The sequence below is a fragment of the Choloepus didactylus genome, chromosome 18 (assembly GCF_015220235.1).
Source record: "Choloepus didactylus isolate mChoDid1 chromosome 18, mChoDid1.pri, whole genome shotgun sequence".
Lineage (NCBI taxonomy): Eukaryota > Metazoa > Chordata > Mammalia > Pilosa > Megalonychidae > Choloepus > Choloepus didactylus.
Genome location: NC_051324.1, coordinates 51,003,917 through 51,073,495, shown reverse-complemented (window position 1 = coordinate 51,073,495; position 69,579 = coordinate 51,003,917). Strand labels below are relative to the sequence as shown.

At 46.4% G+C, this 69,579-nt stretch overlaps 4 protein-coding genes and 1 pseudogene across 5 annotated transcripts; all 5 read left to right on the top strand.

Moving 5' to 3' along the window:
* Nucleotides 1–14,081: 14,081 nt before the first annotated feature.
* Nucleotides 14,082–19,548, top strand: LOC119514768 (annotated as a pseudogene).
* Nucleotides 19,549–26,652: 7,104 nt separating this feature from the next.
* Nucleotides 26,653–30,083, top strand: LOC119513488 (keratin, type I cuticular Ha1-like). Of its 2 annotated transcripts, none has more exons than XM_037808727.1 (7): nucleotides 26,653–26,988; nucleotides 27,192–27,274; nucleotides 27,620–27,776; nucleotides 28,525–28,686; nucleotides 28,781–28,906; nucleotides 29,084–29,304; nucleotides 29,921–30,083. In XM_037808727.1, exons 1-7 carry the CDS (start codon nucleotides 26,653–26,655, stop codon nucleotides 30,081–30,083), a joined length of 1,248 nt encoding a protein of 415 aa, XP_037664655.1. The 2 variants fall into 2 exon arrangements, with proteins under 2 accessions (XP_037664655.1, XP_037664656.1); XM_037808728.1 differs by having other exon boundaries at nucleotides 28,781–28,910; nucleotides 29,088–29,304.
* A 6,937-nt stretch (nucleotides 30,084–37,020) lies between these two features.
* LOC119513398 (keratin, type I cuticular Ha3-I) lies at nucleotides 37,021–40,553 on the top strand. The gene is made up of 7 exons (XM_037808578.1): nucleotides 37,021–37,502; nucleotides 37,605–37,687; nucleotides 38,196–38,352; nucleotides 39,210–39,371; nucleotides 39,466–39,591; nucleotides 39,770–39,990; nucleotides 40,472–40,553. Exons 1-7 carry the CDS (start codon nucleotides 37,155–37,157, stop codon nucleotides 40,551–40,553), a joined length of 1,179 nt encoding a protein of 392 aa, XP_037664506.1. The 5' UTR covers nucleotides 37,021–37,154.
* A 7,041-nt stretch (nucleotides 40,554–47,594) lies between these two features.
* On the top strand, nucleotides 47,595–54,674 carry LOC119513486 (keratin, type I cuticular Ha3-I-like). The gene is made up of 7 exons (XM_037808726.1): nucleotides 47,595–47,945; nucleotides 49,398–49,480; nucleotides 51,201–51,357; nucleotides 52,948–53,109; nucleotides 53,204–53,329; nucleotides 53,504–53,724; nucleotides 54,548–54,674. The coding sequence occupies exons 1-7, from the start codon at nucleotides 47,598–47,600 to the stop codon at nucleotides 54,672–54,674; spliced, it is 1,224 nt and encodes a 407-aa protein (XP_037664654.1). The 5' UTR covers nucleotides 47,595–47,597.
* A 9,895-nt stretch (nucleotides 54,675–64,569) lies between these two features.
* LOC119513379 (keratin, type I cuticular Ha3-I-like) lies at nucleotides 64,570–69,023 on the top strand. The gene is made up of 7 exons (XM_037808538.1): nucleotides 64,570–64,908; nucleotides 65,918–66,000; nucleotides 66,531–66,687; nucleotides 67,940–68,101; nucleotides 68,196–68,321; nucleotides 68,495–68,715; nucleotides 68,918–69,023. Exons 1-7 carry the CDS (start codon nucleotides 64,573–64,575, stop codon nucleotides 69,021–69,023), a joined length of 1,191 nt encoding a protein of 396 aa, XP_037664466.1. The 5' UTR covers nucleotides 64,570–64,572.
* Nucleotides 69,024–69,579: the final 556 nt, after the last annotated feature.

The following is a 69,579-nucleotide window of genomic DNA, read 5'->3' as shown; positions in this document are numbered from 1 at the left end:
GCTTGGGTCCTGCTTCGGTCTCCTGAGCCTGTGCCTGGTGAATTTCCTTCCTCTAGTACTATGAACGGCAATATCCACATCACACTGAGTTTGCTTTTGTTCTATCTCTCTTTGATTTTTAAAGCACACATTTGAATCTAACTGCACAGTTTTTTCAAATGAAGTTTTGTAAAGCAGCGGGTTCCTCCTGTCTGGTGTTAAACGTTGCTTCTTCCCTCTGAGAACAGAGGCTCTCTAGCATTCTTGTAGGGCAAGTATTATACCTGCTTTTAAAGGATAAGGCCATTGAAGCTCACAGGGGCTGACAAACTTGATGTAGGTTATGCATTTTGCAAGAAGGAAGCCTGCATTTGGACAGAGATTGCTCTGGCTGCAAGCAACTCTCATTGTATCACACTATGGGAATATTTCTTCTCTGTTCCTTTGAGTGACTCTGAGCTGCCTTTTAAAGGGCAACTCCACAGTGTGAACCTTGGGTGTCCCTGTTTCTCACATTGAAGGCAACTGACAGTGTGACTTTGGAAAGGGACTGGACCTTGATTTATTCAGCACAAACCTCATAGCTATCATGAAAGTGAAAAGACAACCTACTCAAAGGGAGAAAATATTTGGAAACCCGTATCAGATAAAGGTTTAATATCCAGAATATATAAAGAAATCCTGCAACTCAACAATGAAAAGACAAACAACCCAGTTAAAAAATGGGCAAAAGACTTGAGTAGACATTTCTCCAAAGAGGATATATAAGTGGATAAAAGGCAAATGAAAAGATGCTTAACATCAACAGCTATTAGGGAAACGCAAATCAAAACTGCAGTGAGATACCATTTCACACCCACGTTCTAGGCTACTATAAAAAACAGAAAATTTGTTGGGGAGGATGTGGAGAATAGGAACACTCATTCATTGCTGGTGGGAATGTAAAATGGTGCAGCCAATGTGGAAGAGTTTGGCAGTTCCTTAGAAAGCTAAGTGTAGAATTACCATATGACCCGGCAATCCCAGTACAAGGTATATACCCCGAAGAATTGAAAGCAGGGATTCGAACAGATGTTTGCAAACCAGTATTCATAGCAGTATTACTCACAATTGCCAAAAGATGGAAGCAACCTAAATGTCCATCAACATGAATGGCTAAACAAAATGTGGTATATACATACAATGGAATATTAGTTAGCATTAAAGAGGAATGGTGTTCTGATTCTTGCAACAACATGGATGAACCTTGTGCCAGACACAAAAGGACAAATATTGTATGATCTCACTGACATGGAATAATTAGAATAAACAAACTCATGGAGTCATCAGAATCTAGAATATAGGCTACCAGGGGCTGGGTTAGGAGGAGGGAATGGGGAGTTAATGCTTAAATTGTACAGAATTTCTGTTGGGGTTGATTGTAAAGTTTTGGTAGTGGATGGTGCTGCTGGCAGCACACCATTGTGAATGCAATAAACAAAACTGAATTACATATGTAAATGTGGTTAAAAGGGGAAATTTTAGGTTGTATACATATAACTAGAATAAAAATTAAAGGAGAAGATATAGGATTGCACAACACAATGAACCCTATTGCAAATGATGGACTATAATTAATAGTACAATTATAAATATGTTCTTTCATGAGTTATAATGAATTATAATGTACCTCACTAATGTAAGGTGTTAATAATAGGTTGGTGTATGGGAATGCTATTTTATGTATTTTATGCATGATATTTCCATAAACCTACAACTTCTCTAACAAAAAATATTAATTAAAAAAAGAAAAAACTAGCTAAAATATTATACAAGTTAAACATGCATATTGTAAAAATTTAAAACAGAACAACAGGCTATACCATGCAAATAGTCCTCCTGCACAAGCTGGTTTCTACACGTACACTAGGGAGGTAGGTAATATTTTGATGTGTTAATGGAGGATTTTCACCATATTTCCTTGTATTCTGGGGCCCTGCTAGTAGTTGAAGACCAAGTGGCATTCAGTGATTCTGGCAGAGCAGAAGGCAGAGAAAAGGGTTTTCAGTTTCAAAAGCCCAAGCCCTGAGTGGACAAGATCACAGACTTAGATGAAAAAGGGCAAATATCCTGCCCTCTGATGTAGATGAAGGCACCTTGGCATCAGGAGGTGAAGAGGAGGGGAAGTAAGGAGAATTTAGGTGCTGGTGGGTCCCCGAGAAGGGAACCTCTGCTTGTCCTGCCTGGTCTCCCAGGCCGAGGTGCAGAGCGAAGGGCAGGAGGATTCTAGAAAGCCCATGTAGGTCTGGGGGTGCGAGAGCAGAGGCCATCCCTTCTTTTTCCCAGGTGGAGCCTGGAGAGGCCCCAAAACCCCAGAGGAGAAATGGTGCATGTCGTGCCTGGGCAGAAGGGTCCGAGAAACCTTTACAGAGAGTCCTGAGGCCCAGGGTGGCACAAAAGCAAAAAAAAAATGATCCCATGCAACAGAGAATGACAAGGATGTAACAAAGGATAAATCTCAGCAGTCCCGAGAACCGTAGGGGCCTATGTAGGAGAATGAGGAGGAACTGGCGACACCTGGGTGTGCTGATGTCTGAGAACCAGGCAGGAGAATCCACAGTTCTCACTGGCCACAGTATGGGAGGATTACAACACCAAGAACAAATCTCGTGGGAAAAAGGCCTCTGGAATGGGGGAAACTCCTTGGAAAGGTGGTCCTCAAAATGCTGAGATTAATGTTCTACCCCTTGGTCTAATTGGGGATTGAAATTAAAATTGTAATTTTGTTCAATAAAAAGAAAATAAAGTTACATATTTTTCACACCAGAATTTATGACCTGAGATTCATTCTTGCCATAAATATGCCTACTTATATTTATAAATATTTACTTTTATTTTATAATACTATAGATACAAGTCCCTTTCATAAATATAGCAAGTAGCTTACTGGACAGAAAAAGCCTTGCAGAAGCTCAGAGAAAAAAAGATGGAGAAACCAGCAGCTGAAGCAATGAAACCTGAGAGAGAAGGACCCTAGCAGATGCTAGCTGTGTGACAGAGGAGTCCAGAAGGCATGTGATGACGCCTTGACTTGGACATTCTCATGCTTCAGAACTGTAAACTCGAGCCCCTTGGGGTGAAGAAAAATGGAAGAACAGGATTTGGATACTCCTGAGTGCCCGGTTGGAATATACTGGATTCCACCATAACCCAACACCAACTTCTTCTCGAAGCCCATTGCTCCTCATGGTAAATCTTCAGGTACAGCTCGAGAATGAAAGCAGCGTGTCAGCATCTCCTCAGATAATCTTTTGGAATCAAACTGGGGCAGAAAGTTCTTACAGATAAAAGGAATAAGAGAAGAGGAAACCGAGTTCTTACAGACAATGCATCGGGTTGGTGGACGCCACTATGGAAAAAGTGCTAGTGTCTCCATAAGAAGAGGAAGAGGAAGAGGAAGTGGAGGAGGAGGAAGGAAGAAGAGGAAGTAGAGGAAGAAGAAGAAGAAGAGGAAGAAGAGGAGTAAGAGGAAGAGGAAGTGGAGAAAGAGGAAGAGGAAGAGGAAGAAGGGCAGTCCTGTGAGCAGAACCCAGGCCTTAATCTATGAATTTCCCTCTTGTTGGTCCGGTTTAAGTGACTAGACATGTTCAGAGCCTTCCCCCTAAAATGTTTACCCCTATTGACCCCTGGCCCAGACGATGGCATCTACTCTTTGATCGGCACCTATCCTTACATTTTTGCTGACTTTTCCTTCATTCATCAACCCTCTCTCAACCTTTTTTCCTACTTACTTTCTTTCTCCAAAAGATTAGATTAAACTCATATCTTGCTTTATTAATAAAGCAACCAGGGGAGTCTAAATTGAAGGAACCCTCTATTTTCAGTTATTTAAAACTGAAAACAAACTTGTTAATATGAAAATATCCTGATTTCCATCATTCCTATTTACAATCCACAGAAAGCCTTCCAATCTATAGCCACTGTGGTATATGAAAAGAATTAAATAAAACCCAGACAAACAAACAAAAAACATAGCTTACTGGGTGTTTTATTCTACATGTGTCTTTTTTTTTTTTTTAAACTTAAGCTTATATCTTAGGTGTTGTTCAAGGTATAGATCTACCTCATTATTTGTGATGGCTGTAAGATTCTCACTATATGGATATACAGTAATTCATTTAACCAGTCTTACTAGGCATTTAGTTTCTTCCTAGCCTTTGCTATGACATCCAAGCTATTGCAATGAATATCCATGTATCCTTATATATGTGTCTATGTAAATGTGTTTATAGGATAAATCCCTAGAAGTGGGATTACTGGGTCATAGGGTATGTGCGTTTATAATTTTAATAGCTATTGTTGAACTGCCTAGCAAAGAGGTTGCACAATTTACTTTTCCCCACAAGAGTGTATGGTAATGCCTGTTTTTCTATACCTTGCCAAAATTGTTACTAACCATTTTTTAATTTAAATAGTTAAAAAATGCAATTTTCTTTTTCATAAGTATGTTTATATTATGAATGTTGTGAGCATCTGAACCCATGATGATAAGCGATTAAAAATAATAACAGTTAACACTTATCTAGCACTGACTGTGTACTGTGTCAGACACTACTTTAAATGCTTTACAGATATCCTTTTCTTTAATATTTAAAACAAATCTATGAGCTAGGTGCTATTACCATGGCCATTTTGCATATGTGGAAACCAAGGCACAGAGAGGTCAAGTTACTAGGCCAAGGTGACACAGCTAGTAAGTGGCAGAGCCAAGGTTTGAACCCATGCTGGCTTCAGAGTTAGTAGCCTTAACCCCACTACTATGCTGAATTAAAGGACTTTATATTGAGTCTGAATATGACATAAATAAGGGCAAATGTCCAGCCCTAGAATGTAGATAAAGGCAGCTGGGGATCAGAGGAGGAAGAGGCACAAAAGTGAAGAGAATTCTTTTCAACATTCCCACAGGTGTAGACCTATTTTGGGTGGGACCTTTTGATTACGTTGTTTCAGTTCAGGTGTGCTCTAGGTGGGTCTTAATCCTCTTACTGGATTTCTTATAAGAGGATAAAAGACAGAGAGAAGACAAAGAAAAAACCCTCAGAGAAGCTGAGAGAGAAAAGACCAAAAGCTCAGAAAGAAAGCCACAGATGGAGCAGCCAGAAGTTGAAAGCAACGAAACTCGGGAGAGAAGGACCAGTAGATGCCGCCATGTGTCTTCCCATGTGACAGAGGAGTCTCAGATCACCAGCAGCCTTTCTTCAGGAAGAAGGTATCATCCTGTTGATGCCTTGACTTGTACATTTTTCATGGCCTCAGAACTGTAAACCTGTAAGTTAATAAATTCCCACTGTAAAAGCTGACCCATTTCTGGTGGATTTCATTCTGTCAGCTTTAGCAAACTAAAACACCATGTGATGGAAAAGCCAAGGGACCCTAAAGGTTCTTGGCCAGCCAGAAGATACTGACCCTGGGAAGAAGTAAGCCTTTTAGCCTCTGAAACAGTGAGCCAGTAAATTCCTGTTGTTAAGCCAACGCATTGTATGGTATTTGTTTTAGCAACTGGGAAACAAAAACACTACCTCTCTATTCACCTGAACTTCCATACTTCCCTTCATGCAACTTGGCTCATATGTTGTTCCCAGGGGCCACAAACTCCTTTTTAAGGGGAGTGAGAGGAGGCAGTCTCGGGTGCCAGTGACAGGCTCCTCCCCATCCACACGGATGAGTGCATCTCAGATACCTGCCTTGTGCCTTCTATGTACTGCCATTTCCTTTGAGACAAAAGAAAGTCAGCAGAGCCCACTGCTTTACAAAGTAGTAGGCACATCAGTGTCATTATGCAAAACAGACCATGCAGCACCCAAGTGAGGGGCACAGATCAAGTTTTAGCAGAGAGGGGCATCAGCCAGGGATGTGAAACTTCAGCTGTGACAATTAAGCAACAAATGTTGTGTGTTCTGAGATGGAAGGAACCATGATTTTAGCCAATGGAACAAATCCTTCCAGGAATAGGGTCAAAAGATAGATCCTATTTAGCAAAAAAAGGAAAAAATTTAAGGATCCAATTATCTGAATAGAGGGATGCTGTGTGATGAGGATGAGGCAGAGGAGAGAAACAAAGGGGTGTTTGAAGATGGAACGTATGCTAATTGTACCCAGAGGCCTCTGAAGGACGGCATGGCCTGGAGGTGCCTTCTGAGCATTGCCCAGTAAGAATTCTTCACTGCTGACCTCAGGACAAGTGGTAGAGCCACAGCTGGCCCAGAGGGGTTTTCCTCTTGGGAAGAATTCCAGATATCCTTATTTCTACTAGAGAGAATTTGAGATCCCAGGTTTTGCCAAATCTTACATCTACCTCTTGTCATTTGGGTTTCATAGGGATGCTTTTCTTGAACTTTGTTCGGAGCACAGATCTATTTATATGCTTTTAGGGCTTTGTCCCATTTGATCTTCCTCAGTCCTTAGGTCTCTCGATTCCTTAGAGTCCAAATATCTTCCTTTTCTGGAACACAGGAGGCCTTGGCAACTTCATTTCTTGCCATTCCGTTTCTTATCTTGAACTTTTGTTTAAATATCCTTTGAGTACTGTGTCTGATTTCCACTTTTTGAATAAAAAAAGGTTTTTCTTTGTTAGTAGCTTCTCTCTAGATAATTCCTTAATTGAGACCATGGGTTCCCTGTCTTTTACTAACTCTCATTGACCTCACTTAGGTCTATGTAAAATACCCATGGCTTTCTGTGATATTCTTTTCTCCTGAAGAACAGGGACCATTGCATGCCCAGGGACAGGCACAGAGCCTAAGTTATGGTGGATAGTCAGGAAACATGCTGAGAGAATGAATGCATGAATAAATGAGTAAATAGCTGATTCTGTCTAGTCCACTGAAAATCACTGGAGGAAGACTAAGCCTTTGCCTTTTGGGGTTACCTTTTTTCATACGTCATTGAGAGGTCTTCTTTCCCATGTCTAACTCTTCACACCTTCTCTATGTCCTTGCAGACTCCCCTGCAATCCCTGACCCACACCTGCCTCCTGTGTTCTTCATCCCCTCTGTGTTCCTGCAGCCGGTGGGCCTCCGTCCACTGTGGACCCAGCCCTGGGGGCCGATTTGGAAGGTCTAAGTCCTAGGCAGGAGGTTAAGGCTGGTTGAGCTGGGATCAGGGCTGCCCTGACCTTGCTTAGTCTTCCTTCCAGAAAAAATAAGCCCATTGGGGACATTTCACCAAATCAAAGATGCTTCCAAGTAGTGGCTTAAACTGTATTTCCTTGCAACAGTGTATTTATCTTCCACTAAAGCTATTGTTTTTCCCAATGTGTCTTCTGGGATTTCCATTCTACTCCAGTGCTTCAGAGTCTCCTAAAATGTACTTGAACTCCTGGATAAAATATTTAATAAGCCTTCTTTCTGTGTCAGGCAATATCCTTCTGGTGTTTGGCCGTATGTGTGGTTTGAAAAAGAGGTCTGGCCCAGAAGCCCTTGGGTCATCACTGGCTCTGACATGTCACTACCAGGAACTCTCTGGGGTCCTGGGGTTTTTGCCCCTGACTTTACATGTGTACTTACCTTGCCTATCCCTACAGACCTGGTGAAAGGAATCGATGCTGGTTGCCAACGTTGAATTCCTTCGGAACAGCTCAGAACTAACATGTCCCTACGGTGCCTTTGGCAACTTTGGCCTCTCAGTATTACTTTGTCCAAGAGCAAAATCATGCATTTAGGGTTCCAATCTAGTCAAAGGAAGGTCGTGTTGAGAACTGCCGTGGCCAAGTTGCCAAGTTTTTATCTCATTCAAATCGGCTCCTTCCACGGGGGCAGGGAAGGCCCGCTGCTCTCTTAGCCCCATTTCTCCCAAGCAGTTTTCTCTAGACAGGCACTGCCGCTGCTGCATGTGTGTGTCTACCCTCTGCAGCCCTGGAAGAGCTGGTGGTGAAGATTGCAGCTGCTGTCAGATTATTCTGAATCCCTGCCTCCCTCTTGGACGAGACTGTGACACAGTCCAAGGTGCTGTTCTAACCAGTTTTGTGTTTAGCAAGCATTGAGATGCAAGCACTCAGAGCTCACTTCATCTACGTACCCCCGTTCAAAGACTGATAGGAAGTTTGTCCTTCCTTGTGGCAGCATAGTAGGGTAGAGAGAGAATGTGCTCTGGAGTCAGACAGACTGGGGTTCAAATCCAACTGAATGATGTTGCCCAGGTCACTTCATGCTTTTGAGACCTATTCCTCATTTGTACAAATTAGAATAATTCTATTTCTCTCCCTCCGTTGTCGAGGGATTACCCATAGAATGCTCCTGCATGTACCAGATTCTCATTTGAGATTGGTTTATTGGGGCTTCCTGGAACCAGCAGGGACAGTCTTTTCCTCCTTGGAGGGAAAGTGAAACTAAAGAGGTGGTAGCAAAACCCATTAGCAGCATCAGGGCCATAGATCCCCATACTGGTGGCCTGGAGGATGGACCACACTCCATGTGTGACTGGAGCTCCCAGGTTCTCACTCCAAGTGGCCTAACCGAAACCAGAAACGCCTTCTTGGCTTGTCAGGGCACATGAATGCCCAGTGAGCCCATGCGGGTCGCCTTCTAACAAGTAACCCACAAGAGTCACACATTTTGAAGAGTGGCCATCACCCCTTCAGATGACAGGGCCATGAGATCTGGCTTGTCCCCATCTTGCTTGCCAGGTTGCACCATGCGTGAACTCCAACTGTGGGACCTCAAGGGTGGCAGGAAAGCCTGCAGGCTGTAGAGGCTGACAGGTGGCTAACCAGTCTGGCTTGGGGCACCTGGATGTTGCAGTTTTACTCACACCTGCTGTTGCAGACTGAGGACTCACAGGTCCCTCTGGCACCAAATCCCAAGCAGCCCTCTTGTTAGATGTTGATTTTTGCCACCAACTTTCCACCTGCACATGTTTCTGTCTCTGACCTTCTGCATCATGTTGCACTCACAGATTAGACTGTTATTGGCTGACCTGGGCAGCTCCTTTTTTATTTCCCCCCAGAAATTTCTGCTCCCTTGGCTTAGGGTCTGATACAGTTTTGAACCTAGTGTTGAAACCATTAGCCTTCAGTTTATCAGTCCCTCACTATCAACATGCTGATTTGTAATATTTCTTCTCTCCAGGCATTATGTAATAACACCAGCAGGGCCTCTTCAGGCCCCTCCACTCACCACTTGTTTTTCGACTCTAAATGTCATTCCATAAGAACTAGCAGGGTGGAAAGGATTAATGGTGGCTGCAGCTGTTAACTGGGGGTGGACGCTGACATCCCTGATAGAGCTCTGGGAATGGACACACACTGTCTGTGCTGGTGAAGCCAAGAAAATCCAGAACAGGAGCACTTTTTGTTTCGATCCCTTTTGTCTGTGTACTCCACGAAGTGTGATAAGTAAGGTTGACTGTGTGCACCCCACCCCACCACACCATCCCGTCAGCATCTCCCATCACCTTCCAGAGCACGAATGAGATCAGATTTGTTTCCTCTGTTGTCACTTCTAAATCTGTGGGAGCTCAGCTTGTTACAAATAGAACTATTTCTTATTTTGCTTTTTTCATTTAATTCAGCGTTTCTCAAACATTTTTTCCTCAATCATGCCCTCCCTTTTAATAAATATTAAATACCTCATTTTCTCATTTAATGTTGTTTTAACTTTCAAAAATTTAAATACCAAACTCATATCATGGCTAAAAGACAGATCATGTATAACAGAATATGTTTGCTTTCAAATGACATTCCCACTATTATCTTCCCTGCCACCCGTATTGGAGATTCCAAACATCACCTCCTCTGGGGGTGTGGAGATGTGGGGGTGACATGGGGGGAAGGAGTGACTCTCCCATTAAGAATCACTCTTCCTATTCTGGTATGAGCTCCTGGGCTAAACCAAAACCTGCTTTACCTGCCTGCCAGGTGTCATAAATCTTAGCACCTGAGCAGAGTTTCTGGGTAAGCCCACACCTCCCAGGCAGCCCTCCCCTGGTTCCAGTCCTTCATCCCTGACCCCTAGTGGACAGTCCCACTCAGCTACATTTCACACTCCCGTCTCCAAACTTGAACTCAGCTTCTCCCCGTCCAGCCACTCTTTCTCCTGACTTCCCAGCCTCCCTTCCTAGGGCACATGTTGTCCCAGGAACCCAGGAGTGACCTCAGAACCACTTTTGGTTTCTCTCCTCCTTAGACTCCTGTAGTCAATAAATCATCCAGGCTCCAGGGTCTTTGGGCAGAGTCCTTTTGTGACATCCCTGTCCTCCTTTCCTGCCTTTCCACCGCTGGTGGCTAGTTCTGGTTTCCATCACATCCTGCCAGGGTTACTGTAAGACCTTCCTCCTGCCCCCAGTCTCTTCTGTATCGAGACCACCCTGCACACACCACCAGCCCTACATTCTTCCCTTTAATATTTTTTTTGAGTATATATTATGTGATAGGCACCATATAATTGTGCTAGAGAGTATACACAATGGAGATGCAGAGTTCCCACCCCAGGCTGCATATTGGGCACTAGTTTAATTTTCCTAAACTGCTCTTTGATAAGCTCGCTTCTCTGCTCTTTGGACGAGTGTGCGGCCCAGAGCAGGAACTCAATACCTATTTGCCGAGTAAGTTACATGGGGGTCTGTGGCTGGCTTGGAGGGGCCCTGGCTTGGTGTTGACTGGCCTCCACCATCAGGCCTTTTCTGGGCTGCTGAGTAGGGCACAAAGAACTTGGGCTTGAGGGTCAGGCAGACTTGGGCTGATTTTTCAGTGCTTCCCAGCTTTGTGGAGCTCAGGAAGATGATTAACTGCTCCAAGTTCCATTTTCCTCATTCTACAGCAGTGGAACACCGGTAACGGCTTTGCAGGGTGGGTATAAGAATTAAACGAGATGCTTGTATGTAAAGCGTGTGGTGCAAGGCTTGATGCCACATGGCCACACCAATGGGGCTTAGTGTTATAGGAATGTGTCCACTTTGAGTATATGGGGTTGTTTGTGTGTGTGTTTGAGAGAGAGAGGGAGGGAGGAGGGAGGAGGGAGGGGAGAGAGAGAGAGAGAGAGAGAGAGAGAGAGAGAGAGAGAGAGAGAGAGAGAGAGAGAGAGAGAGAGAGAGAGAGAGAGAATGAAATGAAATACCATATGTTAAATGTCGACCCAGATTCCGACACCTAATAAAGGGTTAAATATTATTTCATTTGACCTTTATCTGTCCTTTACAAACATTGTTCTTCTTAATGACTGGCCTCTTGACCACAGGCTTAACAAATAAAGTTATGGGTTTTCTCCCTCTTTTTACTCCCTTCTCCTTCCAACTTAGATTTTCTCATAATACAAAACCCCAGTGAGAAAGAGTGAACCAGGAAAACAAACAGAACTTGCTTGTTATATTGAGGAAAGTGCATACGCACTGATTTGAAATGAGGTAAGCCAAACATTCTCTTCTCTTAAATTCATCAAGTTCCCTTTGGTTGCATTGTACGTCACTCACATGAGGGGACAGTCGCGGCAAAGCTCTTCTGCTGTCGAGCCGTGCTTTGTTCCCGGCCCACAGCAGGATCTCCGGGCAACTCGTCAGAAACGCCGACTCAGCCCTGGCTCTAGAGCTATTGAATCAGAAATCTGGGGTGAGGCCTGGCAACGGCATTGTTGCCAGCCCTCCAGGTGGTCCTGATGGAAGCTAAAATTTGGGAACCACCTGGGTGGATGTTGAGAAAATACAAGGCAACAACACTATTGGCATAAATTTCAGTTTTACGGGCTTTAAAAAATGCTTTTTATGGCTCTTCAGGTCTATATTTTTGTGCCATTGATATTTGTTTCTTTCGGGGGGCCGCCATCAGGGACAGGCCTCTGTCTGCTGCCCATTCGCATCCCGCACCCCTGTACCTCCCAGTCACTGTGCACATTTCTGCTTCTGAGCATGTGCCGTGCTCCTCTTCCGCTCAAGAAAATCCTCTCTCTTCCTTGCTGCCTAACTAAGTCTCACCTATCTTTCAAGTTCCAGGTACTGTCTCCTCGATGCCTCCCCTACCTCTTAATATCCTGAAACCTCTCTCTCTTCTGAGTTACATGTTCTTTCTTTCCATTTACACTCTGAACTTTTTGAGAGGAGGTGATTTCTCTTGGTCATCTCTGCCCCTGCCTTGGTGTCTTGAGAAGGGCTTTGCTGTAGCTGGAGCTAGTGAATTATATTTGATCATTTGGAGTAGGTCAGTGATGCTGGTGAATCCTGCCTTGGTGGATATTCCCCACATCTGCACATGGAGTTGTTATGGGACAATATAACACCGATTGCATATGTACTGGCTGCAGCAATAGTTACGATGGCTGAGCAGTGGTGGCACCAGCACCTGGGCAAGAAAGTTGGCTGGGCCATTTACTGGCAGCCTCTTAATCCAAACTCATCAGGAATTCTATTCTAGGGCCCCGTTTTAGAGTGTTAGTAGTAAATGAAGAGTATTCAGAGGAATATACCCAGGATGGAGAGGAGCCTTAAAACTGTGCTAAATGAAGAACAGTTGACAGAACCGGGAATGAGAAATCTCACATCTGTCCACTAAAAGCTGAAGGTCTGAAGGGACAATGCAGATTTATCCTCTATGAGACCTCATGGGTAACCAGAAAGTAAATTAAGTACATGACAAACTCTCTTATTATTTGCTAACCTTTCATCAGTGACCAGCACCAGTGTCTGCCTGTCACAGATTAGGTGTGCAATAAATATTTGTTGAATGAATGAATGAATAAACAAATGAAAGAAACAGGCAGAAATAATAGGGAGCTATGTTTTGACTTCACATCATAACTTTCTAACACTCACCTATGTTGTAAGCCCCTCAAGGCAGATGCTCCCTGTTATTTATCTCTGCATCCGAGTTTCCAGCCCAAGGTCTGGGGAACTGGGGTCCACTGAGGCTGAGTGGGTAAATGATGGGACAGGCCATCCTGGAAGATGGTGGACTGGACAACTACTTGGAGGGGAGTTATCAGAGTGGATTGCACGCTAAAGGGTCCTAAACTAGAGGACTATGAGAGCTCCTTCAGCCTGGTGATTCTATGTTTTAGGATCAGCTAAACATGCACTGCTGCTCCAGGAGAACTCCTCCATTTATCTTTGCAATGGGGTCCACGTAGCATCCAAGTTAGCATAGCTAGTCCAGAAGCTGGGTAGCTGCCTATTTCCAGGGCTTATTGACCAACTGGCCACTGGCTTGTTTGTTTTAGGAATAGAGGAGGCCATAAGGTTTCTGTATGCTCTGAATGCATCTTAAGATTAGGAAATTTAAATTTTGTTCTAGAGTCTCCCAAGTAATGGACAGTCAAGGAGGGTGCAATTCAAAGAGATGCAAAGACATTTCCAAAGAAGGAAGATTAGAATTCTTGAGTGTGTATCTTCTGTAAGCAAGTTGAGGAGAAACTCAGTCTGGCAAAAGGGTCAGTGTCTAACAAGGGTAGATGCCCAGCAAGGAGAGGTGGCGCCTGAGAACAGACACCATAAAGTATTAATCACTGCCTGCCTTAATTAGCCTATAGACTCCAATAATTCCCAAATAATTATATTTCTTGGGAATCACAAATTACCCAGTTTCGTTCATGAGTTTTTTTCCCACTTCCATAGCATCTGTTTCACATTTGCACAGAGAAAGTCTTAATTGCCAAAATCAATTTGATATGTATTTGTCTCAATTTATTTCAGTGTGAAATACTGTTTTATTTCTCATTTGATTACTTCTTCTCACATTTGAGGAAAGTCCACTTCAGGGGCAGATCCATATCCTGACTTGACTTTTACCTGAAAACCAAAGGTGGGGTGGTCCTGGCATTCAAGACTTCCCACCACCTGGACCCAATGCAACTTTCCAGTGCTTTCATTGTAAGTGCCAACAAAACTAAACTATTTGCCATTTCTTAAGCATGTCTGCTTCTGTTCCATTTTGTGCATTTTTGTTTTCTGTGATATATATATATATATATATATATATATATATATACATATATATAATAATCAACATAACTTTTAATGAGGAAAATGCCAGTTTTCTTGCACCAAGACCCACTACAGTCCTATATAAGTTCTAGAGGAGAGAAAGGTCTCAACCTTGAGCAAAGCCAACGGTGGGCAAAACAGGAGACCAGCCTTTTAGCACCATGACTTCTAACTACTGTGGTTCCCTCCCCATTGGGTGGTTTTCAGAGGCCAAGGCCACCTCCCTGTGCTTCTCGGCCAACCTGGCACACGCCAACCGAGTCTGTGTGGGGTCAACCCCTCTGGACTGACCCAGTCTTTGTCTGCCTCCAAATTGCCACACTGCTTGCCCCTTGCCAGGGTCCTGCCACATCCTGGGTAGCACCAGAAGCTGCAGGACCTACCGCGAAGGCACCCTGAATGGCCACAAGGAGACCATGAAATTCCTGAATGACTGCCTGGCCAACTACCTGGAGAAGGTGTGGCAGCTGGAGCGGGAGAACGCGGAGCTGGAGACCAAGATCTGAGAGTGGAGCAAATGCAAGGGGGAGTCCAATGTGTGCCCGGACTACCAGTCCTACTTCTGGACCACTGAGGAGCTCCAGCAGAAGGTTTGTGGTGCTTTAGGGTGGGGGCTGGCAGACTGCAGCCCCAGGTGCCAATCCAGCCTACTGCCTGATTTTGTAAATAAAATTTTATTGGCCCACAGCCACACATTCATTAACGTATTGTCTATGGCCTTTTGGTGCTACAATGACAGAATTGAGTAGTAAAAGAAACCATATGGCCTGTAAAGCCTGAAATATATACTATCTGACCCTTTACAGAAAACGCTTGCTGACCCTCAAGCTACACACTCTGAGCTCGGAGTGGCTATAGCTGATACGTCTTTTGATTGTGGAAGGAGAATCTCTTGGGTGAAGGGCACAGGGAATGTGTAAAGGATGAGAAATAGGATTTGACTGTGCAGGATTCTTAGTTTACACCTCTTTGTTGCTGTCCTTACTCTTCCTGAATTTTGTGCTAGTTATCAAAGCTGCTAATTTCTTCAAAGCAACCAGATTTTTGTGTAATACACAAGGTTGGAGAAGTCTCCGCTGCATGCATTTTCTAATCTCTTTGATGTGCTGGCATGTATATGTTTGTGCCTGTTTGGATGTATTATGTCTCCCAAAATGCCATGTTCTTTATTGCAATCTTGTGGGGACAGATGTATTGATTAAGTCAGAATCTTTGGATTAGGTTGTTTCCATGGAGATGTGACCCCCCCCAACTGTGGGTAATGCCTTTGATTAGATTATTTCCATGGAGGTGTGGCCCTGCCCATTCAGGGTGGGTCTTGATTGATTTACTGGAGTACTTTGAAAAAAAAGCCATGCAGGCTCAGAAGCTTGCTGCAGCCGAGAGAGGCATTTTGGAGATGGCCATTGAAAGTAGACTTTTGCTAGTCTGGAGTTTGCCTGGGAGAAAATAAGAGAACACCCCCAGACACCTAGAGAGAAACGTCCTGGGAGAAGGCCATTTTGAAACCAGAACCCCAGAGCAGAGGCCAGCCATGTGCCTGTGCATTCCCAGCTGACAGAGGTGTTCTGGACGCCGTTGGTGTTCTTCAGTGAAGATACCCTATTGTGGATGCCTTTGTTTGGACACTTTTATGGCCTTTGGACTATAACTTTGTACCAAATAAACTCCCTTTATAGAAGCCAATCCATTTTTGGTGTTTTGCGTATTGACAGCATTAGCAAACAGGAGCCATTCAATAGCATTGCCCTCGTGTGTATCTGCTGTCTCCTTTGATTACCAATTGAAGGCTTCTTAAGAGCCTACATCTTAATGTTCAAGACAAGAAGACAAGGGATATCAAAATAGGGGCTGGAAATCTGGCTCCTTCAGTGAAGACTCTTGGGGAGGTTGGCCAGTCAGAGCAGAAACTTCTTACTAAGAATGAATCCTTCCACGTCTAAAGCTTTCATAAGCAGTCCATTGTCCTGTGGCCTAGATTTCAGATCTTTTTGCTTATATCAGGCTAAGCATCATATCTGGAAAAATAAAATCAAGTCTTTGTTATATGTTCAGTTTGCTGTGACCTGCCATGTCCTTGTTCCTTTGGATGCACACCTCCACCCTTTGCCAAGTACCCTTTTGCACACCCCTCTCATGCCATCTCTTACATGTTAGGGAGCTTGTGTTGTCCAAGGGGATGTTGTAGTTTGAACCCCAGCCAATGGAACATCCTCTCACCTGAGGCTGGAGGATGGCCCTGGTAAGAGTTGATCACTGGACCTACTTTCTTTTCCCAGATCCTGTGTGTCAAATCTGAGAACAGCAGGCTGGTTGTACAGATAGACAATGCCAAGTTGGCTGCAGATGACCTCAGGACCAAGTGAGTTGGGGCAGAACGGGGAGGGGAAGGAGCCAGATGCCCACCTCAGCTTCCTCTCTCTTGCAAGGTAGTTGGCATCAGGGATGTAATCAACCAAGACCCTGATCCAATGGTTATGGCAGGAAAAAACCAAGAACACTAAGCCCAAGATCTTGAAAATACAACCCCCTCCAATTGTTTAGCTTTAATAGTTTACAACCCACTTTAGAACACATCAATTATCCATTTGATCCCATTCTAGGAACAATCTCACGAGGCAGGCAAGGCAGTGATGGCACCCCTATTGCACGGAAGGACATTGGGATCAGGGTGCTTAAATGATGTGCCAGAAGCCATGGGACTTGGCCCTAGGTTTCCTACCTTGAGACCATGTCCTACTAAACTCTGCTGCCTCAGTGAGGAATGTTCCCCCCACTGCTGCTCCACTAATTCCTGATAGCTAATAGTTCATGACAGAAGAAATCATGCTCCACTGCCCACAGATGAGGGAGGCAATGGCCAAAGGGTTTATACCGCTTGAGAAGCATCTGCACCGGGAATAGGAAGGGGTATTGTGTTTTATCATCTTTCTTCAGGGCACTATGGAAGACTCATTTTTCTAGAGCCAAAGAAAACCATTTCTTTTTCCCACTCTGGCAATGTGGCTTCCAATCTGAGAGAGAATCCAGGGTCCACTTCCTTGGGGGCCGTGGCAGAGGAGGTCTGCAGGGATTGCACTAGATTGCAATGGTCCAGCTGCTCAGCTGCATCCCTTTGAGCCATATGACTATGAGAGCAGGTGCCAGCTGGCTTGTCCGGCGCAGCATCCTCAGCACTGGTCACTCGGCCTGGTTCTACCTTAGGAGCTTGGGTTGAGCAAGTGGGGAAAATCCTGTTGTTTTCTGGACTGTGAGTGCACCACACAGGAAAAGTCAACTCAAGCTAGATTGCCAAAGGGAAGGCCAGTGGGATTTCCAGCTGTGAGTTGTGTCCTGAGACCCTTCCTGCTCATTTGCCCTGACTTGGCCACCCTGTGTTCTGTCCTGTTAAAGGTATGAGATGGAGCACTCACCCTGCCAGCGGGAGGAGGCCGGCATCTGCAGCCTGTGCAGGGCCTCGGATGACCTCACACTTGCCAAGTGTGACCTGAGACCCAGCTGGAATCCCTGAGGAGGAGTTGCTCTGCCTGAAGAAGAACCATGAGCAGGTGTGTGGCCCCTTGGGTGACATGCTGAGACTCTCTGGGATGAAATGAGGCTCCCTCCTGCAGGTCTGGACCTCATGATTAAGCCTCATGAGCTGTTAAGATGAGCTCCTGCTTTCAGTGAGGAGGGTGCTCTTCACCTACAACGTCTGACCACTGCTGGTTGCTGTTGAAGGTGCCTCAGACTCAGAGGAGCACTAGGGAATTGCTGGGGAGGATGGGGAGTGGGAGCTGGGTGGAGGGAAGTGGGGGTCCCATGAGATGGTAGTCCTCCCCCTATGACAGGAAGTCCTCACCCTGAGGTGTCAGCTGGGGGACAAGCTCTGGATTGAGCTGGACACTGAGTCCACTGTGGAGCTGAGCAGGCTGCCGGTGTAGATGTGATGCCAGTACAAGGCCATGGTGGGGACCAACTGCCAGGACGAGGAGCAGTGGTTCCAACCCCAGGTGAGGACGGTGCCACAGGGCTGGGGGACACCGGGCTTCCATTCTGGGTCAATGAGCTGACCGTGTTTTTGATCCACCATGTGTCAGTCCAAAGGCATCAGCCTGCAGGCTGTGTCTTGCTTCGAGGAGCTGCAGTGCTGCTAGTTGGAGATCCTGGAGCTGAGTTGAACGGCAAACGCCCTGGAGGTTGAGCTTCAGGCTCAGCACAACCTGGTGGGTGTCCTTTGCATGCGTGGAAAACTCAGCTTGGCTCCCACTTCCCACCAACAGTTCCCTGTGTGTAATACATGGCTCATTTAAACACAGACAGGGACACGGCTTAAACATTGACTTGTTCTCTTTGGAAGAACTTTCTGGTAGGTATGGATGCTGAGTGAATGAATGCTAACCCAGATGAGGGAGGGTCTGTGGACTATCTTAAAGGCATATGTTGATGAGCAATAGCACATTGTTAGTTTTTCAAGCTGAAGACTGCCAAAGGGAATTGCATTCTTCTCTGGGCCTGGCAATGTCTTGGGGTGTCATGGTATTACTCACTTTAGGGGTTCAGGGCAGGAATCCATCATTTTTTAAGCCCACTTCTCCCTTTCTTTGATGTTGCAGAAAGACTGCAGAGCTCTCTGTGTGAATCTGAGGCCCTCTATGGCACAGAGCTGGCCCAGATGCAGGATCTGATCAAAAACGTGGAGGAGCAGCTGTCAGAGATCCAAACTGACCTGGAGCAGCAGAGCCAGGAGTACCAGTGCTGCTGGACATCAGGGCCCGGCTGGAGGGTGAGATCACCATGTACTGGAACCTTCTGGAGAGCAAGGACTGCAAGTACATACCCTGAGATTGTGTCAAAGCCAGGTGTAAAAGCAGATTCCTTATTGGGTCTGATCTAAGAGGACCCTGGAGGCCAGCTGGGGTGGCACGGCAGACCTCATCTTTGGAGACAAACTTGCTGCCTGGGAGGCCTGGTGAGCTTACGTCTGCCTGGGCGTACCAGACTGAGTGCAGGATCTTTTCCACTCAGGCTGTCCCCTTTGCTGACTACATCTTATTCCCAGCTGCTAGTCACACCCACAGGGGGCTAAAATACTGAGAATAATGGTACATGCCTTTAAAATACAAGGAACAGTATTGGGGGCTTTGTTGAAATTAAGAGGGTGGCTGACATCTGGCCTGCTCCCACCCCACCAGCCTCTCTGCCTTTTCTCTCTGCAAGTCCCTTTCCCATGGACGGTGACACTGGTCCTGCACACAGGTGGCCCAAGTTCTGCTCCCAGCTCCACTGTGGACCCAGCGGAAGTCACTGCCCCTTTCTGAGGTCCACAATTCCCCTTTGCCTCTGAAATCCTAAAGTGTCTCTACATTTTTGTCTTTTATGTACTTCGCATACAAATTCTTCAAACATTTTCCTTTTCCTCTCTGCAGACTCCCTTGTAACCTGTGTGTGACCTCAGCCTCCAGCATTCCTGGCTCAGCCTGTGCAGTCTGCACCCCATTCTCCCTGCATTCCTGGCCCCCTTCGGGCATCCTGCGGGCCCTGCCCATCCACGCCGTGCTGACTGGGAAAGGCCTGCAGCTCCTTTGGCTCCACTCTCCAGACCTGCTACCTGAGGCCCAACTCACCTCCAGCCTGGCAGGTGACTGAGTGAGGAGACAGTGCCTTTCTGTCGATGGGATTTCGAGTCCAGAGGCTCAGCCCCTGGCCCTGGATGGGTGCTCCTCTCTTCAGGGCATCTTGGGCCTCCGTTTCCTCCCTTGTGTCACTTCCTGGCCTCTCTGAGACATGACAAGCAAGCTCGTTTTCATTTTGCTAATAAACATTACTTCTGCAGCTCAGTGAGCCCAGTGCCTGCTGGCTTCAGTCACTCATCCCGTGCTGAGCGTGTTGCTGCCTGCTCCTTGGGCCGGCGGTGCTATGGAAGCAGGGATTGTGGTCTAGGATGTTGAGGCTCGCTCACCAGAGGGGTTCTGGGATTTGGCAAAGCCACTGAGGACCAGGGTGAAATATGGGGCTGCAGCAAAATGGCACAGATGAGAGACAGCTGGCTTTTGACCCAAGCATGCCTGTTTGGAGCCAGATTCATAGAGCATTTTAAATGTTGACACTAAGTAAAATTCCCCTTTTTATCTGGATGAAGCCATATGGTCCTGGCGAAAAGGGAATCTCCAGGCAGAGTTTCATTAGCCCCTTCTGGAACACCCCACTTAAATTGAACTTCATGACCTCATGTCCCTTACAAGCAAGGCACTGTGTTGGCGGCTTTACAGACATTGTGACAATCCCATAACAAAGCTGCAAAGCAGGGGTGGCTGTTATAATTTTCAGTTGGTGGTGGCTGAGTCAAAACTTGAAGCCCAGTCTCTGAACTAGGTCCAAAACCCATATACTTTGGAAGCTTCAAAGGAGAAAAAAAAAATTGGGAAGGGTTGGGGTTGTAGATCTAAAAGTGTGATCTCTGGACCAGGGGCAGCAGTGTCACCTGGGGACTTGTGAAAAATGCAAATTCTCAGGCCCCTTCCCAGATTTTCTGAATCAGAAATTCCAAAGGTGGGGTCCAGAAGTCTGTGTTTTATGGAGTCTTCCAGGTGATTCTGAAGTAAGCTCAAGTTTGAGAACCACTGGGTTAGGGGGTTTATTTGGGGACTCAGTCCTTGAGTGGCCAAGTACTCTACAGGAGGGGCTAGCCTTGCTCTCTTGATAATTCCTATGGGCAGAGAATCTCTCAGACATCAATATTGGGCTTTTTTCCTGCACATCACGGAACTCTGAAAATGTTAAGTGACAATAATTGCTGAACTTGTTAGACAATTAGACTAGAAAGGTCCAAAGCAAGCTGACCCATCCACAGGTTCCACTGGCAAGTCCTTCTGGCAACTGCCCGGCTTGGAACTTCTAGGCAATAGACAGATGAACCAGGAGCTCCACATTTAGGCAGCCAGGGCCGAGAAAAGGCACTTCTCCAGAACTCAGCATCACAGCTGGCCAAAGATGGGAAGCCTACTGTCCTCATCATTGGAGACATTCAAGCAGGGGGTTTACAACCACCTGGGGGGGGGGGGTGTTGAGGAAGAAACTCATGCATCTGATGTGGATGGATGCAATGGCCTTAGAGGGTCTTCTAGCTCCCAAACTCTATGGCTCTCTGTTTTCTAGGCCTTATTTGTCAGTAAAACTACAAATGTTAAAGCGAAGCCAGCAAATCTGCTCTAAGAGCTAGAGCTCGCCTTCCCTTACTGCACTATAAACTCTGAATCGGAGTAGTTTGCTGAAAAATTTACAAGTATATCTGATGGTTGTTTAATCTATATCCACCTGGATCAGGGCCTGTGGCTGCAGGAGTGACCACAGCCCCAAACCCCAAGGCTGGGGGGAGTGTAAGTGAGAACCTGGTTGCTCTCTCAGCCTCCAGGCCCTTTCAAGCCCAGTCCCTGTTGGCCACTGTCCACGTAGACAGGATCGCTTTGCTTGGGAAGCATCAGGACTTCATGGAAGGAAGCTCTGGAAGGGTAAGTGCTGCCATCTGCCCTCCTCCCCCGGCTCCCTTGCCTGCCTCTGCTTTCTTCCCAAGTGGCGGAGGTGATCAGACACAGGTGACATATCCCTGAGGCACTTACCCGAGAGTAGGTCTCACCAAGAAAGCACAAACTTGATTAAACTTAATTTACTAACTGGCCCAAGCACCCTCATTTCCTCCTTTGTACTTTAATAGCTCCTTTCATCCAACAAGTTCAAAGCTGTCTAACAAAATAAACCCACTTATTCTTGCACCATGACAGAGTAGGTATGCACTGTTCTTCCCATTTAAGGGAGAAGGAGAGAAGGTGAGTCATTCAGTGGTTGAAGGACTCTTCTGGTGACATGAAATGAATCAGTGGGGCCCCAGGGTGATTGACCTGTTTCTTAAGTTCACAACTAATGCCTTGATTTAGTGTCACTTATAATTAAAAAATTAGCTTTCATGAGACACTGTGTGTGTGAATGCACGCGCGCACGTGCTTGTGTGTGTGTGTGTGTGTGTGTGTGTGTGAAGTAGTTTGGGGTCCTGGAAAGAAAGGCTGGGTAGAAGGAATCATTACACTTGGAAAGTGTGAAGAACTTCCCTGGAAATCAAACAGCCTATCATCACCACCATTGTCACCATCACTACCACCATTATCATTGTCACCATCATCACTGCCTTCATCACTATCACCGGTCACTGAAGTTTACATTACTATGAGCCAAGCACTGATCTAAGTTATGGTTTGTATATGTAAACTCATTTAATCATTACTGCAATCCTGTGAAGTCAGTGCTATTGCTATCCCATTTTGCAAATGAGGAACTAAAGCACAGCGAGGTTGAGTAACATGCCCAAGGTTTCACAGCTGGTAGTGGAGCCAGGATTCAAGTCCAGGAAGTCTGCCCCCAGCATCGTGCTCTTAACCACTGTGCTTCACAGAGGCCAAGTCTCAGACTTTGTCAGCTTGAAGGCAGAACCATAATTGCCCCATTGTTTTGATTCCTTTTCCTTGAAGGAAATGAGAGTGTTGATGCTAGAGGAACAATTTTGGGGGAATTTATGCCGCAAAGGGTGGTGCAAGGCATGAAGGTTTTACAGTATCACAAAGAAGTTTGACGCTTGAGGACCCAAGTAATTCTGAGTGGGAATTAACAAAGGTGGCCAAGCCACTCCCACCCCCGCCCCCACCATTACTAAAACTACTTTGTATATTGAGAAATAAGAGAAGACAAAGCCAGAATCCCTTATCCATGTTCCCTTTACAAGGCATTTTCATGTGTGTTGTCAAATTGAGCCCTCAAACCACCCTAAGAGATAGGCCTTTTGCTGCGGGGGACGTTTTTGGCCGGGAGGTAAAATGACCTCTCCAAGGTGTCACGTATGGTGAGGGGCAGAGCTGTGCACACAAGCACAAGTCTTTTCATTCCTGGCCCCTCAGTCTTTCCCCATGGAGCTGCTAAGGGCTTTGTTGAAGGCACAGCTGGATAAAACTTCACCTTCAGACCCACTCTCAGAGGCTGGGGTGAAATGGCTGGGATGGATTTTAAGGGAAAAGGCATTTCAGGTTCTGAGGATCTCCCCAAGGATAATCCTCCTGGTGCTTCCTCCCATCCTGCAGTGTCCTCCCCACCCCGACCACAGCATTTTGGGCTGTGCTTTTGGCCTTTGGCTGTTTCCTGGGCCTCCCCTGGGGCCAGGCTGTCCCTTTATGCTGTTCACTGTACCCAAATCTCCCTCAGCCCCCTCTCTCCCTCCTCCTCCCGGGTTCTCAGACAATCTATACATTTATGCATGGACCTCCGAGGCCCTCTGCAAATGCCTCCAACCCCAGTTCCTCTCTCTGATTGTGAGGATGCGAATGTGTCTGCAGTGGATCCGCAGCTGCCTCGGATTTTCTCCACTGAGCTCATTCCCTCTTCTATTTCCCTTTCCTTTGGGGGATTTACCCTGGCCTCTTTTCATTCTTCTGCACCATACCACATCCCCGAATCCTCCTCACCCTGCACCTGCCCAAAGCGTCTTTCACTTGATTTGAAACTCATCCGGACACCCAGGGATCCCATGGGAAAGCTGCAATGCCCAAGTAAGGCACGGGGATCACCGATCACTACCCATGCTGTGGTCTCCAAGGTTACAGGAAGACAATCCTCTATCAGAACTATGATTCTTCTGTTTCAATTTAGTCCCACGCCCAGCACCAGCCAGGCACAGAGAAGCAGCTCAATAAACATTTTGAATTAAATTGAACTAAATAGAGAAAGTGGGTTTGCTAGTCCATTGGCTGCTCCATTTCTCCCCGAATGAATAAAATTTGCAAATATACCAATTAGGAAAGGAAGAGAGTACAGGAAGTCCACTCCTCGCCTGTGTGAGGTCATGGGGACCTTACAACTCTGGAGTCCCAACTTCCCCACTAATTCAAGTAGCAAATCCACTCAAGCCTATGACATTTTGAAGACATGATAAGAAAGAGACTAGATCTACAAGGGATGGCAACATTATGTCTACTTACCAGCCAGTCTGTCTGCTGTCTCTATTCTGAACTCCTGTGCCATTTCAGATTCTGCGGGGTAGCCGGCAGGTTACAGGGGTTCTTTCCCGCATCCAGCTTCTGTGCGGCTTCCGATTGACCACCACCTGCAAGCCAGTGCAGATCTGTCTATCCCTGTTTGCTTTTTTCTTTCTCCTCTCCACACTCTTTATTTACTCAGGAACAGACAGTGTTGTTCCTTTTTGGCTTTCCTCTGCCTGGGTGTAGACAACAGTGCATTTTTCAGCCACACACACACAAAAAAACAAAACCTCAGACTGGATCGTGGTGGTGATGCTCTGGTCTGGACAGCTTGGGACAATGTCACTTCTTTCAGAGGACTTGGAAGCTGTGGTCCCAGTGTCTCCGGACCTTTTATGAGTCATCTCCATTTATATCTCCCAGGACATTCAGCAGGGTGGGCCATTCTTCTGTCCATTAACTCAGATTGTCTTGGCTACTTCTCAGCTTTGCATTCTCCAGGTTTACTCATTCAAAAATGGGCTAGCTTTATCCGGTTAGCATGGTCCTGCACGGTTCTGAGGGTGCATTCCAGGTTTTCTCCTTTTATTTCCTTTGTGTTCTTATCTCTTATTAAACATACCACTTCTTTCTTCCATCTCTATTTCTCTGATCTCTCTGCATTGCACACCAATTCTATTTTTGCCTTTTTGTTTACCCAATCCTTAACTCTTCTCATACTTAGAACCTAAGCATCCTCCTTTGACTAAAGGCTCCACGAGGCCGCGCTGGTCAATCATTAGATAAGACCAAAGAGCTTGTGGCATGCTGACGATATTCAGTCTGAGCTCAGGGTGAAAGCTCCCTGGGTGGGGAGGAAGGAAGGGTTGTTTCCAGAAACAGCTCTGAGCTGGAAAGCCAGTGCTTTGGAGCAAGCTGACAAGAGTTGCACTGTTCTCATCGAGTGAGCTCTCATGATTTGAAAGCACAGCTCTTTCCATTTGCCCCAAGCCCAGGAGATGTGAGATGGAAGCTGACCGCTGCCTCCTCACCTCACATCTGTCTTCTGGAAAGTCTCAGTGATGCCTGCCTCAGGACCCACCTGTCTCTACTGCTTTAATTGTCTTGGAGGAAAACAAAAAAATTTAGGTTATATTATAAGTCTGGGGCTTCTTTGTAGTGCTGTGGGACCTCTCATCTGAATGGCATTATAATAAGCAGCGATAATGGCCTTGGAAAGAAGGACCTTTTATCTGAGACTCAAGTAGAGCACCATGTGAATACTATCATGAAAGCTCAATGGGAGAAGGACTCCAACAAATTGTCAATAAAACTTTAGACTGGGCTGGCAGCCAAAGCCACAGCAGAGGCTGGGGTACAGCCACCTGAGATGCAGGTGGTATCCAGTGGTCTATAATTATGCAACTTATATATATTCGGAACTTTGGGCATCCCTTCTTCAGGCCTTCACCTCTCAAATCAATCCCAAATGACTTCCAGCTTGACTTAGGAAATCTCCGGCTTATGCTGTGTCTTAGCATTTTCTTTCCTGGTGCCCAAGTCTGTGGATTCAATTATACAGACCAAAGAGTCCTTTACACCTTTCGTTCTTCAAGCAGCCCCACTGTAACCCAGCAGGGCTGGGGAATGAGGAGCCCAGGACAGGATGTGTTGCATCTTCCTGGTGTTTTCATTTTATTTAGGGAATTGAGGAAAACATTGGGAAGCTTAACTGGAAATTTTAAAACACGATTTTTTATGTTAAAGCCAACATGGATATATTGTGGAATATAGGTAATTTCACATGAAGTTTTAAGACAAATTTCAAGAGATTTCATGCTTGTGGAGGCCCCTCTGGGCTAAATCTCCAGACTTTCTCAACATACCCACTTGCTCTGTTTTGATGCTACGGACAGCTCAGTAGAAAAGCTCTACAAACACTTCCTCACTCCTTTCTCTCACAGCTGCCTCCAGATACTTTTCCTAGATAGTTTCAAAGCATTGGTATGCATCTTTCAGCAAGTATTTTTCAGCCCTCTTTCAAAATTATCCCTTTCTCTGGCGGGGATAATTGTTCTCAAATGAATTATCAAGCCTCTACCTTTCAAACTCTCCCCTCCACCATTCTTTTTGATGATACAGGAGGTATCACATGGTCCCTTAAAACACAACCAGCTATCCCAAACTTCTCAGCCTTGGCCCAAATCAAACCATAACATTTACTTCAAGGCTTCCAAGGTTTGTGGTGCTGCATCATTTAAAGATGCTTCTCTTAATGCAGATAGAAAGAGAGTCTACTGCTGCCACTCAGTGCAACTTCTTCCTTAAACTAATCCCAGCCTCATTTTAGAAATACCAAGTGGGCCAGGAGATGAGTCTGATTATGGGCCTGCAGAATGGACCAACACCCAATTAACAAGGACACATACTTGGGCTGATGGTGTGGTGTCTTTGAAGGTCTACTACAAAACTCTGATTTCATGGGTTGGCTGTCTAGAGAAGAGTCCTGACTTAGCAAGAAGCCCAAGTAAAGAATTTTATGGGACAAGGGACTCTCCTGAGCAAGGCAAATAACAGACTGAAGGGAAAGGCATTTGGAAACAAGTAAAGAAGTAAAAAGAAGAAAGACATTACATAACTGTGTCCACACCCTCTGTGGAGAGGGTACAAAGGCTCCCGGAGGAAGGAGATGCACAAACTCTCAGGAGAACCAGGACTCTGCCTCACATCGGGCACCGCAAACCCTCCCGGCACCATGCTGTACAACTGCTCTCTGCCCAACCTGGGCTGTCACACCCGGCCCTGCGTGGCCCCCAGCTGCCACACCTGCCCCCTGCCCGGGGCCTGCAACATCCCTGCCAACGTGGGCAACTGCGGCTGGCTCTGCGAGGGCTCCTTCAATGGCAACGAGAAGGAGACCATGCAGTTCCTGAACGACCGCCTGGCCAGCTACCTGGAGAAGGTGCGCCAGCTGGAGAGGGAGAACGCGGAGCTGGAGAGCCACATCCGCGAGTGGTGCCAGCAGCAGGTGCCCTATGCGTGCCCAGACTACCAGTCCTACTTCCGGACCATTGAGGAGCTCCAGCAGAAGGTGAGGGGCCTTCCTGTCATCTCTAAATAAGAAAGTGGCTATGATTCTCAATCTGTGGCAGAGAAGCTATGTTTCCTGCTTCTATGCCATCATATTTCTTGCTTACCCCTTTCTACCCTCAGAATGGCTTTTAAAGCCATTCCAAGGAAGTTGATGTTTCACGTTTGTTTTCAATCCTCTCTAAGCAATCTGTCATTCCCCAGATCTTGTGCTCCAAGTCTGAGAATGCCAGGCTGGTGGTGCAGATTGACAATGCCAAGCTGGCCACGGATGACTTCAGAACCAAGTGAGTTGCTCAGAATTAGTGCCGAGGTCCACACATTTGCATTTAATGCCTCAAGAAAAGGGGCTTCCATAGCTTACCCAGCAACAGATGAATCCATCAGTTGTGAAGGATTCTCTAGAGGTTTGGGGAAAACATGCAAAAGAATCACAATAATAGATGAGCACTCAAATCCATCTGTTTAATTTTGGATCAATATTAGGTCTTAACCAAGCCTCCAGAGCTCTGTCTCCTGGGTCTACTCACTGGGGAAAGTGGGAAGACAGGGTGGATGGGGTTATTATCAAAGATCAACACTGGGGGTCTTGATGGTCTGCCAGTTACCGCTCTGACCTTGTCCTTCCACAGGTATGAGTCAGAGCTGTCCCTGCGGCAGCTGGTGGAGGCCGACATCAACAGCCTGCGCAGGATCCTGGACGAGCTGACCCTGTGCAAGTCTGACCTGGAGGCCCGGGTGGAGTCCCTGAAGGAGGAGCTGCTGTGCCTCAAGCAGAACCATGAGCAGGTGAGGCCAGAAATTAAAATCAAGACATCTGGATCAGCCTCATGCTGAGGGTTGCTTTAGTGATTTGGAGTGGCTGAATCAGGAATACCAGGCTGAGGGTAGATTTACAAATTCCTTAAAAAACACCAAAGCATCATGATGAAAGAAACATTTGAGGGTGATGAAATCTCTCCACGATCCCAGATAGGATGCATCTTATGCTCACAACTGGTGCGTCACTTGAGCTTCCCAGTGTGTCTCCATCTGCTTGTGATTGGTCCCTGAGCTGTAGAATGAATCCAGGTGTTGCTTTATCAGTGCTGAGCAAACTCAGCTGCTCCCCAAAACCCACAGCATCAACCCTGAGGAATCTGAATCTCCATCCTTTCAAGGTTTTGTGAAAAATTATTTGAGGCCCCTCCTTCTCCCCCTTCCTGAGACAAGATGATCTTATTTCTTACTTGATGGGAATAATTGTTTGCTATGCAATCTGAAATTATACAATCAACTCTTTGCATCCTGAGATCTTCTGCAACCAATCTAAAGCCAGGCATTAGTTCATTCTTCAGTGGTGTTCAATCAAGTCCTTGAGAATTCTTTTTGGAATCCAAGTGCATTTGCACAGTAATAGTGAGGAGGGGGTTGTGCTATGTGGAGATCAGAACATTTTGCTTGAGGAGATAAACTACTAGGGCTTCAACAGGCAATGCCATTTCTCAAGTCCATTCTTCACTGAAGATAGCCATTTCTATGTTTTCTGCATCTACAGGAAGTCAACACCCTGCGTAGCCAGATCGGAGACCGCCTCAATGTGGAGGTGGATGCGGCGCCCACCGTGGACCTGAACCGTGTGCTGAACGAGACCAGGTGTCAGTACGAGGCCCTGGTGGAGACCAACCGCAGGGACGTGGAGGAATGGTTCGCCACGCAGGTGGGTGCCTAGGCCCGTGGCCACGCAGGACTGAGTTTCCGCAGGGCCTTGGAGGCGGCATCCCATGCCGTCTTCTTCCCTTTGGACATTTCAGACCGAGGAGCTGAACAAGCAGGTGGTGTCCAGCTCGGAGCAGCTGCAGTCCTACCAGGCAGAGATCATCGAGCTGAGACGCACGGTCAACGCCCTGGAGATCGAGCTGCAGGCCCAGCACAACCTTGTGTGTATTAATAGTCCAGAACTGCCGGGGAGAAAGGCCGGGTCTGGGAATCAGAGTCCCAGGGCTCCCCTTCAGACCAGACACTCTCCTTAACCTTGGAGTGTGGCTTCTTTGGAACAATGTAGAGAAAGGTATAGAGGAGCAGCTCCCTGATATTCTTCATGTTCTTGTCCACAGAGAGACTCCCTGGAAAACACGCTGAATGAGACCGAGGCCCGCTACAGCTCCCAGCTGGCCCAGCTGCAGGGCCTGATCAGCAGCGTGGAGTCCCAGCTTGCGGAGATCCGCTGTGACCTGGAGCGGCAGAACCAGGAGTATCAGGTGCTGCTGGACGTCCGTGCCCGGCTGGAGTGCGAGATCAGCACATACCGGAGCCTGCTGGAGAGCGAGGACTGCAAGTGAGTACCCAGCTGGAGGTGTTTGATAAAGACATATACACAGGAGCATACTGCTAGTTGGATTCCATGCAAAGATTGCATACCTTGGAATGGAAATTGCCTTCACACCAGACATGCTCAAACTGAACCCAGACCACAAAATATGGCCATAATTAAAAACATAAAATTGTTTATGGCAGAAATTGTTTGATGTACAAACTGAAATTGTACAGCCAATGCTTGCATTCTAATAGAATATTGATATGTGATCAATGGTATTTTTACATTTTATGACACTGCATGGCATGGAGAGTGCATTTCCATGCACTGACTTATCTGACCTTATCATAACTGGCAGGCAGGCTGGATCAGTACTTTTCCCAGTCTATGAGTAAAGAAGCTGGAGCTTGGAGAAGTTTGCCCAAGTTCATCAGCTAGGAGTAGAAAGAGTTGGGACTAGAAGCCAGGTTTTTGGAGTTTTCTGTCTAGTGTTTTCTGTAGACAATGGGGAGGCCAGTGGCAAGATGAGCCTGTGGCTTTCTCTGTTACAGACCAAGAAAAGCCCTGATAGGCATTTCGCTGATACAAGATTATGAGCCTCCCTTAACTCACCTTCAATGTCATTCTTTGTCTCCAGGCTGCCCTGCAACCCCTGCGCCACAACCAACGCATGTGGCAAGCCCATCGGGCCCTGCGTCTCCAATCCCTGTGTCCCCTGTGCTCCCTGTGGCCCTCCTGCCACCTGCGTGCCCTGTGCCCCCCGGCCCCGCTGTGGACCCTGCAATTCCTTCGTGCGCTAGAGCCCAGGGACTGCCAGAGGAGCAAGGAGGCAGGGCCCGGGGCTCTGGAGCTCTGGTCTGGTCCTGGTTTGTTCAACACAAAGGGCCTGAAAACACAGCTTGCATGGCTGGAGCCACCCCGGGAAGGTGGCCAAGAAACTCACCAGCCACCTCAACCTGCTCCAGACCATTCCTTGACCACTGTTTCCTTTGTCAGGGTCTGTCTCCTCCTTTGCTTGCTCAGAAAATCCTCTGTAGCAGCAGTGGCCCTCCCTTGTAAACTCCTAATAAACTTGATTTCCCTGGCACAGCAGAAGCCTTTGTCACTGGTATTTGTTTGTTTCAACACACTCATCACTTGAGTACTCTATAAAAAATAAAAAGCCACTTAAAAGTCAGGCCATATAATGGGCTGAGTCTCAGATGCAAGAGCCATTCCACGCCTGGTGGGCGATGCCTGGCCTGCCCCCCTGGGCCCATGGCCGAGGATGTCCAGCTCCTGGCTACTTGTCAGGAAGCTGAACCCCTTGGTCAAGATCCCCAGCAGGCAGAACAGTAGGAGATAGTGCAGGCCGTGGCTGCCACCTCCCCTTGACCATTGCTGGATATTTCTCACTCTCTCCTCTTGACCTTGACATCTCCCAGGCAGCTGGTATCGAAATCTGAACTGAAGGGGCATGAGCTGGGGGCTGGAAAAAGGTCCTGAAAAACACGTCCTTTTTCAGCAGAAGTTTAGGATCCAGTATTGTAATATTCTGGCTTACTGGTAGCCCAGGCAGCCTCAGGAACACCCCACATGGGCATCCTCTGGCTTGTGGGGCCGTGCCCAGGACTTGCTCCTTTCCCGTGTGGTGGGATCACTGTCCCCCTGGGTGTCCAGATAGTCTCTTCCCCTCCCTGGCTCTAGGTGTTAGATACCCCATTAGCTCTTCTTGTGACACGTGGATCCTTCCCAATTCAGTTCAGTCAGCAGCTGTGGAATACGTACTCTGTGTAGACTCCAGAAGGAGGGATGAAGGAGACGAATAAAGACACAGTCCTTGGCTGCAGGTTATTTACAATTTGTTAAAGTTGATAGAAGAGTCCCCCAATGGTACTGCTTTCTGGCACGGCCTTGTGGCAGTGTCAGCAGTCAGGCTGGTGCTGGAAGCAAGTCTCTGAGCACTGAAACGAGTAAGTGCTCAGGGCTGACGGCAACAACGTTGATCAAGGAAGAAATCTTTATTTAACTCTAATGAGGACCCGCTGGAGTGATGAGCACTGACTTTGCTGAAATCTCAGAGGATCGCTTTGAGAGAAAGAGATCAGAGACCAGTCAGATCTCCTTTTCCCACTAATGGACCCAGCACACGGGGCTTTTTGGAGTAGATATCGGACCCTGCTTTGGCGAAACCGTCCTGTGTACTGAAATAATCAAATAAATTGAGATGATAATTTCTTTGGAAAAAAAACCTATTCTTTCTATGATAATTTCTCACTTGATCCTTATTTTTAAAACTCAAGTTTTCAGCATGGATTCAGATTTGCGAACCCTGTTGCTTTGCTTGTGAGAAGCTTCTGCCCTGGAATTCCTTCTCTGCTGTGATTTGCCACTGTGCCTCATTTCCTGCAAATCTGAGGTCAAGCTCAATCCAGAGGCCCTCTGTCACTTTGCTTGTTCTTTTACTCCATATCCTGCTTACATGTATTATTATATAATAATGCAAAGTAATACTAATAGCTCCTGTGGTAGGCAGACGAATGCCCCCCACCCCAAGATGTTCATGTCCTAACTTCCGGAAACTGAGAATACATTAGGTTACATGGCAAAGGGAAATTAAGGTTGCAAATGGAATTAAAGTTGCCAATCAGCTGACCTGAAAATAGGGAGATGGTTCTGAATTATCTGGTGGGGAGAGAGGCAATGTAAGCATTCTAAAAAGTGGAAGAGGGAGGCAGGAGAAGAAAGTCAGAGGGAGATGTGACCCTGGACAAAGTCAGAGTGATGTGATAGGAGAGGACTTGGCCATTCATTGCTGGCTTCGAAGATGGAGGAAGAGGGACATAAGCCAAGGAACGCAGCCTGTAGGAGCTGGGATGGGCACGGAAGTGAATTCTCCTCTGTAGCCTCCAGAGAAGAGTCAGCCCTGACAACATCTTGATTTTAACCCAGTGAAACTAATACCCTGAATTTAGACTCATGTTAGACATCTGACGTCAGAACTCTAAGATAATATGTTTATGTTGTTTTAAGACACTGAGTCTGTGGTAATTCGTGACACAGCAATAGAAAACTAATACAGCGCCCATCTAGTGACTATCTACCATGGGTCAGGTGAAATACTGGGACCTTAATCTAATCAACCTTCATCACAAATTAAACCCATTTTACAGATTAGGAATTGAGACCTCAGAAACACTCGAGATCACAGTTGGTCATTAGCAATGATGGGAATTGACTCAGGTTCTATCTACAGTTGCACATAAGACACCACTATAAAGTATAGAGAATGATTTAAAAACCAGAGCAGAACTAATGCATCCAGGTCAATGACATTCTTCAAAGTTGTCCCCTACACACAGATTCCAGCTAATTTTCTTTGGGAATTGGCTTTAGAGTCAATTATGAGCCTCAAGCACACAGAGTATTTTATTATCTCACTTGATTGTCCACCTCAGTCACAGGGCTTCTCTTATGAACAGCTTCCAAAAATCAAACCCATCCTCAGAGGGCAAAGGTTTGCTACCAATAAACCAGGTAATTAAAAGGGTAAGGACATTGCCAATGCAGAAAGCTCTAAACATGATCTGAGCAGAGGCCACATCACTGGATGTTTGCTTTCTTAAAAACAAAAGTCTCAGTTATTGTAGCCTCTCTTTAATTTTGTAAATGAATGTGTTCTATGTTCCCTTAAACAAGTCCATGTGGCTTTTTAATTGTTGCAAGGTGCTTGCCATCATCAAACTCACACCCAAACAGTGATTCTCAACCTTGGTTGGGCCTTGGAATTACCTGGGACTCTAGAAAAGTGTGGAGGCTCAAGTCTGTCCTCAGGCTCTGATTTAATTTGTCTGGGATTCAGGCTGGCCACTGGGATGGGGGGAGGTTAAAAGCTCCCCAGGTGATTCTAATGAGCCACATGGTGAACCAGTTACCAGAACTTGGGTTCTAGCCCTAACTTACTCTTACCAGCTCTGTGTCCTTAGACAAGCCACTTGGCTTCTTTGAGCTTCAGTTTCCTACAAAGTTAAAAAGGAGACAGCAATCTCTTCTCTCCCTACTCTATACACTTGCCAAGAGGCTCTTTGTGTTTACAGAAACACTACTTTGTAAACCAGGTATTTTAATTAGGATTATTAATAATTATGATCACTGCCTGTCCAACATGTTAGTAGCTTCTTAATGGCAAAGGGCAGAATTTGTATCCTGTCGTGTAGTTTTTCACATGGCAGCCTCTTTCCTTTTTAAATCCCCCATTGAACCACACACCAGAAGTGTCTGCTCTACTCAGTATTATTTGAAACTCTTTGGCCTCAGGCCCGTCTTCTGACAGGGGCTCAGATCCCTTCTCAGTTGGCTGCCTTTATCCAGCTTGTCCAACGCTCTTTGGTGGCCTGTTTCCTGGGCTGTCCAGGTCTGAACTCTTAGCAGACTATGGACGCCACCCTCAGACGTTTGCTTTTCTCCCCAGCTCGCCACCTGAATACTGTTGCTAGTTCCTCTCTTTTCTGTTTCCCCTGCCACGTTTATATTTGCTAAGGGGTTGAGCTAAGGCATACTTCTTTCGCTTCTCATATCTGGGGTCAAGGTCACTGTTGGAGCCCTGTGAGGTCTGAGGGTGTGGTCAGCATCTACAGGAAGAAGAGCAGGGCTGTCCAGGAGTGCCTGGAAGCTTCCTTTTGAGAAACCCATCCCATTACTTCCAGGAGTCACGCCTCATGACGAGCTTGTGGAATTTGTCACACCTTAACCCCCAGTTTACTGAGGAGCAAAGCAATGTGTCTTCTTGTCCATGGGCTCAGAGCTGGCCTCAGAATTCATGATCTCCTTTCCACATTTTCCCTCAGTCCTTGTGTTTTGTCTGCCCTCGCCTGGGTCAGCATCTCATCTCTCTAACTCTGAGTGAGGTGTCATGGGCCAGGCGGACTTGAGTCTACTTACCTGTGTGAACTTTGGCAGGTTAAATTTCCTCCCAAGTTCTCAGTTTTTTCAACTGTGATACACGGCGATGATGATGGAATCTGAACACCAGGCTTGGGGTGGGGATGCAGACGACCAGACTGGAAAGTAACCTACGGATGTTTGTTTCCTTCCTGCCTCACTGTCTGGGCCCCAGTTTTCTCATCCGTAAAGTCAGGTCCTTCCAGTGTCAGAATTCTTCAATTCTAGGAAAAGGAACTTACTGCTGAGGTAAACTTTTACGGGATTGGTCGGGTAGGTTTCCTCCAAGGTTCTAAGTCACTTCAGATCGTGCTGTTGTGCTTTCTCACTTACTTAGATGCTAAGAAAAGGTAAAACAATATCCAAACTGGACATATCAATCAATTATGCAAAATTATGGCCATTTCCCTGTGGAGAGAAGAAAATGAGTGTGAGTTGGTCTTAATTCAGGGAGGGATTATCGAAGAGTAGCTAGGTGAGAGAACTGCTTGGGCAGAAAGACCTTTGAAGGGGTCCAAGTTCCCCAGAGGGGACTAGAAGGAAACGCTATAAAGGGAGAGGCAACTAGCAGAAATGAATATGATTTCCTTTTTCTCAAAAAATCAGAGACACTTCTGCACTAAATGTAAGATTTCTGACCGTGCTTAAGGTTCAGACTCAAGAGTCAGACACCCGAGTTATTCAAATCCCAGCCCTGCCACTTATTGGCTGTCTTGGGAAAATTCTGAGCCTCTCCCAGCCTGTTTCTTCACTTGTAAAATGGGAATACAGGGCCAGCCTGATAGGGTTGTTGGGAGGATCAAATGAGAAAACGTGCAGAAGTGCTTACCACATTGTTTGGCATGTAAGTATTCATGAAATGGTGGTAGCTTCATCATCATAACGTCCCCACTGCTATCATCTTGTTATGAATGCTTGCACAGAGCTGTAAGGCTGGAGGATTCCCAGAGAATGAGTAGAGCCCATTTTCCAATGCCAATGCCAGAAATGAGGCTTCAGTGGCAATGCAACCCCAAATGAGGTCACCAAACCACAAGATCAGGAACTTCGCAGAAAGGATGGGGGCATTGGCCCATCTACCAATGTTCTATTCCAGCTGCTGAGTTAATGTTAAAACTTGCATTTTGTTGATTAATTCCTGGCTGTAGTTCCATGCCTCTAGTGCTTATAAGGTGAGTGAGCAAGGTTTGACCAGCACTGAGTTAGCAGGAGTGATGTGCCCAGATGATAATGAAAAAATCTGTGCAGATATAATATCTTACTTTTCACAGAAAAATTTATGAGGTGGGCAGCATTATTATTAATTTCATTTAAGAAATGAGGAAAGCAAAACTCAAAAAAGGGAACTGACTTCTCTGGAAGTGAACTCAGGTCATTTAACTCCCAATGTGTGCTTTTCTGCCCCTCCCGTGCTGCCTTTGAAATCTGGACACATTCTCCTTAAGGGGTTTATGTTGTGTTCCATAAAGAATCTTTGGGATGTCTTTCTGAACCATGACTTCATTTCTGTGCAGAACAAAGGACAGATAGAGTGGCAGGGGAAAGGAGAGGTGGGGAAGCCTATTTTGTTAAGGAGATTAATTGTTGGGCAATGGGGAGATGCCCTAGGATTTGGAAGAGTCAAAGGGTAACCTGATCCTAAGAGTTATGGGAAGGAGCACACTTACCAGAGATGGTATCCAATTCTTAGGGATGATGGTCAGGCTGCATTCTATAGGCATCGCAACTTGTTATGGGAGATTCTCAGGCTGGCATAGACACACCTCTAGGGTTGCTTAATGCTCTCAGAAAGAGGAGTAAGTCTAGGAATAAGGTGACAGAAGTTTCCAGAGACTTTGAGATAAGGTCACCATGGATACAAAGATACCTGCTAGCACCTCATCCTGGTTTTCCTTTGTGAGTGTGATATAATACGCTTCATATATATACTCCAACACTGTCCCCTGAACTCTCATTCTTGTGGACTATTCCCAATGTAATTTCCCTTCCAGATATTGCTTTTCTTTCTCATCTTTAGGAAGACTGTTGCTTCAGTGCAGGTTGGCCAACTTTTCCTATCAAGGGCTAGATAGTAAATACTTAAGATTTTGCAGACCATATGGTTTCTATCACAGCTACCCAACTCTGCCACTGGAGCACAAAAGTAGCCACAGACAATATCTAATGACTGGGGATGTCTGTGTTCCAAAAACCTTTATTTACAAAATCAGGCAGCAGGCTGACCCTGTCTGTGGGCCACGGTTTGCCACAGCTTTAGCTCCATCACCACCGAGTCAGCGTTTTCCATTTTACTTTCTCATTTCTCAACCATGAATGCTCAATTATTTACAATCCCTTCATGTATCGGCAAATTCTCTAAGTCCCACCCAATACTCCCACTGAGAAATGCTCAGAATCTTCACAGCTAATACAGGACAAGTTTCTCCAAAAGGACAAGTTGAGCTCAACATTGAAATGTGGGTAGACTTGGGAGGAAAAGGCCACTTAGAAGAGTGTTCACCTCAAGCCTTCCTTCCAGGGAATCTAGTGGCCATCCCTTCTGGGTGAGGAGTACCTGATTCCCAAAGAGCTACACCCCATGTTCCTTGCTGTCCTCCTCTCTGAGTAATGGGGAGAGCCATTTGTGGCTGTGTTGGTTCTTCCTCGTTTGAAGGCATCTGATGAACCTCTGATTTCACCAACCACCAGCATCCAGGAGGAGCCTGATGTGACACAAGCTGAATGGAATACTTTTATGGGATGAGGGGGGACTCTTTGGAGGCATCTAACTAGCATATTTTGGAGAAAAATTAGCTGAAGCATTGAGGTAAGGAAATTATGCTGTATGCCAAGCCCCCACCCACCATTAAGGGTATAAAAGGACTGTGGAGGAAGGAGAGGCTCAAACTTCATCCACATCACCTCCAGTAGCTCATCTGCTCACCTGCTCTCCCATCACCTCTTTCAGCACCATGCCATACAACTGCTGCCTGCCCAACCTGAGCTGCCACACCAGCTGCTCCCACCGGCCCTGCGTGGCCCCCAGCTGCCACACCTGCCCCCTGCCCGGGGCCTGCAACATCCCTGCCAATGTGGACGGCTGTGACTGGCTCTGCGAGGGCTCCTTCAATGGCAACGAGAAGGAGACCATGCAGTTCCTGAACGACCGCCTGGCCAGCTACCTGGAGAAGGTGCGCCAGCTGGAGCGGGAGAACGCGGAGCTGGAGAGCCGCATCCAAGAGTGGTGCCAGCAACAGGTGCCCTTCGCCTGCCCGGACTACCAGTCCTACTTCCGGACCATTGAGGAGCTCCAGCAGAAGGTGAGGGGGGTAGGCTGCATGGGAACGCAACAGCTGCTGGCTCTTTGAACAATATGGGATTCTAAAGTTCAAGTGATCCTAATGGTAGAATTTTGTTTTTAGATTCTGAGTTCCAAGTCTGAGAACGCCAGGCTGGTGGTGCAGATCGACAATGCCAAGCTGGCTTCTGATGACTTCAGAACCAAGTACGTTGAGACTTCTGGATCAGGTCACCTCTAAGACCCCACTAGCTCTTTCATGGCCCTATGAACTTATTGTTGCCTGGAAGGGAAGAGAAAGCTGTTTCCCCCTTTTTATTTCTCCACTCAATTCCGATGATGTAAAATCAATTTCAAACAGGGATTCACGCTCACATACTGCCAGTTCTTCTTCCGATATTGATTTTTCCGGAAGGGCTTCCGACTCAAATTCATAGATTGAAATCAACTGTTCTTGGGAATGGATAGATTTGGTGGTATATTAGCTGGCAAAACTAAGAGGAGAGTGTGAGGCTCCACCTCCCAAATCCCTGTGGAAGACTTCTGGTTTTGGCGTGAGTTGGGAGGCCTCTCCAGCTCAACTCTTCAGAGCTTGAAGGAAACATGGAAGAGAGAGAACAGGCTAGAAGCCAAGCCAATCCCACCCAAACAAGACATGGGGCAGGAAGATGGGCTACTTTCCTGGATCTCCTCCCACTCTGATCTGTGCTCACAGGTATGAGACGGAGCTGTCCCTGCGGCAGCTGGTGGAGGCCGACATCAACAGCCTGCGCAGGATCCTGGACGAGCTGACCCTGTGCAAGTCTGACCTGGAGGCCCAGGTGGAGTCCCTGAAGGAGGAGCTGCTGTGCCTCAAGCAGAACCATGAGCAGGTGAGTGGGGGGTAAAAAAGGCAGACTTCAGAGCTAAGCCTTTAGCATTGGGAACCAGGAAGCAATTCCTGTCAGTCTCCCAAGCCTGGGACCCTTCTCTGAAGAACTCAAGCTTATCTCAGAGAAGGATGATGCTATATCCATATCAAGGAGTCCAGAGAGTTGCTAATTCTCACGCAGCTGGGTGAGAGCTAGACAGGTGTTGGGGAGATGCTCAGGGACAACATTATTGAGCCTTACTCTCTGCTAGTCACCGTTTAGTCCTGAACTTGGTGGTGGAATTGGAGGAGGGAGATGAAAAAGATATGATCCTTCTATTTAAGGAGTTCTCAGTGTCATGTGGAGAGATGAGCCATCCAGGTCAACATTTTGATATAATACAAGGTAGAGGCAAATAAGAACCTGTGGGACGTATGAGCAGCATGCTCTAGGAACAATCCAGCCTGCCTGAAATGAGACAGGAACTCTTCTAAAAGCAGGTCTTGATAAAGGAGGAATACTTCAATACTTGGGTGTTCGAGTCTGAGGGAGGAGGCTGAACCAAGGCACAGAAGTGGTGGAGCAGGGTGTATTTGAGTGTGGCCAAAGAAGCAGTATGGCTGGGTGTGCAGTACCTACACGAAAAGGGATGGTTGGGAGTTAGTCCTATAGAAAATGTGAGGTTGTTCCAAGTTTTTGAGAAAGGAATTGATGTGGTCCCTATTTGAATTTATTCCTACACACTGTATGCATCAGTCTTTGGGAACCATCAGTGTATTTTCTTTCATGCACTCCTGGCTGGGTTGTGCTCACTTTCCTGTGGTAGGAAGATAATGGATCCATGTCTGTAGGTTCACTCCTTCCCTTTCCTCTGTCAGGAAGTCAACTCCCTGCGTAGCCAGATCGGAGACCGCCTCAATGTGGAGGTGGATGCGGCGCCCACCGTGGACCTGAACCGTGTGCTGAACGAGACCAGGTGTCAGTACGAGGCCCTGGTGGAGACCAACCGCAGGGACGTGGAGGAATGGTTCGCCACGCAGGTGGGTGCCTAGGCCCGTGGCCACGCAGGACCAACGTCCCGCAGGGCCCTGGAGGCAGCATCTCATGCCATCTTCTTCCCTTTGGACCTTTCAGAGCCAGGAGCTGAACAAGCAGGTGGTGTCCAGCTCAGAGCAGCTGCAGTCCTGCCAGGCGGAGATCATTGAGCTGAGACGCACGGTCAATGCCCTGGAGATCGAGCTGCAGGCCCAGCACAACCTGGTGTGTATTAATAGTCCAGACCTGCCGGGGAGAAAGGCCAGGTCGGGGAATCGGAGTTCCAGGGCTCCCCTTCAGACCAGACATGCTCCTTAACCTTGTAGCTGTGGCTTCTTTGGAACAATGTAGAGAAAGGTATAGAGGAGTAGCTTCCTGATGTTCTTCATGTTCTTGTCCACAGAGAAACTCCCTGGAAAACACGCTGAATGAGTCTGAGGCCCGCTACAGCTCCCAGCTGGCCCAGCTGCAGTGCATGATCAGCAACGTGGAGTCCCAGCTTGCGGAGATCCGCTGTGACCTGGAGCGGCAGAACCAGGAGTACCAGGTGCTGCTGGACGTCCGTGCCCGGCTGGAGTGCGAGATCAACACGTACCGGGGCCTGCTGGAGAGCGAGGACTGCAAGTGAGTATGATGCTAAAGATTTCTGGAAAATATGTATGGTGGGACTATAAGATATTGTGGGGACACACATGTGAGCCCATATTTTCAATTCACCAAACAATACAGATTAATTGTCTACTATGTGCCCAGTGATCTGTGATGGTTACACCAATGTGAAAGGCAAAAAAAGTGAAGGGAACCCAGCCTCTGCCTTTGGTGTTGGAGAGATCGACACAACAATAACTATTGGGCTAGGCAGATGGTTTTAACTTCCACAAGAGCTGAAGAGGATGAGATAATATTTTTCAAAGGGACGATTTAAGAAGACACCTCTTCCATCTTGGACATGGCATTCTGGAGAGAGAAAGATTTGGTAACAATCCAGTTCGATTCCAACTAGCTCCAAACAATGAGAAATCATAGGCTGCTTCTAGGCTTATAGGACTCTCTCCACTCCCATCCCCAATCCATTCTAAACCTCTGTGTCGCCCTCCACCCCCAGGCTCCCCTGCAACCCATGCGCTACCACCAACGCCTGTGGCAACTCCTGCGGGAACTGCGGCTGCTCTCAAACACGTTGCTGATAATTTAGAAGCTTGAAACCTCTTTGAAGATGTCAATGAAGCCATTTAGATCAAGAGTAGGAAAAGTCCCCAGATCCTGCCTTTGCCAGAGCTCAGTTGCCATTTAGAAACCCTGCGATGCCAACTGGATTTTTGTAGGCACTGAAATGTATTCCAGACCCAACAACAAAGACACACATCATTAACTTCCAGTGTCTGGAAAACACCTTCGTGCTGAAGGTTGAGCTTCTTTATTTCTGGAGATGTTCAACTCCCTATAACTGAGCTCCAGGTATCATTTCAATGTGTTTCCTGCTTTTCTTGCTTCTTTGGTATTCTCTGGAATGCAAGGAGGCTCCTTCATTTATTTCCCAATAAACTTTATTTCCCTGGCATAGTAAATGTGTTTCTCATTCATATTCATGCATTGTGAAGTATTCATCATGGATATTTCATAAACATCATCTTTCATTAGAAGGACAAAGTGGGTTAAACAACTGGTTCCAGCCTTTATGCTCCAGGGGAGTGATGTTTTCCTGTGATGTTCCTGCCAGGGGGCCCCCCTGAAAACCTGGCCTGCAATATCCCTGCCCATTTGCCTTGGCTACAGAGAATCCTCCCCAAACCTCCCTGTTATCTCCCACTGTCAACCCTGTGACTGGACTTCTCTGTTCCCCTTTTTCCTAAACTGCCTAAAGACTAGCTTCTGTTTCTACCTCTCTGTAGAAGCTGCTCAAAGAGCAGTGATTCTCTCCTCTCAAGCACTCTGCTGCACCTGCTTCACCACTATGGTGACCTGCTTCTCCCTCAAAACCTACCTTCATTGATTTCAAAACCTCACATACTCTGGGTCTTCTTCCTGTATCTCTGACTATCTGTTCTCTGTCTTCTGATTACCTAATCTTCCCCTTTCTGTCCCCAATACAGTAATACCTAGATCCTCAGCCCTCAGTTTTTCTCACTCATGGAGAATGAATGCTAATGACTCCCAAATCCTGATCTCACATCAGCTCAAGTTCCAGGTGTTTGGTTGCTCATAGGACAGTTTCCTTTGGTATTATGACCCTCACATCGCATTTAATTGGACTAAAACTTACCTTTGCCAAACTGGTTCATCTTGTTACCCACTTGTTACACCTAACACTTTGTCTTCTAAGAAGACTCTTAAATGCAGGCAGCCCTCTCTGCTCAACCCCCTCCCCCACTTCAAGTTTATTCATTTCCTCTAGGTCTTTGCTCATGGTCTTCTGTAAGCTCTTCACTCTTTCATTTTCTACAGTTCCAAGAAAGGCTGACACTTATTAAGTCTCTCCCAACAAACATTAACTCAACCCCACCCCCCTCAAAATGCCTCATCACTGAATTCTTAAAGCTCTAAAGTCTACAGGCCATGGTATCCATTATCCATTCAATTTTACTCTAACTGATCGACACAACCTCAATAAACCCTCTCCTACTGTGTGTGGCAGGTACTCTGAGGGGGTACTGAGAACAGGTATGAGGGGCTGATGGCATCTGGGTCAAGAACCCCAGTACTGGTCCACAGCATGTTTATAGCCTAGAGAGAACAAGACAAAGAGACAACCATCATACGACAAACATGAATGTGGCTCCAGAAGGTGTAAATGAAGAATTGTGAATTTCAGAGGTGTAAGAGAATACCTCTGGATGGGAGAGGTAGCACTGCATTAGGCCTTTGAAAACCCAAATATTTTATTCATGTAAATATTGTCTGCCGGTCTTCCTGGCTACAGGTCCTTCAACAGAGATAATATCTTCACCTAATTAAAGACTGATGTAAACTGTAGAATACTATAAGTGAATAGATAAGAAGCAATAACATAATGAGGACTCATGAGAATGTTATTAAAACTTTATGTACTTCCCAAAGTTCCAACTTGAGTCAACTATTACTGTACAATATTAGCATAATTCTGAAATAAATTTTGGTAGGATACGTTTGGACAAATGGATGTGTGTAAGTCTGATGAGGGAAAGGTTTCCAGGTGCAAACTTTGCCTGGTAAGGAAATGAGGAATCAGGAGGTGTGTTTGGGGCCTGACTGTCATAGTCCTAGCCAGGAGCAGAGGATATATATGGTAGTGGAAGATGAAACTGCCAAGGTAGTTAGGTGAGAGCCTATCTGGCAGTGCCTTGATTATCTGTGAGATGTTCTTGTAAGGAAGGTTGCTACCTGATGGATCCTAGAAGTTGGTGGATTGGGTGAGCTAGAAGGGAGGTCAATTACAGGTGGGTGAGGGTAAACAAAGACTGACCTGGTGGAAGTCGGGGAGTGGGTGGGGCAGAGGAGGGGGTATTTTAGAGGTACGGCCTGGGGTGTGGAAGCTGATTGGATATAGAGGGACAATGGACAATGGAGAGAGAAGGAAGGAAATTAACATTGGTTGAACACCTGCTATGAGCCAAGATAAATCTGAATTTTTTGAGTCTGAGAAAATGAAACAACAGTGGGTCACTAGTGGAGAGAACTAGAGAGGAACGACTAGATTTGGGAGAGATTGTTGGAGAGTTACCTAAATAAAGATGAAAGAGTCATGGGAGTTGTTAAGACTGTCGTGGGGAAGGGGGTAGGGTAGAGAAGAACCTTGGGAACCAGTGATAGAAACAATGGAGAGGATCTGGGGTTGAGGCCTGGGTTACCTTGGGAACCAGTGATAGAAACAATGGAGAGGATCTGGGGTTGAGGCCTGGGTTAGCCACGTCTCCGAGGAGAGGAATGGTATCTGGTTATAAGCAATCAGAGAGGGAAATGGAGAAGCAGCTGAGGTTTCACAGAAATGAAATGAAGTCAGCGTTTCAATGAGGGGCTGATGGCATCCGGGTCAAGAAAGATGAGAATTCAGACAAATCCACTGTATATAGAAACAGGCAGATCATTGGCGATCTTACAGATAAGAAGCCATATTTCAGTGGCTCTTTCGCCTGATAGCAAACAACACAAAACTTCAATAACTACAACATTCGTATGAAAGATGAAACTTAATTTGCTTTATCGTCTATGTACTCCTAAAATATTTTAGCATCTGCTCTTTCCTTTGTGCTTCAGAGCAGTCCCATTTATAGGTTTTCAGTCCTTCTCTGAGGGGTCCCTGAATTCAGCCTTCCCAGCAAGAATAGCACCATAGAGCTACATTGTCCTGGGTTGTGTCATGTTCCTCTCCTCTATTTTAGACTGGGTAGAAGGACAAACAGAGCACTGCCGAACTTTGCCTTGTCTTGGTCCCTTAAGACTCCCAAGCACCATCCTGCCGGGAGTCCAGGAGACTGAGTGTTAAGAGAAACAATGGCAGCTCTGGAGAGCATTTGTGGCACTAGCCCCTGAATCCCGTTTTTGAGGGGTGTGTGTATCTTTGTTACTGACATAGCTCATTCTTCAGCTCCTCTCCTGCTTGCCTCTCCAGTTCCAAGCCCTGTTTGACCATCTTTTCTAAGCCAAACCCATTGGTTTAACTCCTGGATGACAACCACAATTTCTCCCCTCAAGGTCATGAGGCTGGGGAATTGATAAACTGGCATCAGCTGCCCTAATGGGACAGCCTTTATGTACTGTCCTTATAGGCAGCTCCGACTGGGGCTGGCTTGGTTCAGTGGGATCGTGTTGATCTTGGCTAGTTTTTTTCTGCTTTTCTAATTCTCCTCTGGGTCAGGCTTCCTTCCTTGGCATGAGTCAGCCCTCTTGGTCTGTGTGTGCCTGGTGATATTTCTCTTGCCCTCCCCTTGCCATTTGTACACATTGAAGTATAATTAATCTGTACATGGCTCAATAAGTTACTTTGCATTTCCAAAAAACAATAGATTTTGGAAGAATTTTACATTCTGCATGGTGAGAATTTCAAGTGTCAGTAAACTGTCCAAGAGAGAAGATGGTTTGGGGGAAGGAGCAGGGAGGCCTTCTAAGGCCTTCAAAGCCCTGCCCCAGGGAGGAGGCCCCCGAAGAGGACCTGCCCGACTCCACTCCAGCTAAGCATCACTGGTGCATTGGGTGTGAGCTCTCCCTTGGACACCGCCTTGGCTTCTGTAATAAATAGTGTCCTTAAATCTCACCTGCGATTTGTTCATATCTTGAGACCAGAAGCTTTAACCTCAGCATCTGCCACAATTACTTGGAGCAGCAGTAAAACCTTTCTGTCCGTTACTATTTGATTTGCTCATCATGTTCATTGAAGGGTCATTGACCAGAGATGGTATCACTGCTTATTTATGTAAAGGTTAGAAGAATTCACAGCACATGGTGAGTGGAATAAATGAAAAGCAACTGTGTCTCTGGCACAGACCCCTAGGAAGCACTGGCCGGACCTCCTCAGTCCTGGGCCCGGCACCCCCAGGTCTCAGGCCTCACCATGCCGCTTGCCTGTGCCACTGTGGAGAAAAAGGCCAGCCCTGTAGGGACAGCAAGGGGGCCTGCGGCTGGAGCTGTGGCCCTGGGCATGGGACCCTTGGCAGCGCCGGTCAGGGAGCACGTACGGCCGAGCGTGGCCAACGGGGGCGTGAAGCTGGTGGTGTCCAGCACACCTCTGGTGGACCTCCCGAAGCAATGACTGGTCGGTACCTGAAGCATAACTCAGCTCACGTCCCTAGCTCCTCAGAAGTTCATCTCCGATATTGCCAACAATGCCCTTTTGCTCTAGCACTGCAAAAAGAAGGGCACAGCCTCTGGCAGCTCTCCATCAAGAGCAAGGACCGCAGGTACACTTTGTCTACCGAGGAACTGACCCCGTCCCCAGCGGTTTTGGTGTCGGTGTGAAGCCGCACGGCTTTACCTGAGCTGCCCAACCTAAAGTGCCTGTCCCCATATCCCCACACCAGGCTGTTTTCATTATAAACTTATTGTGACAAGAAAAAGAAAACAAAGCAGTTGCCTTCCTGAGAATTCCTGGGAAGCTAACTGAAACTTGGCTCTTGTTTCTGGATGGACCCGGGTCCTCTGAAACATCATGTAGCAGCCTGCAGCTATGATACGTGTTTTCTAAACTCTGCCCTTCACTTCTGAAGATACGAGGAAACCTCCCTCTGGGTTACTTCACTCTGACAGAGGAGGAAGCAGTGATGATCATGGAGGTATTCATCAGTCTACAACACAGTGTTCCTTTCCTATTTTTTATAAGTGCCACTATCTCAATTTTTCTCCTTTGGACCTGGGCCCTAGAAGAAGGGGAGGACAGAAGGCAATTAGACAAAAGCAAATGAATCTAGCTGTTTGCTCTATGTCATCCAAAAGGGCTTTTATCAGTTTGGTACTGATTTTAAACCAACACTTCACTCCCACATCTTGCTGATGGTGGGGTCATTTAAAGGTAGAGATTCAGGCAGACATAGGAAAGAGTAGTGGATGTTGAATGTGGGGAGGGGGGCAGGGTGGGGAGAACATCAGTGCCTTTTAAACATTTGCTCTGGGAGACTGCACATTTATTCCACAGCTGCTGTCCTTTATCAAGGTATCTTTGAAGCCCTTCCTTGAAATGGCTTTTAGAAGCACCCAAGAAAATGTGCATTACTATTTCAGAGTCACCACTTGTTTCTGACCCATTAAAGATGCTACTCAGCTTGGTGGTTTGTACCACACACAGGCTTGGTTCCAAATGAAACCTGGCTGTTTCCAAAATTAGACACACCCTCAGAAGATGAAGATTTTCCTTTAGGGAGGATAACTGGAAGGATGGGTCACAGACTGCGAAGGCAAGCATGAGACAGGGATGATCTGAGCAATGGTGGTATTGGAGGAACTAGCTTGTAGCTTCCAAAAGGCATTTTCACTGATAGATTTAAACATAAAACAATCCTTGTAGTTCATAGCTACAACTGGAACAGCATGATGACAGAACATCTGTTTGCCAAATGTACTAATTGTCATGAGATGCTGCTGAGCATGTGATGGCTTGGTGGCTTCGTAGTGTCACGACCTTTGGAGAACTATATTCATGGGTCTCTGTATCAGATCAATCGAGGGCTTGCTTTTTCAAGTTTCTAGTGGGTGTTATGCTTTCTTGCTTGGTAAACTTCCATGCATTAGTAAAGAAGTGATCTTTGGTTCTTTGATAGAGACTGGGCTTGTTATTTTGTGGCCCATTCTAATTTAGGAGGGGTTATTGTCTAATATCGATTGAGCTCCGTCAGTCCATTTCTCCACTGTAGCTTCTCAGCAATGAGAAAATTAGAAGACAGAGACAGTGTAGTGTGATGGAGAGGTTGTGGCCATTGGAGTTAATAGAGCTGGGCTTGGATCCTGGCTCCACCATGTAGGAGCTCTGTGACTTTGGGCAGCCTCTCATCCATAAACTCTTCCAGGGTGTCATGAGGACTGAAGGAGATAATGCGCACGAGGTGCTTTGCACAGCGGGGTCTCAGTCGGCAGGTGTCACAGACAGGATGGGGCCCTTCTTCACGAAAGCACATGGGGCAGTGTTCCGTGCCCAGTAGGTGCCTCCAAATGTCAGTCTTCTAATGCTCCATGAACATTGAATAACAGTAGAAACGGGGCCTTGGGAGGCTTCCTGCAACCCTACGGATGAAAGGCCAGAGGGACATTGAACTGGGTGACCCTGGAAGTCCTTTCTGACTCCAGCTTCCAGGTGGCCTTCCTTAGATAATTGTTCCCAGAGTCCTTTCTGAGGGTGAGCTTGATGAGGACCAGACCTTGCTTTGTTAAGGAAAAAGAGGCACAGGCGGGTTCCTTCTCTGGGGACAGGGTACAACTGTCACTCCTTAACTTGACACCGGTGAATAAGCTCTGCTGTCGGCGAGGTAATGGGTTGGTCGCTTTGAAGCTTAACCACGAAGCTCTTACTTAACCAACCGGCATGATGGGAGAGGAGTCCTGACTTCACAAGAAGCCAGAGTAAAACATTTTATGAGGTGAAGGACTCTTGTGAGGTAGCTAAATTGCAGATGAAATACTGCTACAGAGGGGGATGAGTGGGGAATGCTGTGGGTTGCCACACCCACTGTTGACGGAATATAAGGCCCTGGAGAGGACCAGGGCTTACACCAGAGCAAAGGAATCGGGCTTCGAAAGTGACCTCCAGCGCTCAGCCCCCTCCCAGCACCATGCCGTACAACTGCTGCCTGCCCAACCTGAGCTGCTACACCAGCTGCTCCCACCGGCCCTGCGTGGCCCCCAGCTGCCACACCTGCCCCCTGCCCGGGGCCTGCAACATCCCTGCCAATGTGGACAACTGCGGCTGGCTCTGCGAGGGCTCCTTCAATGGCAACGAGAAGGAGACCATGCAGTTCCTGAACGACCGCCTGGCCAGCTACCTGGAGAAGGTGCGCCAGCTGGAGCGGGAGAACGGGGAGCTGGAGAGCCGCATCCAAGAATGGTGCCAGCAGCAGGTGCCCTACGCGTGCCCGGACTACCAGTCCTACTTCCGGACCATCGAGGAGCTCCAGCAGAAGGTGAGGCGGTGGGCCTCACTGCAAACTTGACGAACTCTTCATGTGTTTTGTAACAAACTGACTTCTGACTGGGATCTAAAGCTGTCCTCAGTGGATGTTGACTGACCCGGAACTCACTTGCTTGTTATGATTTTGGAATCATCCTCTGCTGGGAGGATATGGTCTGTGTTTAGCATAAGGCATCAGGGCAAAACCAGTCATGGCAATCTTACATTGCTTCCAAAGGACTTCTTACCTAAAATTAGAATATCTGCTTCTTTAATTCTGTTAATGATATTCTGATCTTGTTTTCAGGGCGTTATAGCATATCTTTTGGAATAATATGCAACTTTTGAGCTAGGGATTTCCTGAGTGAATCCTCAAAATTTTAAACCCTTTCAAGGCCACAGAAGAAGACAATATTTATGGCCAAGCTGGTGAGCTTTTTGCTCCAGAAGCCTTGCTTATTATCAGAGACACATGTACTGTCCACTGAAGCAGGCATGTAAACAAGTGACAACAGAGGGCCATAAGTGCAGAAGGAGAAATAGGTGTAATTAGTCACCACAGAGGTGGGACTTAACCTGGCAGAGGTTAGGGTGGGCTTCCCAGAGGCAGTGATATCTGAGTAGGGTTTTGAAGGATGAGCAGGAGTTTATAGCCAACAGCCAAAGCCCATGATTCTTGGAGGGAATTGATACTCTGTTGTTCTGTAGTTTTGACAAAGCAAATGCCAGAAATGGGCTGTGCAATTTCAATATCATTCATGCATCCATCTTCAGTGAGTCCTTAGGCAGGGTAGTGGGTCAGGGAGAAAGCACTGGGTGAGATAGTCTCTTTCCTTCAGGAACTCACAGTCTAAGAAGGGAGACAGATGTGGGGAACAATGACCATAGGGAATGTGATAAGAAGTTATCACTAGCTATGTGCAAAGGACTGTGGGAGCCCATGGAGGAAGTGACCCCTGGAAGATGGGGGAAGATGGGAAATGTGGTTTATACAAGCAGTCTTGCTAGGTGGGTAAGGGCATTCCAGGTAGGAAGGAAGGCAATGTGTGGGGACGGTGGGGCGAGGCCATGGGGCTGGAATGAAGGTGGTGATAGGGTAAGGTAACCAACTTGTCACATTTGCCTGGCACTTTCCTGGTTTTAGCATCCTAGGAAGCCCCTCAGGCCTAAGCAACTGGGATGGTCACCCTATGTGAGGCCTGGCTCCCTAGGATACAAGTTCCTGTGGGAACCAGAGGCAGATCAGAGGAGAAGAATTCGTGATGGAAGACACACTTCCCCTTGACCGTTCTGGTTTGAAATGATCAGTTCTATAAATTAGTCCTCATTTAACCCTAAACCTCAGACTCTGAAAGGACTCAAAACTATTTGCAAGAAATGTGTGTGAAATAAAGTAGCTTTCAAATTTAAGGGACGAGACATTCCTTCTTTGTATGGCTCATTTTATAATCAATACTGTCTGCAGATCCTGGCTAGCAAGGCTGAGAACACCAGGCTGGTGGTGCAGATCGACAATGCTAAGCTGGCCACAGACGACTTCAGAACCAAGTAAGACTTTTCTAATGATCAGAGCGGTCTCAGAATAAGGCAAAGTGAGGGACTCTCTGTTCGTGCAGTGTGCAAGCAGAAACTTGGATGCTTTTAGGGGGATTCCTTTTTTTCCTTTAATAGCTCAGTTGCAGGTTTAGAGAAAAATTATGCAGATAGTACAGAGTTCCCATTTACACCCATCGCCTCCTTGCACACACAGTTTTCCCTATTATTCACATTTTGTATCAGTGTGGTATCTTTGTTACAATTGATGAAGCATTATTTTTAAAATTCTACTATAGCCCATAGTTTACATTAGGGTTCACTCTTTGTGTGTACAGTTCTATGGTTTTCTTTTTTGAACATTTTTATTCCAGTAATATATATACAACCTAAAATTTTCCGTTTTATCCACTTTCAATTATATAATTCAGCAGTGTTAATTACATTCACAATGTTGGGCCACCATCACCATCATCCTTTACCAAAACTTTCCAATCACCCCCAGCAGTAAGTCCCTACTAAGCGTTAACTCCCTATTCCCCACCCTTGCCCCTGGTAAACTGTATTCTAGTTTCTGACTTTTTGAGTTTGCATATTCTAATTATTTAATATAAGTGAGATCCTATAACATTTGTCCTTTTCTGTCTGGCTTGTTTCACTCAACACGATGTCTTCAAGGCTCATTCATGTTGTTGCATGTGTCACAACTTCATTCCTTTTTATGGCTGAACAATGTTCTGTTGTATGTCTATACCACATTTTGTTTATCCATTCATCTGTTGATGGACACTTGGGTTGCTTCCACCTTTTGCCAACTTGAATAATGCCGCTATGCACGCTGGGAGGATCCCAAAAGGGAGGATTCGTAACTGGGTTGAGTTAGGTAAAATGCCAAAGTCCCATCAGGGCTAAGATTCTGTGTTTTAAGTTTTGTTCTAAGGAGCATAAGAAACCACCTTTTCTCTCTCTCTCTCTTTTCTTTTCTTTTTCAATCCCGTCTCTGGATCAAGTTTAAAAGTGAATTTCACACTGGTCTGCTAGTATGGGTTAGTCACTATCAGCCCGTCAGAAAGAAGTTATTAAACCATGAAAATAGGAAGCCAAATCTGTTTCTTTCAGAGAACCAAATTTTCTTGGTATCATCATTACAGTCATAAGAATCCTTTACGCTTTTCATGCGGCCTTAGAGTTAACCATGTAATTTCACGGTCATTTCTTCATCTTCATGCCAATCCTATGAAGTTTTAGTTTGATCCCCAATGAGGAAAGCCAATAAGGAAAGCAAGGCTCAGGGAGATTAAGGAATTTATCTACATCATTTAATGACAAGGCCAAGATTAACTGACTTTTTTCCAGTGCTATTCTCACAACACTAGATTCTTTTTTAGTGGGGCTGGGAAGGATAACCAGACAATCTAGAAAAGGCTAATGAAGTTCACTAACTTACTTAAGAAGGTGAAGATGGTAAGGCTTAGCTGATAGCAACCTGTGAATGGGATTCTTAGAACAAATGCAGTTAATTTTGGCCTAAAATTATACATAGACATTCACCAGTACCTTCTCTATGGGCTTTAGGGAGGAGATAATTCTTCACCAAAGAGGTACTTTTTCCCTTTAAAATTTAAAATAAAATACAACACATTTCAAAATATAATGAATTTGGCTAGATCAGCCAAGAAAAGCCTAGGAAATGAAATCTTCCTCTCTGACCTCTGGTCTTTGGCTGTGTGTGCAGGTACGAGAGCGAGCTGTCCCTGCGGCATCTGGTGGAGGCCGACATCAACAGCCTGCGCAGGATCCTGGACGAGCTGACCCTGTGCAAGTCTGACCTGGAGGCCCAGGTGGAGTCCCTGAAGGAGGAGCTGCTGTGCCTCAAGCAGAACCATGAGCAGGTAAGGGTCTCAGCCCCTAAGACCCCAATATGGAGAGCTCTGGGACACTCCTGGGCAGGGAAAGGTAGATCTTGATTTGCTGAGCAGCCCAGAGCTGACACAGCTGGTTGTTCAGAACATACCTGTGGATTGTTGGGAATGAGTCATGAGCTTACCTCTTTTGCAAAAGGGAGCGTGGTCAGTTGATGTATTTCCATTTGGGACCAGATGTGTGGCCAAAAGACCACACAAAGAACTTTAAAATATTTTGTACAGTTTAATAAGATCTATTATCTTCTGAATAGCTGCCAAATTAATGATCCTAAGTGGGAGAAGATAGCAAACTTCCTTGTACTATGTCACTTAGATAACTAGAACCCAAACTGGACTGATGGATGTGATGAATGGATGGGTGGGAAAATGGGAAAAATGGAGGAACTAAATAATGGTTGATTCAGAACTGATGGTTGAATGCAATAGTAGCAAATCAGATACATGTCTCAAACATTAGGTGTTTAGATGAAGAGAAAAACTACATCTAATAGGCAGTGCGTGAAGGCAGAAGACGTGGAATGAATGGAAGGAGTGAAACCTGGTTTCTTCATATATAAATAGCAACAATTATAAACCAGTTATCATGTCAGGCTTATCAGTGAGCAATAGCTAAATCAGAAAGAAGTGATAGAATCCTGGAATGGGAAGAAATATTAGCGGTCCTTTTTATTTTATTTTATTTTTTTAAAATTCAATTTTTTTGAGGTATATTCGCATACCATGCAGTCATACAAAGTGTACATTCAGTTGTTCACAGTACCGTTATATATTTGTGCATTCATCATCAAAATTAATTTTGGTAATTTTTCATTACAACACACACAAAAATAATAAGAATAAAAATTAAAGTGAAAAAGAACAATTAAAGTAAAAAAGAACACTAGGTGCCTTTTTTTTTTTGCCCCCATTTGTTTACTCATCCATCCATACACTGGACAAAGGGAAGTGTGGTCCATATGACTTTCCCAGTCACACTGTCACCCCTCATAAACTACAGTTTTACACAGTTGTCTTCAAGATCCAAGGGTTCTGGGTGTAGTTTGATAATTTTGGGTATTTACTGCTAGCTCTTCCAATTCATTAGAACCTAAACAGGTTGTCTATATTGAGCGTAAGAGTGACCAGAGTGACCTCTCGGCTCCTTTTGGAATCTCTCTGCCACTGAAGCTTGTTTATTTCCTTTCACATTCCCCTTTTGGTCAAGAAGATGTCCTCCATCCCATGATACCAGGTCTAGATTCCTCCCTGGGAGTCATATTCCATGTTGCCAGGGAGATTCACTCCCCTGGGTGTCAGATCCCACGTAGGGGGGAGGGCAATGAGTTCACCTATTAGCAGTCTTTTAATCGAACAGCCTCATTATACAGATGAGAAAAAGAGACACAAAGAGAAGGTCTGAATCACCAGAAGTAACTCAGCTGAGGTTTACATTGACTAGACTTCAATTCATGATTCCTAAATTCCAATGCAATACTTTATCTACCATGATTCACTCCCTCAAAGAGTTCACCTATACACTTCTTCCTGTGGGTTCACTCCTTCCCTTTCCTCCACCAGGAGGTCAACTCCCTACGTAGCCAGATTGGAGACCGCCTCAACGTGGAGGTGGACGCAGCGCCCACCGTGGACCTGAACCGTGTGCTGAACGAGACCAGGTGTCAGTACGAGGCCCTGGTGGAGACCAACCGCAGGGACGTGGAGGAATGGTTCGCCACGCAGGTGGGTGCCTAGGCCCGTGGCCACGCAGGACCAACGTCCCGCAGGGCCCTGGAGGCAGCATCTCATGCTGTCTTCTTCCCTTTGGACCTTCCAGAGCCAGGAGCTGAACAAGCAGGTGGTGTCCAGCTCGGAGCAGCTGCAGTCCTGCCAGGCGGAGATCATCGAGCTGAGACGCACAGTCAATGCCCTGGAGATCGAGCTGCAGGCCCAGCACAACCTGGTGTGTATTGTCCAGACCTGTTGGGGAGAAAGGCCGGGTCAAGGAATCAGAGTCCCAGGACTCCGCTTCAGATCAGACACTCTCCTTAACCTTGTAGCTGTGGCTTCTTTGGAATAATGTAGAGAAAGGTATAAAGGAGCAGCTCCCTGATATTCTTCATGTTCTTGTCCACAGAGAGACTCCCTGGAAAACACGCTGAATGAGACGGAGGCCCGCTACAGCTCCCAGCTGGCCCAGCTGCAGTGCATGATCAGCAACGTGGAGTCCCAGCTTGCGGAGATCCGCTGTGACCTGGAGCGGCAGAACCAGGAGTACCAGGTGCTGCTGGACGTCCGTGCCCGGCTGGAGTGCGAGATCAGCACATACCGGAGCCTGCTGGAGAGCGAGGACTGCAAGTGGGTACCCAGCAAGTAGTGCCCTCCCCTGCCCCCACCATGAGAGACACACAGTCCTTCTAGAGCATCAAAGGGGACTTTGCAGATCTGGTTTCAGATGCTAAGGTGTCTTTGAGACCAGATGGTTATGACATGGCCCTGGGGAATACAAGGCACCTGTGGCTCTCGTCCCCAGGGCTAAAGGTATTTTCTGCTTTAAAGGACACTTATGAGACTTAACTCTTTCTCCACCAATGAGTCTCTGGATGTTGATGGGAAAATAGTCTTAGACTTTCAGAGTTGGCTTTCATGGCCAAAGAGAAAAGAAAACCTTACTGATCATTGCTTATATTTGAATATTGCCTTACAATTTAACCGCAATGTTCAAATCCATTGTTTCCTTGATCCTTGCTGGAATCATCCAAGTCAGGCAGTGTGGGCATCATTGTCACCATCTTACAGATGGACAGACTGATATCAAAAGAGAAGATGCGTCCAAAACCAATAGGGTGCAGGGCTTGGAGGCTTATACAGTATTTGTAAGAGCACAGTCTGGTGGATTCCTTACCATTCGGTGTGGTAGGCATTATCAATCCCATCTTATGCTGAATGGATCCAGGCTCCGAGGGCTAAGGGCCCTCCCCACGATTCTAGGGTTACAGAGGAAGGGCTGAGACCTTTGGTCTTTGCTTTTTTCTGCCACTTTCTCTAAGCTTTGTAGAAAGAGAAAGAGATCTGAGCAGGGCTTGGTGTCCTAAAATGTCAGGGGATGGGTTGTGATTGCTCCTGTGTGTCCTTTTCTGATATCCCGCTCACGCTGATGATCGAATGATTCTGTGCCCAGGCTTCCCTGCAACCCTTGCGCCACGACCAACGCATGTGGCAAGACCATCGGGCCCTGTGTCTCCAATCCATGCGCACCGTGTGGCCCATGCTCCCGCTATGGGCCCTGTAGCACCTTTGGGTGCTAGATACCCTGGGGCCAGCAGGAGGATTGTGTGAGGCCCGAAGAACCATTGGTGAATCAGCTCTGCTTCTCTGACAGTCAACAGCTATGGGGACCCCGCCCCAAAGCATTTCTATAAACCTCCATCCTGGAGGGGGACCGAACGCCCAGGGATGTGTCCTGGCTCTGAGCACAGGCCCCTGATCCTCTTCTTTCTGGGTCTCTCATGGTGGTTCTGTGTCCTGGTGGCTTTATAGGTTTGTGCTCGAGACGTTTTTTTCTGTTCTCTCTGTGGCTTCCACCTTCCCTGCAGTTCCCCAAATCCCTTTGTAAATCTCCTAATAAACTTCCCTTGTGCAAAGCAGAGGTGATTCTCATTTGTATTCATTCTTTTGCCAGTGTTCTCTCTGCATGTGCTTCTCATAAAGCCACTTGAAAGTAGAGGAGGACTTTGTAGTATAACCCTCTCCTTAAAGGTTGTTATCACCGTTAATTAACATTCATTAAGCCCAGTGAGTCCAGGCCTCCAATCAGAGAACCAGTGAGGCCATTAGGTGAAGAGGCCTCATCTGAATACGATAAAGATATTCATTATGGGACCTTGCTCAGTAAAATGCAACGGAGAAACATTTCTAGAAAGTGCCACCTTTTCTCTTTCAAGTCCCTACAAGAGGAGGGACAGGAGCTAACCCTTACCAAACACCTACCAAGTCCCAGGAACTGTGCTAGTGATGTTTCCCTTTCACAGAGAGAGCAAGTAGCAGCAAGGGGTCTGAACCGAGAGCTCACCCTCTGAATGGCGGTTACACACTGAGGTGCAACTGCAAGGCCAAAACTGATTTCAAACAAGCACCCAGAGCTGATACACCCAAATGAGGGTGTTTCCCTTCAAAACTGTCAACTGGAAGGCATGACGTGACCAAAATAGCCTGGAAAATCTCTCCTTTGGGAAATACCAAAGAACTGAAGGACACATAATAGTTAAAAGACCAGCTCTTATATTTGAGTAATATTCTTACATTTTAAAGGCGTTTCTCTTCTTTCAATTTTTTCCCTTTAATGCAATTTTATTGAGATAAATTCACACAGCATACAATCCATTGAAAGTATACAATTGGTGGCTCACAGTGTCATCACATAGTTGTGTGTTCATCACAAGAACGTTAAGAATTTCAAATGTTCTTATTTGAACTTTTAACCACTGGGAGTATAGTTGGATTTTTGGAGACCCCCAAATTTTTAGAGCCAAAGTAGGATATTACATCTCAGGTCTCTGCCAGTGTCGAAAGTGGCAACCAAGCTGGTGCCTTCTTTCTTCTGGTGCCTGCTGACAGCCAAGGTTCCTAATAGCCCCCCTCACCACGGATCCTGTGGGCTGGGCCAGGCCCTGTCCCAGGCTTGGGCCAAACTCCAAAGTCAGGACTTCTCTCCTTGAGATGAAGTGGACACCCTGTCCATCTGCTGAGATGATGCTGGCTCCAATGTTAGCCTTAAATTCTTGTGCTCATATTCCAGTTCTTGTAATGCTTACTCCTTTATCATTGATGTTGTTGGAACTCCCTTAACTAGAGCTCAGTTCTGGAGCTCACACTCCACTCTGTGCTCAGAATATCCTTGGTTCCAGTTGGTGCACCCCAGCCTCTCTTCTTTCAGGATAAGTTCATTCCCAGAAACCACCTCATCCTTCGTACCAATACACCCTTGCCCAGTCTATCCCATCAGTTCTCTGCACATGTGGGGCCCGCTGTCCTTGCAGGTGACTTTATTTCAGACAGGGGCCTCTTCATTATTCGGTTCTCCGCCTTGTGATAGAGATTTCAAATTGCACATCACAGTGTGCACATTGTGTTCCTATCGGTCAAGGTGTAAAGTTGCATATAAAACCAGTTCCTGCGTTTGATGGTTCTGTGCCAGTGGGAAAACTGGGTCCAGGGAGGCTGACCTGAGTCTGCCTCTGTCAGTGCTTTCGTCTTGCTCTGCTCTCATGGTGAAGAGAAAGGATTGTCAGTGGATCCCTTTTTCTTAAGGCAAAGCCAAATTGGTTTCTGAGCCCTCTGGGAAGGGTTCTGTATTTCCACTCAGCTCTTATACTCAGAAAGAAACGAGGGATCTTAAAGCCACCCAGTGACATGTTTATGATAGTCTATGATTCTCTACCTGACAGAACAATGCAATGCTGCTATTTATTATTTTAAATTGCTAATTATGATGTCTTTTAAAAGTATAATAGGTCAAAAAATTAAAAGAGATTATCAGAGGAAAAATGTGTTAGACATTGCTAAGCAGGCACAGATGAGTTTATTCTCAGAGGATCAGCTAGCAGGGGAGAGAGACTAGAGCTGAACAGGGGGGAGACAAAGAGCTGGAGGGTTTTTAAGGGATGGGGTGTATTCAGTTTGCTAGTGCTGCCAGAATGCAAAATACCAGAATTGGATTGGCTTTTATAAAGGGGGTTTATTTGGTTACAAATTACAGTTCTATGGCCATAAAAGCATCCAAACTAAGGCATCAACAAGAGGATACCTTCACTGAAAAACGGCTGATGGCATCCAGAATGCCTCTGTCAGCTGGGAAGGCATGTGGCTGGTGTCTGCCGGTCCTGGGTTGTATTTCAGATCTTCTCTCTCAGCTCCTGTGCATCTTTGCTTCTTTCTCTCAGGGCATTTCTCTCTAAGCATCTGGGGGTCCTCTCTTAGCTTCTCTGGTGCAAACTCTGGGCTTCATCTCTTAGCTCAGCCTCTCCAAACATCCTTCTGTCCACATCTCCAAGTATCTCTAAGCATCAGCAAGCATCTGGATCTGTGTCGGCTCTTAGTTCTCTCTTAAATCCTCCAGTGAACTAATCAAGACCCACCTGAATGGGCAGGGCCACACCTTCACGAAAATAATTCAATCAGAGTTATCACCCACAGTTGGGCGAGCCACATCTCCATGGAAACAATCAAAAGTTTCTACCCTAATCAAAAGACTAATAAATCTGCCCCCACAAGATTGCATTAAAGAATACGGCTTTTCTGGGGGACATAATACATCCAAACAGGCACAGGGTGTGACCGTGGAAACCAGGAGACCTTATGGGGCTTGATGGCTGGGATGGGGAGTGATTCCTGAGTTTCCAGTTAAGGCCTTTGGGTGTGGAATGTTTTCTGTTGAGTGATCAGGCCACCTGGAACTTGCAAGGGCAGGGGGAGAGGGAGAGGGCCATAAGGAGCTCCCTGGTGTGGCTCCTGTCTGGCACCTGAGCAGAGGGAAGGTTTTGGTGAGAGAGAGGTCAGGGGCCTGGGGTCAGGGAGAAGCCTGTGTGAATTCAGCCAAGCTAAATGGAAGTTAAGGCTGTCTTGCTCAAGACTTATTCATCCACAACCAAGATTCCAGAGATGTTAAACTCAGGCCATATTTCCATTCTCTCTCTCTCTCTGCCCCTTTTATTGTTTGTTTTTAGACATAAAATGTTATGGATTGAGATAAAAGCCCACTTTTATCCATCCTCCTCTCCCTCTTCCATTAGAGGTAAACACCGTTCTAAACTTGGTGGTATATTATTCTCCAATTAGAACATTAAAAAAAGTTATACACAGATGTATCCATGTACAATGTTTTTGTGGGGTTTTTCCTCATGCCTGTGTTTCGACTTAGCCGTGTTAAGTTAGAAAATGTACATGGTATAAATCTTGCCATGAATGTTCCCCATTCAGCATGAAGTTTCTGAGATTGGTCCATGTTAATACATGTTGCTCTGGTTCATTTATTTTAACTCTTGTTAAATGAAAGCAAACCATGTTTTTATTGATCTATTCCTCTACTGAGGAGCAGTTAGGACTTTTTTTCCTTTTTTGCTATAACCAACAGTGTTGCAGTGAAAATCCTTGCCAATGTCTACTTCTGCATGTGTGCCAAGTGAGTCTTTTTGAGCAGCGGTTCTCAGAGTGTGTTTCCCTGGGCTGCAGCATCTGGAGCTTGTCAGAAATGCAAGTTCTACGGCCCCACTGCAGAGCCACTAACTCAGGAGCTCTGGATGGGAGCCCGCTGTCTGTTCTGACAGTGCTGCTGGGGACACTGACCCACCCCTCAGTTGCGAGCACTATTGCTTGGCTTTTGTCCTGGTCTCAGCTTCAAGTCTCTCAAGCACCGAGGACTTGTCCCCTGTCCCTCATTTCTTTAGCCTAATTTGTCTTTTTCCAATTTAGACTGTTCCAGAAACTCTCTGCGTGGGCTTGGGCAAGTCATTTTCCCCTTTGCATCAAAGTTCCCCACTTGCAAAATGAGACAAGTGGGTGCGATGGCCACTCGGGTCCAGGGCAGCTCCAGCGTTCTAAGAATCGGGGCTTTATCCGACAGATACTGTTTCCAGGATAGAAATTTCATCATCCTTTATATGCCTGTTGGAAATTCATTCTGTGGGTGTGACTCAGTGTGAGTCCTAACATCTGGTCCTCTTTGACTGAGGGCTGGCGGTCAGTTGGCAGGACCTTTCTCCAAGGGCTGATCCTCCCTGGCTCACGGTCAGTCAGTTCATCAGCTCTGGCCTTGGTTTCCCTTCACCTTCAGCACTGGCAAAGTTAGCAGTTGTCACAGGCTTGTGAAAGCCAATCTGAACACCAAGCTCAAGGCTAATTGAGTGATTATATTACATTAGGAGCCTTATCTGATTCTTCTATGACTCCTTGGTTCTTTAGAAGACTTGCAAGAATTTCCTTTTGGAATTTTTAATGTAGATTTTATTTTTTTTTCCCTGTGGAGAAGTAATACATATGTTTTCAAAAAAAAATTTGGAATGAACAAACAAAGTATAATGAAGAAAAAATCATTAATAATCCTGCCAGTTAAAAGGTTCTGCTGTCATCATTGCAGTGTGGCTCTTTTATTCTCTCCATTGTCCTCATTGTTAAGACCACGTATTTTTTTTTTCTTTTTTTTTTTTTATTAAATTCAGTTTTATTGAAATACATTCACACACCATACAATCATCCATGATATACAATCCACTGTCCACAGTATGATAACATAGTTATGCGTTCATCACCACAATCTCTCTCTGAACATTTTCCTTACATCAGAAAGAACCAGAACAAGAATAAAAAATAAAAGTGCAAAAAGAACACCCAAATCATCCCCCCATCCCACCCCATTTGTCCTTTAGTTTTTATCCCCATTCCTCCACTCATCCATACACTAGATAAAGGGGGTGTGATCCACAAGGTCTTCACAATCACACTGTCACCCCTTGTAATCTATATTATTATATAATTGTCTTCAGGAGTCCAGACTGCTGGGTTGGAGTTTGGTAGTTTCAGGTATTTACTTCTAGCTATTCCAATACATTAAAGCCTAAGAGGTGTTATCTATATAGTGCATAAGAATGTCCACCAGAGTGCCCTCTCGACTCCATTTGGAATCTCTCAGCCACTGAAGCTATTTTGTCTCATTTTGCATCCCCCTTTTGGTCAAGAAGACTCTCAGTCCCACAATGCCGGGTCCACATTCATCCCCGGGAGTCATACTCTGCGTTGCCAGGGAGATTTACACCCCTGGGAGTCGGGTCCCACGTAGTGGGGAGGGCAGCGAGTTCACCTGTCCAGTTGGCTCAGTTAGAGAGAGAGAGGGCCACATCTGAGCATAAAGAGGTACTCGGGGGGAGACTCTTAGGCACAATTACATGCAAGTCTAGACTCTCCTTTGAGGTAACCAGCTTCATAAGGGCAAGTCCCATGATCGAGGGCTCAGCACATCAAACCGCCAGTCCCAATGTTTGTGACAACATCAACACCAGTCCAGGTGAGGATGTCCAACACATCCGCACCTTCCCCCAGATCCTCGGGGCTGGGGAGGGGGAGGCTGTAAATATATTTTTTATTATCTGCCCAAATTACTCTAGGATGTGTCACTATTTCACTCCAGCCTATACTAACCTACCATATCTCACTTCCTATTCAAAGTTCCATGCAATTGTGGTGTTTGAACAAATCGACTGTAGAGTTGTACCGTTTAGAAAATTTAGATCCTGTATCAAATAGATATCTATTCCCTTGAAGACCACGTATTTTTAATTTTGTTATGATTATATTTATCTACCTTATCTTGGTAAGTATATTGCTATTGAGTAGGGGCAGCCATTGTTTTAACAGATCTTGTTTTAAATTGCTCCAAAATGATAGGATATAATTCTACATTTGATGGGATATAATTATACCTAAATTGTTCCGAACCGATGAGATATAATTGTATCAACTTAGGAATAACAGTGGAAATCAGGGAGGCAGCAGGAATCCCGGATTGCTTAATTTTATCATTACTTCCACAATCATCCTTCATTCTTCAACAGAGCATATATTTGAGTAAGAAGATTTTGTTTCTTTTTTTTCCCCCTCTTACGGCCTTTGATTTCTGGCCCTGGATAATGGCAGATCAGTTGGTTATGAAATTACTCAACATTTGTGCTGCATGATGATGGGATGTGGAATGCAGTGGGGCTCAGCAGATCCAGGTTCTAACTATGTGGTCCTAAGCTAGCCAGTTCCCCCTTCCGAGTCTCAGTTTCCCCATTTGTAAAATGAGAGGGTTGAAGGAGATAATCAAAATCTCTAACATCACTCTTGTTCCAAGATTTTCCCTCTCTCTTCTGACCATGCTGGCTTTTAGGATCTACATTAGGAGATGGAAGGGAGGCAAGTAAGAGCAAAAGGCAAGGCAGTCTGGTTTTTGATCCGTAGCTGTAGCCGAGAGGCTCAGATTCTGCTGGGGACACCCTCCTCTGAGCTCTGCTTTGTCCTCTGCTAGAGAAGACAGTAAGGAGTTCCTCATCTCCCTGGACACTGTATCCAGGCACACAACTGAATTGTGTCCTCATTGTCTCTCTTTAAGACGTGAAATAAGGCTCATTATATGCCTTCTGAAAAAACAGAAGTAGTGTCATATGCGTAGGTGGTTCAGGTTGCTGATGCTTCTTGGATGTTTTTTCCTTGATCACCAATTATCGTGAATCATCAACATCAAACAAGTCTGGCACCGCTGAACTGCTTAAAGCATACCCAAATATTGTATGAAAGTCTGTATTGGTAAGACCAGAGCTTCCAAGCTTTCCTGTGGGGTGTGCAAACTGATTGTGGCAGGACTTCTCTAGATAATCAACATCTCAGCTCTGCATGCTTAATGCCTCAGTTTTCCAAAGTTCAATGTGGGCAAGAACGCAGTCACTGTCTCCACCGGGCCCACCTGGGTGACCCTGGAAGGGTTCTGTCAACTTCCAAGACGTTCTCCGTGGCCCTGTTCTGATGCAGCAGTTAGAAGCTCTCTACTCCCTGGCCTGTGGTGGTGCCGCCAACTCATTCTCTTCATTTTCTCTTATCATTTCTCTCTGACTCTTTTTTCCTTCTATTCTCTAATTGGGGAACCGCCCTCCCCTCCCAATTCTGCCCTGAACCCTTTTGTGCTGTTCTTCCCGTATGCTCTGCCTTGGCTCACTTCTCTAATTCTCATATCTGTGCTAAAAACATAGCTCCCTGTCCTAAATTCCAGTCCTGCAACTCCAAGGCCTGCTGAACATTTCCTTGTGTAGATTCCACCATTCCTTCAAACTCAGTTTATCAAGGATGAAACCTTTGAACCTTCAATGGCTCCCCATTGCCCTTAGGATGAAAGTTAAACTCTTCGATAAGGTTTACTTGGTCCCTATGGCCTGTCACCTGCTTTCCCCTCCACTCCCATCTGTCACTCTCTGCTTCACACAATCCTTCCTGAGCTTCTTTCAGCTCCTCTAATGCAGAACCTTATTAAGGTCAATGAGTTAGAGGAGGGCCCATAATACCAATACCCTGAGTCCTCAGAGTAGTTCTCCAGGACAGCCTTGCCACTTTTAGCCCAAGTAAGGAATGGTGTATTATTCCTGTATAAGCTGCTGTGTGAAAAATGGGAAGTCTGCCCAAATGCAATGTGCTCTCTCTCACTTCTGGCCTTCACACATGCCTTGATTCCACAGAAGGCCAACTTCCTTAGCTCTGCCATTAAGGACCTCTACCACATGGCCACACCTGCTCCTAACAGCTTTATTTTTCACCACTCCCTTCATAATTCTCTCCTCCCAGTCCCCTAGATTTGCCTGGGTCCTTCAAGTGTGTCTTGGGCTTTTTGGCTTTCCCCTGTGTGCACACCTTTCTCTCCATCTGCTGGGCCTGCTTTCCGCCTCTCTCCTTCCCAGAAGCTTCCCCATCTTAGCGTAAATACATCTGTGATGGTTAAGTTCATTTGTCAACTTGGACAGGTGATGGTACCCAGCTGTCTGGTCAAGCAAGCACTGGCCTAACCGTTGCTGCAATGACGTTTGTGGCTGGTTAATAAACCGACAGGCTGGTTTATTAAATCATCAGTCAATTGGCTGTGGCTGTGACTGATGACATCAACAAAGGGCATGTCTTCCACAATGAGAGAATGCCGTGATTTAATCCAATCAATCAATTGAAGACTTTTAAGCGAGACACATAGAGGACCTTCCCTTCTTCTTCAGCTGCCCAGAGAAGCATTTCCTGAGGAGTTCGTTGAAGTTGCCAGTTCGTTTTCCGAGGAGTTCATTGAACATCTTCTTTGGAGTTGCCAGTTTGCTGCCTGCCCTATGGAATTTGGAATTCGTGCATACCCACAGTAGCTGTGAAATTCCAAGTCTGGAAGTGCTCTCTCTCTTTCCCAAGTATTTAAACTGTTCACGCTCACTTATCATCTCCTGCCTTGGATTATTATTTCATGTTCATTCCTTCATTCTTTCAACACGCCTCTATTGAGTGTCTGCTGGGTACTATGTGCCTTGAGCTGGTGATTCAAAGATGAATTAGACACTGCAGCTCCTTTCAGGGAATTCACAGGTCGGTGGGGAGGGAGTGAGAAAATCGTGACAATGTCATGCTCAAGGTAAAATGAGAGCTCAGAGAGGAGGAGGAAATGAAGACCTGTCATAAAAAGTCAGGGAAGGAGGTGAGCATCTACGTTTAAGCAGCATGATAGAGTAGAAACAGTAGAGGAATAGAGGTCTGTGTTGGAATTCTGGCTTCACCACTTACTAACTCCTACCCTCTAAGCCTCGATTTTCCCACCTGTAAAGTGGGGATAACATCATCCACCTTGAAGGGTCACGGGGAGGAGGGAATGGGATCACATTGGTGAAAAGTGCCTACACCATGTGGGCCCTTGGCAGGTGCTCAGCAAGTGGGTCCCTTCCACTCTCAGATTTCTAACCACAGCACTTGTCCTTTCCATTCCTCACACTGTCTAGTACACTGCCCTTTACAAACTGTGAGCCCAGTGAATATCTGCTATTTAGTTGACTGAAATTCAAAGGGAAAAAGTAAAGTCTTCAAGGCTCACCATACCAGGAAACAGGGCAACCCAGAACCTTGCTCTTTCGGCTGTTCCAGACTGATTGATTCCTCTTTTCCAGAACCGTGAATTTGGCATTTGCAAATCTGACTTGGCAAAATACATGTGGGCAGCACCAGGCTCTTCATGCCAGCAAGAAGAGCCAGAGTCTCACCAAGGAAGTGGGCACCTAAGCCAGGGAACATAGCAGTAACACTGTCCCTCGACCTGCCACGCCCCGCTAATGAAGCCAGGGCTTTCACGAGGGCAGCTCTTTGAAGCCACACTCTGAAGTTCCTGCCTCAGTGACGCGGAACATGGAAGAGGAGTCCTGACTTAGCAAGAAGCCCAAGTAAAGTCTTTTATGAGGTGAGGGACTCTTCTGAGGAAACGCATTACAAACCACGGGAGGGCTTTGACAGTCACTAAATGATTAAGAAGCTTTTAAAGGGCCACCTTCTGTGTCCACACCCTCTGTGCAGGGTTATAAAAGCTCTCCAGTGGAAGGAGACCCTCAAACTCCCAGAGGAAGGAGAACCAGGACTCTGCCTCTCGCCAGCAGCGCAAACCCTCCCAGCACCATGCCGTACAACTGCTGCCTGCCCAACCTGGGCTGCTACACCCGGCCCTGCGTGGCCCCCAGCTGCCACACCTGCCCCCTGCCCGGGGCCTGCAACATCCCCGCCAATGTGAGCAACTGTGGCTGGCTCTGCGAGGGCTCCTTCAATGGCAACGAGAAGGAGACCATGCAGTTCCTGAACGACCGCCTGGCCAGCTACCTGGAGAAGGTGCGGCAGCTGGAGCGGGAGAACGGGGAGCTGGAGAGCCGCATCCAAGAGTGGTGCCAGCAGCAGGTGCCCTTCGCCTGCCCGGACTACCAGTCCTACTTCCGGACCATCGAGGAGCTCCAGCAGAAGGTGAGGGGGTGGGCCACTCGTATCCTCCATAGCAGGAAGCTGTGGGGAAAAAAACTGAGATCTGATTAAGCAACAGCTTGAGCTCTCTGCCTGATGGAAACACAAGGGCTGACGCCTGGCCTTCTCATTTTGTTCCTTGAGGGGCCATCAAATTTTAGGCCCAGGTCTGTTAGGTCTGAAAATTTGCATAGTGTCAGGGTTCTCTGGCCGTAATAGCACTTTGCATAAATGGGCTGTAATTAAAAGCTGCTTCTGTGCATTTGCAAACCTCCTGAATTATTACCCTGAGGTGAGAGAAGAGGGCTGTACCCAGGAAGGAAGCGAAAGCCCTGGAAACGATTGCACCGAAGTCTCCCTCCTTATCTGGGCATTTGGCTTCTCTGATGATGGCCGCACAGTTAATTAGGCTGGGTGCCCAATTAACACGATTTCATCAGCCTAGATGCCTCTGGGCTTCCCTGGCACATGGTGTTCAGTAAGGGCAAGGAATGGTCGGCTCAAAGCACAAGGAGGGTAAACTCTCCCTCGGAGGAGATGGGCCGAGCCCTGCAGGGTGGCCGGGAGAACGGGGCTGCTCCCGGGTCCAATCCTTACAATTACTCGTTTACGACTTTCCCTTCTCCACTTGGTTGGATGCTTCTTGAGGGCAGGACCCAGTTCTTATTCCGTTTTGTATCCTCAGCTCCTTGCACCATGCCTGGCACGTAGTAGGCATTTTTAATAAATGTTTTTATCATCCACTGCTCAGCATAGCTTCATTAAGAAAGAAAAGGGAGGATTATTTGCTGCTGATTTTCATGTGTATTTCTGTGATATAGTTCTTTTTAAAAACCAGATTCTCAAATATTTATTGAGCATATATTATAAACAAATAACATTTAATAACCTCCCATAAGATAAACTGTGATTTTTCAGTCCGATTATTCTATTTTAAGCAGATCAGTAGGGATTGCTGTGGGCTAAAAGTGACAAAGCCCTTGCTCATTCTGGAAGGTTTTGGGTCTTCCAGATCTTGACCGGCAAGGCTGAGAACAGCAGGCTGGTGGTGCAGATTGACAATGCCAAGCTGGCCACGGACGACTTCAGAACCAAGTGAGTGGGCAGGTTGAGACGAGAGCTCATCTTTCTTCTCTTGCTTCTTTCTCCATCCCCGTAGCCTGTTGTCAGGACTGACAGACATTGACAGAGCCTTTTCCCAGGTGTTTTCCCCAAGTTCCACAGAGTCATTGCACCCCAGGGCTCAGAGATCCCTTCTGCAGGCTGCAGACTCCTCCTCCTGCTTCTCCGTGAAGCAAAATCCCCGGTCACACCGAGAGTTGGGTGGACCTCACAGTTCCCTGATGCTCTGCTGTGCACAGAATTCAATCATGAGAATGTGAGAATATTAATTTGGAAACCTCATGATTTACGGGCGTTTTCAATCCACTGGCTCTGTATTTATTTTGCATGGTTAGTGCATTTTTCTCCAGGAGCTACTCTTTGGTGTTCCAAACCCCAACAAACAAAATGGTTTTAAGAACCCATGAGCCCTGACTCCCAGTTGTCTCACAAACCAAAGAAAACTAGAGCCAGTGCCAGGCCTGCTCCTGCCCAGGCTGCCCCTGATCCCCCTGTGATCCCAGGTACGAGAGCGAGCTGTCCCTGCGGCAGCTGGTGGAGGCCGACATCAACAGCCTGCGCAGAATCCTGGACGAGCTGACCCTGTGCAAGGCTGACCTGGAGGCCCAGGTGGAGTCCCTGAAGGAGGAGCTGCTGTGCCTCAAGCAGAACCATGAGCAGGTGAAGCTCCCTGAGAGAGACAGGATCCAACTTGCCAAGGCCTGTTTGCTGCTCACCCCAGGGTGCAGGAGAGGCTATTGACTAAGGCTTGGTTAGCGGAGGAAGCTATTTTCCAAACAAAAAAGGGATTTGTAAAGAATGAGTCATCTAAAAATTCGTGATACGAGATTAGGATTTTGCTGCCAGAGGCAGGAGTGTGATTGAAGGAAGTTGGCAAGTCCAGTAATGCAGAAAGTTCAGCAGCAAGGCGGCCGCAGCCTCTTCTGTGCCCAGGTAAGAGTCAGGGGAGAGGGGGGTGGTCTGCTAAATTTTCTAGCCCAATTCTCCATTTAGTAACAAGAGAAGGCAGGATGGCTGTGGGTCACACAGCTGAGAGGGCTGTGCTGGAAACAAGGCAACTCCCCTTGTTTTATTCCAGGGAGTCTTTCTACTATTCAGTGCTGCTTGGAAGAAACACTGAGCAAAATGCTCACCAACATTGTTTGAGCAGTTGCATGACAGAGAAGACAGATATTTTGTGCAAAGAATAAATCCCAGAAACATGTAAAGGGTAATGGCTAATAGTAATTGAGTGCTTATTATGTGCTAAGTGCTTTAGAACCCAAGGGGTAGGTACTAGTCCAGTTATCGTTTTATAGATGAAGAAATTGAGGCTTCTACAAGCTATATAGTAAGTGGTAAAGATGAGACCCAATTCAAATGTCTGACATCCGTCCAAACCCAAGTGCCGAGCTATACTAGCTCCCTAAAGAGATTAGCAGTGAAATGAACAGATACTCATTTCCTTCACTGAAATCTACACTAGCCAAATTTATGCAATCCAGGATGGCAGATTTTAGTAGATGGCAGAATGTGAGTATTCTTTTTTTCCTTTTTAGTCAGAATCTATCCTTTTTTATTACATATGGTTAAAAAGCAAACGTTAGAGACTATGGGATATCCTAGCAGAAACAATCGAACTGCTGAGAGTTAGGAGACCAGAGTTCAAATCCTTTGAGGGCAAATCATTGCAGCTCTCTAAATGAGGAGTGACGCACTGCATACGAAGGATGGAAAAAGTTGTGGATTTGAAAGCACTGTGTCAAGTAGAATACACAGATTATTCTCTGAATGTAGAACCCAGTTAATGAGAGGATCGGAGGGAAAAGGGATGGTTGAAAGCTTAAGAGTTATCAGAAGTTGAATTGCATTTTCTTAGAGAAGGGCATCAGGATCCTTTGGGATATTTTCTATTTTGCCTTTGCTCCCCCAGGAGGTCAACACCCTGCGTAGCCAGATTGGAGACCGCCTCAATGTGGAGGTGGACGCGGCGCCCACCGTGGACCTGAACCGTGTGCTGAACGAGACCAGGTGTCAGTACGAGGCCCTGGTGGAGACCAACCGCAGGGACGTGGAGGAATGGTTCGCCACGCAGGTGGGTGCCTAGGCCCGTGGCCATGTAGGACCAACGTCCTGCAGGGCCCTGGAGGCAGCATCCCATGCCGTCTTCTTCCCTTTGGACATTTCAGAGCCAGGAGCTGAACAAGCAGGTGGTGTCCAGCTCGGAGCAGCTGCAGTCCTACCAGGCAGAGATCATCGAGCTGAGACGCACGGTCAATGCCCTGGAGATCGAGCTGCAGGCCCAGCACAACCTGGTGTGTATTGTCCAGACCTGCTGGGGAGAAAGGCCAGGTCAAGGAATCAGAGTCCCAGGGCTCCCCTTCAGACCAGACATTCTCCTTAACCTTGGAGTGTGGCTTCTTTGGAACAATGTAGAGAAAGGTATAGAGGAGCAGCTCCCTGATGTTCTTCATGTTCTCGTCCACAGAGAAACTCCCTGGAAAACACGCTGAATGAGTCTGAGGCCCGCTACAGCTCCCAGCTGGCCCAGCTGCAGGGCCTGATCAGCAACGTGGAGTCCCAGCTTGCAGAGATCCGCTGTGACCTGGAGCGGCAGAACCAGGAGTACCAGGTGCTACTGGACGTCCGTGCCCGGCTGGAGTGTGAGATCAACACATACCGGAGCCTGCTGGAGAGCGAGGACTGCAAGTGAGTATGAGCTTTGTAATTTCTTCCTTTGGCAGCATGAGGAGGCTATGAGAATGAATGATCTTGATTGAAATGAATATAAAACGTCAAGTTTTTGGTTCAAGTCAGGCCAAGAAAATATTCTTTACCCAAATTTTTTAGTACCTTTCTATCTCTTTGGCTCATTTTATTCTAACTTGCCCCAATGATTTTCTGTCTCCAGGCTCCCCTGCAATCCCTGTGCCACAACCAATGCATGTGGGCCCTGCACGTCCTACCCCTGTGCCCCACGTGCCCGATGTGGGCCTTGTAACACCTTTGTGTGCTAACGGTGGGAAGAGAAAGGTTTGAGTCGCATCTCAACTCTACTCCATCCACTTGTCTCCACCAGTGACCACACTACAGACAAAGGCAGGAGCCTCTTCTCCCAGCACAAGCTTGCAGCATTCGCCTTTAGCCTTCCACCGAATTCCCTGTCTCAATCCTTTAGCACAGGAGCCCACTCGGTCTCTCTTCTGAGCCATGTAGAGAAACTTACAACAGGTTCAAATAATATCAATTATCATAATGATGCATTCACATAACAAGTGATGCTTTCACAAATACTTACCTAAATATGAATTGAAAATAGTTCCATTAAGTGTGATAGAGCTGATGGGCACATTATGAAGCAGAACCTAATTAGAATAAATCTTCCCTATCACTCTTTTGGTCTTTGGAGATGCGATGGAGATCCTGTGTTAACTTCCTAATAAATTATTATTCTGGTACAAAAATGGTGACTGTCCTTTTCATTCATGAATTCCAAAATTGGTTGTCTTGTATGAACACAAATAAGAAGTGTGCTTCCATCAGATGAAGGGGTCATTCACCCCAATATATGGT

Excerpts from the sequence above, each read along its gene's own strand:
- LOC119513488 (XM_037808727.1), top strand. The coding sequence starts at position 26,653 with ATGCTGTACAACTGCTCTCTGCCCAACCTGGGCTGTCACACCCGGCCC. Across the intron at positions 27,275-27,619 it reads ACGGATGACTTCAGAACCAA|GTATGAGTCAGAGCTGTCCC; the intron begins GTGAGTTGCTCA and ends GTCCTTCCACAG. Across the intron at positions 28,687-28,780 it reads AGGAATGGTTCGCCACGCAG|ACCGAGGAGCTGAACAAGCA; the intron begins GTGGGTGCCTAG and ends TGGACATTTCAG.
- LOC119513398 (XM_037808578.1), top strand. The coding sequence starts at position 37,155 with ATGCCATACAACTGCTGCCTGCCCAACCTGAGCTGCCACACCAGCTGC. Across the intron at positions 38,353-39,209 it reads TCAAGCAGAACCATGAGCAG|GAAGTCAACTCCCTGCGTAG; the intron begins GTGAGTGGGGGG and ends TTCCTCTGTCAG. Across the intron at positions 39,991-40,471 it reads CTGGAGAGCGAGGACTGCAA|GCTCCCCTGCAACCCATGCG; the intron begins GTGAGTATGATG and ends CTCCACCCCCAG.
- LOC119513486 (XM_037808726.1), top strand. The coding sequence starts at position 47,598 with ATGCCGTACAACTGCTGCCTGCCCAACCTGAGCTGCTACACCAGCTGC. Across the intron at positions 47,946-49,397 it reads TCGAGGAGCTCCAGCAGAAG|ATCCTGGCTAGCAAGGCTGA; the intron begins GTGAGGCGGTGG and ends TACTGTCTGCAG. Across the intron at positions 53,330-53,503 it reads TGCAGGCCCAGCACAACCTG|AGAGACTCCCTGGAAAACAC; the intron begins GTGTGTATTGTC and ends TCTTGTCCACAG.
- LOC119513379 (XM_037808538.1), top strand. The coding sequence starts at position 64,573 with ATGCCGTACAACTGCTGCCTGCCCAACCTGGGCTGCTACACCCGGCCC. Across the intron at positions 68,102-68,195 it reads AGGAATGGTTCGCCACGCAG|AGCCAGGAGCTGAACAAGCA; the intron begins GTGGGTGCCTAG and ends TGGACATTTCAG. Across the intron at positions 68,716-68,917 it reads CTGGAGAGCGAGGACTGCAA|GCTCCCCTGCAATCCCTGTG; the intron begins GTGAGTATGAGC and ends TTCTGTCTCCAG.